Genomic DNA, 71,065 nt, shown 5'->3' with positions numbered 1-71,065 from the left:
CTAGGTAGATAAGTTGATTTTATGGTTGATCAAAGGATATGAGCATCGGGATTATGGATCTTTTAGTTCTAAATATCAAAAGAAGATGAAGAACACTTAAAATAATATATATCTTTTTTCTTAGTCTTTTGGTCGTACTATAAAGAAAGAGTAAGAGTAGTAGTTTGAGCTAGTTGAGTTTAGACTTAGTTAGATATATATTTCTGAACTTCTAGCAATAGATAGCTCAGATAAGCATATGGTTGAGATGTCGAGAAGTAAGAGCTTAAGAAAGTTTGAATTGAACGAGCTCAGAAAAAATTTGTTCTCACCGGATGGTTCAACGTTCAACGAGTTAAACTCATCGAAGCATTCTTAGCTCAGGTCAAAGAGATTACAAGTACAACAAATGGTCCGACGATCAACCAGTTACTCTCTCCGAAGCATTTTTTGGTTGGAAAAATCGCATGTCAACACCGGATGGCCCAGTGTTAGTGTGAAGAGAACAACAGAGTTTTTTTTACAGGATTTGTGAAAATTCTCAGAATATGGAGTTGAATACACTAGATGTACCGTTGTTCAATGGGATGCAACACCGAAGCATTTTCCAGGAGAATTGCGTTTGGTACAGTAGAGATGCTACTCATCGGATGGTCCTGTGTGTGGATAGCAGGAGCACCGAAGCATTTCTCAGCAATAACGGCTAATGACAGCTGACACAATGTGAGCTTTAAAAATTATACAACACCGGGTGGTTCGGTGTGTGCGAGATGGTGTAGACCGGATCATCTGATGTTCATAAAGAATATGGGAGATTGGGCAACAACTAGATTTGAACCTCCAGCACATAAATGCCCCCTCATTTCATCCCACTAAGCACTCTTGCGAACCCATACGAGCCTATGAATTATGTGTGTCATCAAAAAGCAAAATTGTGCACTAGAGTGATTTGCAAAGTTTTTAACTGAAGATTAAGGACATCATTAGTACATAGAGAGTAGCAAAAATGTATCTGGCTGTAGTTTAGGCTTGATCTTGGTCGAACGAAGCTATTAGCTTGTTACACTTAGTAGTTGGAAATACCTAGTTGGTCTTTGGTGATTTGGAGGTATCTTGGTGAGCTCTTGGAGTTCTTGTGTGAGCCCTGAGAAGAGCGATGCACTTGGTTTAATGCTCGTCAATTTAGAGATGGAGAAGTGGCAATCATAAGAAAGCACTTAAGTCTTGGTGGCTTAAGAAAAGCGATATCTTTAGTGGATACTCCAACGAGGACTAGAGAGGAGTGCCAACTCCTCGATACTTCGAGAAAAAATTGGTGTCTTCTTATCCATCTCTTTATTTTCTCGCATTTACTTTGAGCATTTTTACATTCTTGCAAGTTTTAATTTCGCATTTACATTGTGTTCTATCTTGCTTGATTATTTGCTTGTTTGTGTAGTTACATTTCTTTCCATCTAAGCTAAGATTGCTACTTATTTTAGATTTTGGTAGAATTAGTTTTTAATTAGAGTCCAATTCACCCCCTCTTAGGCCATTTGATCCTTTCAACGGTGATGGGGTACAAATGGTGTCTAACGTCGAGCTGAGGGTCAAGCAGCTCCAACTGCGTCATACTTCATGCTCACAAGTTATTTACAGTTTTATAAGTAAAACAAATTCAGAGTAAGAAGTAAGTGTCCAACATATAACAAAATATAATATATTGTTCAAAGCATACACAAATATGTTAACGAATCACAACTTAACACGTTACAACCTCAAACATGGTGACAGTCTCACTGCTACAACACTAAATTACAATGTTGTGCACATAAATAACCATCACACTATGAATTACAACATTAATCAGACTCAATGAGTCGACGAAGCCAATGATTGATGACCGAGGACGTCTCTCATATGCAGCAGAGCCGGAAGGACATGCTTCTGCGAGATTCACACTTGAGACACCAACGTTGCATTTTTTGTAAGTGTACCCTTTTCTGTTACACTTGCTGCACCATTTCACGTGACGCCCGGCTTCTGCTTCGTCCATGTCGTTACGCAACCTCATAGTCCTACGTCGTCCCTTCTTCTGTTTAATCTTGTAAGAATCAGGGATGAAAACATAATCAGACCTAAATTCCTTCTTGAAAGAACCACAAATCCCAAAACCATATAACTCATGGTTCCAGGTGTTGAACACAACTTCCTTCTTGAAGTAGTCGAAGATACCCTAGTTCATTGCCTGAAATACGGATAGTACTACCCTTATGGACCATATAATATTTCATCGTCCCCACAAAAAATCCTAAACTATCATTGATCTGACATACCTGGCAACCATCGATATAAAGTCTAACATTATTGCGATAGAACATAAATAATTACGTAAAACTGCATCTACATTAATGCAAAATTCATTACAAATATGGACCAACATGTAGTCTATACTGCAACAAAAAATACCTAGGTCGCTACATCAAACATCTCTAAATCTTACAGCTACTACCTCAGGTATGCCTACACTATGTCTAAATACTACATCTAATTCCTAACATATGTCTAAATCGAGGAGTACTCACCGCACTGCATGATGTGAAAGTTCATGAAGTTTCGGTGTTCCTGCTACAAGTGACTAGAACGATGCCTATCAACATACACAGGTGTGCAATGTTGCAATTACATTTGCATACGAGATGTTGTTGTACCTTTTTTTCATGTCCATATATTTTTGTAGGTTGATGCGCAAGGGGGCTCATTCCATGAGCGTATTTGCGTCTCGTGTCCTACCGTGGGTTGCCGGATGGGACCAAGCTATTGAGCACATCGTGGACAAGGACCGGCCACACTCCAAGGAGGCATATACGGACTACCTCTACTAGTTCGTGCCTCGGACGTGGATCCGGGTCATGTACACACCGGCTGAGCTTCCACGGCATGTGACAGATGTGCGCGACACATACCTGATGCAAATGGACCAGGCGTGTTCGCTTGAGGTTCGAATAACACTACGCGACTCCTCAATTACTACAATTGTTGGTGCAAAAAATGTGTAATCAAATTAAACTTTTCTTTGTAGAGGGACATATTGTACCAAGTTAAGGTCGATGCACGGGTGACCAAGGTACGGATTGGCAGTGGCCTCGAGATCCCCAGGAGAGAGTGAGCGTAGCGTTATGCTGGATTATCCGATAGGTGAACAAGGTCTTCTAGGCACTCAGTTGCAATTCATCCTCGGACATTGCGATGGGACCACGAGCATCGGCTCCTCTCCCGGCATGCGCGTCCACCGTGTTCACAAAGCCACCACACCCACCGATTCGTCTGACCTTTGCCATTGAGCCATCGAGGGCGTCTTCGACCCCGACTTCCTCTTCCACCCCTACTATGGCAAGACAGTCTTTCATAGAAGCTAGTGACCCCAACTACAGTGGCATGTGGCCTCAGCTTTCATTCTCTGACACCGGTGACCCCCACTACGATGTCACAGCATCTAGGCCAGCCTTCACTAGTGCTGGCGACCACTTCTACGCTAGCACCGAGGCCACGCACCCAGGTCCTTCGAGTTTTCGCGTCCCCGGCTCAAGGACGACACTCTCTTCATACATAACGAATTGTTACGTATGTCAAGCTTTATCGGTGCTAACATGTTTTCTTCGTTGTTCCATGTACAGAGATCAACAATCTCCGGGACATAGAGGCATAGGGTAGCTACATGGAGTTACTCACCAGAGATGGTAGTCAAATCCCTAGGTACTCCTACATCTTCGGACATAGCGGTGAGCTTAGTGCGTTGCAGCTATCTGGCGCGCCACTTACGAAGATACAACCCTCCCAGGATGAGTATGCCACTACACCGGCCATTGGACGGCCTGAGCGGCCGATCGTTCCACCAAACCACCTGATGTACTCAACTAACCAGGTGAGAACTAGGAGGCACAAGGTCCTAAGGCCGGATGCAACCAGGGGGTTGTCCCTAAGAGGGGACATAACTTATAGGCTACTAGGTTATTATTAATTTCATGGTCTTATGTTATTGTTGGTGTTATTGTACTATGTTACTGGCAGTGTAATGGTATTTTCTTCATGCTACTATGTTATTATTACAGTCATAATATCTTTCATATATCATGTTTTTGTTTTGTGATTCTATTCGGACTATAGACTCATACCAAAACTATTCCATAACAATCATAATAAACATATCGACCGAACGTAAAAATGACATATACAATACCCCTATTGGTGTACCAGAGTTTTGCCTAGCATGTCTTAGGGAATGTAAAAAGGGCGAAGATCGATGGGACAACGATACACAAATTACAATGTCGTCCTGATAGTGGTTCTAATCATATTGACTTAGAGTGATCTGCGATGAAGCTCCTGAATCCCAATAATCTACAACAATGCATTGCGCTGATGGAGGAGGAGGAGCACGGGGTGGAGGAGGAGGAGCACGGGGTGGAGGAGGAGGAGCACGAGGTGGAGGAGGAGCATCCCTATTATGGAACGGGCAGGTGCACCATGGATCGATACATATAGAAGTGTCTTCCAAGTGTATTACAAGAGGACTTGGTATGTTCTCAACCTCCCTCTGCAAGTCGAAGATTTGATCTTGCAGGTGGTGGACGTAATTTTGGATATACTGCAGAACAGCAGGATCGACCCATCTCATGTATAGACAGTTGTCGGGGTCGTCATCGGAGGCCTACAGAAATATGAAGGTCACAATGTATAATTTTTTAGAAAATGAATACGATCGGTCATAATGATATAGTTCTCACCTTACCAAGAGGACACCGGAAGAATTGACGCCACCATGGATGATCCCATCCTACATCTGAATGATACAGTTGTATCCACAGGAACACTTGAGACATGGCTCATTTGGGTGCTTGTAAATCCTTTGGTGACTTGGAGGACGAAAATCACTCATATCTCACAAAGGGAAGTTGTACAAAGGCTCATCATACTTAGTTGGACCAAACAAACCCTCCCATCCCACCATCGGGTCTCCCCGCCCTCCCTTCTTCTTCGTCTCCTCCCACCCTACCCTCCATTGATTGATGTGCTTCAGTTTCTAGATAGATGAGCCTTTTATAGATGTCTTGTACCAGCATATGTACTTTTACCGTGGCTTAATATTGCCATCAAATTTGTGTTACCCGCACTAATGCAACCATGATAATAAAACATATACTCCATTTGCAGACCTAGCCTTTTTAGAATGTGATAACAATTGCCTTTTTTTCTGCCTCGAAATAGGTCATCATGGATTACTAAAGGAACCACCCTACGGGAGTGCCATAATTGCATGAGCGTCCATTGTGCAGGTGTGGCGATCAAGTGTGAATGTTGACGTCCTTTGAGGTCTAGACTTTTGGTAGGATGCTCTGTATGAGTCCGGGGCTTGACGACGATTTCATGGTGTGTCTCTCTCTTTGCCTTCGTCCGCATCTTATGATTATACCTTGACTATATTACTTCTAACTCTAGGTTTACAGTGCTAAGCCTTGTCATTTGAAGGAATGAATCGACCATGTCAGACCACCATACTCTGGGGGATACATCAGAGATGTTGAAACAAAATGTGAGTACGAGATTAGGATGGAGGAAGTACGGCTGCGACTTGAGGCAAGACACGAGCGCCAATAGGAACGTCAACGTCGAGAACAAGAACACAAGCAATAGGCCGAGGAACTTCAGAGGCATGAGGAGGAATATTGTTTCCTACATGATATTCTAAGAAGGCAGAAGGCCGACTTTCAAATGCGTGATGAACACCTTCAAAGGCGTGAAGCACTCCTGTGCCAGCAAGAAGACGGTGAGCGCGAAGTGGCACATCAACGAAAGGGGAGACATTCCCAATCCACCCAGTAGAAGCTTTTTCCTGTCCGCATCAATGTAATATTACCGTTAACTTTATGTTACCCGCACACATCCAACCGTGGAAACAAAATTGATGGCTTCTACTACAACTTTTCACATTAGTAAACATGTATTCCATTTTCAGACCTAGCTTTTCAGAATTAGCCCTCTCATCGGTAGTCTTTTTAGAGCAACCTTTTTCAAACATATGCTTTTCAGAAGTAGCCTTTCCAAACCTAGTTTTTTTCAACCGTAGTCTTTTCAGAAGTAGCCTTTTTATAAGTAACCTTTTCAGTTGATATGATCACACCTTACTGCAGGATCAACTGCTTTCCATGATCCATTTCCGTGGACTTAGTCCATGCACCAGCACCATTTCCGGGGACCCCACCGAGATGACCCGCAACGGCCGGTTTTGGCAGTATCAGCTTTCTCTCTCTAGCCCAGGCTCACCGTGCGACTAGTTGGTGCCAGCCCGATCACGACCCTGACCTTTGGGAATTTCCCGTGACCAGCCCTGGCTGGTCGTGGGGCAGGTACTCGTCTAACCCGTCAAACCTCATGTAATGCCGCTACTCATGCCTTTTTTCCTTCCCCAGGCATTTCACTCCAGCAGAGGTGGCATGGCCGGCGCAGGGTCACTGTGTCCCGTCCCGCAACATTAATTATTACGGTACGGGGTCGCAGACACGACAAAGGGCATGGCAGGCGTGCGTGGAAAACCATCGACAGGACAGGGTAGACCGGACGACCCAGTGTGGGGCTGCGGCAAGCAGATGGGACACGCATCTCAGTGCTACAGGGTAGGCATAACGCAAGCGTATCTTGTAATGATTACCTTTGCAGATCGTCTAGGTAGGCATGGGTATATTTGATGGGCCCACGTGTAAGACTCCTTTCCTCCTAGGCTATAAGGGGAAGGGAGTCCGCCTAGGCAAAGCCCCCAGAAAAAAAAGACGCAAAGGAGAAACCATACTCAATGAGAAGAATACATATGATGTAAGGCTATTACCCCAAGGAGGGTTTAAATCTGGATAAACTATGGTGTTCTTAGATTAGTACAGGCACATCCCCCAAAACACAGATCACACACCCGTCGTTCGATACACCCCGAAATCACTGTCAGGGATTAACCCTCGATAGCTGTATAAATACATGATCTTCTGTCCACATCTATAACCAAACTACTAGCTTCAACCTCCACAACTCCGACGAAAATGACGTCCGATCCTTTTCCTAAGAAATATATGCCGAATACTTCGCCTGATGGGGTCGAAGTGTCCATGTGCTGGTGTGGAGATATTTGTAGGGTGATGAAGTCCTCCGAGTTCTCCTACACATACGGAAGGAGGTTCTTCATGTGCCACAACTATGAGTACAAATCCACCCTAGAGAAACACCAATATTGGCTCGTGCCTCCCGTTAATAACTTATTGCCAAACTACTAAAAACAACAACTAAGATTTACCATTTAATATTTTGGTCTTCATTGTAGTCGCCGCCACCACTATGTGACTTCTTACAGTGACTGGATATTGAACAGTCCATAGTTATCAAGTCGTAAAGTTGAGTCGATTCGCCATAGTGTCGACTTTGTCGACTAGTCGTGACTAGTCCACGACTAGTCTAGAGGTGGACAAACTAGTCTGGACTCTGGACCGTGTATTTGCAGGCCTCACAGGTCATAATATAACAACAATTGCAAGACTTTTAGACATCAGATAAAGATAAACATTAGGAGAATAGGAGTTTAGGACAGCATCACAACACACACCAGAATGCAGAATTACAGATTAACGTCGCCGCCCAGTCGACCGGCCGCTCGACTAGCCCTCCAAGTCGAGTTGAGGCCCTCTAGTCGAGCACGGGTACCGACTTGTCGATTAATCGACGATTAGTCGCGAATAATCGTTCGACTTAATAACAATAGAACGGTCGGAAGCAGATGTGTTCCTCCTTCACATTGAGCACCGTGTCACTTAGAGACGCTTACATGAGATAGAAGCTAATGAGAGTAGGGAGGCTACACAAAAGTGTATTCAGGAGGAGTAACAAAAGATGGGGGAGGAACAAAACCGCATGATGGCGGAGAGGGAAAGGAAGTGCGAGAGGGTACGTCAAGCGCATGCTGTAAGACCTGATATGACGAGGAAGGGAAAGTACCCACGTTGCACTCAATAAACCATATGTTTTAATCATGTTGTTTACATTCCATAAAGACACATTAGGTTTAGACGCGATACTTATTTACGTCATAATGATTATGCACCGTACATGCTAACACTTGTGTATAATATCGTTGTTCCCATTAAAATCATCGTGTTAAAATTTTCGCTTCCGTCAAATCCGAATATACAAAATATCACACAAACATCTAATTGCACGTGCCAGTTCAACAACACAAATATCGCACAGACAAAGGTGTCGCCCGTTCACCGGGACCTTGCTCTTGCCCGATAAACGAACGACGATAGTCTATTTTTACAAATTTTCGAAATGACCATATAATTTTGCATAATAATAATAATAATAATAATAATATTCTAGGTTTGATGGGATGAGCGTGGGGGAAAACCAAACAGGCCCAGAATCTTTTAGTGAGCATGTTCTGCATTAGGCTTGTATGTAGACCTGAGCATATCAGGCTCGACAAGGTTCAACGGTCGGCTTGGGCAGCAGTCAATACGCACGAAGTAACCCGAGCTTGCCCGAGCCCAGCCAGAATATTATTTTCGCATATCTTCCAACGAAAAAATGATCGGACGGCCCAGCCCGATTTTGGCCCAAAAATTGAGGCCCGAAACACTATTTTGGGCTGGCATACCGCATACGCAACAGTTTTGGAACTAAAAATTCGGCCTTTTTCTCAGCCTAACCTGGCCCATGTTTAGGTCTACTTGTACGCAAAACAGAGACGCTACAAGTAGATCTAGGATTTCGTAATAGAGCATCTCCGATGCAAGTTCTTGCAGTAGTGCTTAGCAAAAGAAAAGAGTCTTTTTTCTTAGCAAAAGTTCTTGCAGTTTGATCCTATGTGTGTACGAGGAGAGGCGCGGTGCGCGGTGGAGGTTTATGTAGAAGACAAACACGAAAATTCTACTAGAGAATGCAGACATATGGCTTATCAAAGCTGTCTATTTACGTTGAGATTCATGCTAGAAAAATATGTGAAAAAATCATGGAATATGTGAGAGAATTAATAGATGGATAAAAATCAGATGTGAGAGATGAACGACCGAAATAGATCTTGCGTGCATAAAAGCATATAAAGTTGTATTTCTAGACCCACGATTATTATTTTTGGTTGGGGGGGGGGGGGTGTTTGACGTCGTGCTGCGCCGTGCGTGTGATGCGCGCACCAGTTCCTCTTGCGGTCGTCATGCACGGCGGTTGCCGTGTGGCGGGAGCTCATGCTCGCTGCCCCATTCGCTTGTCGTGGGCGCGTAGTTGGCCAACCGGGTGACCACGACACTCAACGGCAACCAAATCTAGAGTGCGAAAAGCTCGAGGCTGCTAAAGTGCTGATGAAGATGGCAGCCAGGAGGGCCGCCACGATGAGCTCGGCCTACAATGCATGGGCCGAGGGTACCGGCTACAGCCTTAAGCACTAGCAGATCCATGCCTTGAGTCTGCTCGACATTATGCCTAAGGTGCGTTGGGTGTGTCATTGCCATCAGTTTCTATCTCCCCATGCAATACGACCTCACCGGCTTCCCGCTCGGTTCACACACTGACATCCTCAACCATTATGATGCGGTCCTTGCGCTCCTCATCGGCACCACCCTGCGGATGGTACGCGTGCGCGTGACTCCCTCCGCATGCTTGTTGACCTTCATTCATTTTGCGGCATATGCGTGAATGCCGAGCGGTAAGAAAATTGTGAGCTCTGGCTGTCACAACTGCCTCTGACCTAGCCAGCCGGGCACATGTTCCGTGAGCTCGCCCATGCTGCACCGGGTGCAGGCGGGTGAGCGGCCACCGCCGACCCAGCCCATCGGACATGTTATGTGCTCGTCGGTTTTCCGAGACAGGCTTGATACTTCCACTAGATTTGGTTTGGATTCCATCACCACATGGATTGGGCTGTGGAGGATTCATCCAATCCACGTGTGTATGGATTTTCATCATTTTCCATTGGTACCAAACGAGCCCTTAAGCTAGCCGGCTAGTAAATATTTTATTCGATCATAAATACATGTTGTTTTAGATAAGACATAGTTTCTAATACATAGCTTATACTATTATTTTCTTTTAGAATATATTTATAAAATCAATTAAATTTGTGATATTATGAAATAATTTTTAAGATAAATCTACACGATTTTAAGGTTTCTAAACTAAATATTATGAAAGATATTATTAACTAAATTTTTAATACTTTGATTGAATTTTTTTTAAGTAACATATACTTATGATCAGAGAGAGTATATCATCTGAGTCCTGGGAGTACAGGGCAGTGATACCTACAAGAAGGGGCCTGTCGGGGCCATTACTCACGTTTGTCTCCATGGTGGTCTAGCCACACTGTCTTGCACTACCACTAGCTTGTCTGCCCACTGTTTTGCACTACCACTAGCTTGTGTTGTCGATTTTCTTGCACACTGGACGGCGGTGAACTAGTGATTCCTCCCAAACCCTGCCAAGAATGATGATTGATTTTTTTTAGAAATACTTCGTTATAGTATGACTCACTACTACTTTCCACGATGATTGATTTTTTTTAGAAATACTTCGTTATAGTATGACTCACTACTACTTTCCATGGACCTTTTACAGCATGGAGCAATGCATGAATGTTTTGTTTATAGAACCACGAGCGTTCATTGAGCGCCACATCATACACGACAACTACATGCACATCTAGGATCTATGATGCCGCCTTCAACAAACAAAAACCCCAACGCTTTTCTTCAAGCTGGACATTTCAAAGGCATTTGACTCTGTCCACTAAAACTACCTTCTCGATCTCATGCAGAAAAAAGGATTCCCTCTCAGGTGGCGTGACTGGATTACTCTGCTACTCTCACATCGCGCGTCCTTACGAATGGCATCCCCTCCCCACCCATACAGCATGGTCGGGACCTTAGACAAGGCGACCCGCTATCGCCCCTTCTTTTCATACTGGCAATCGACCTGCTAAATAATATCTTGGACAAAGCAATTGATGTTGACCTCTTGATTCCACTTCGAGGGAGATCTGCTAGGCTAAGAACTTTGCTATATGTTGACAATGCGGCGATCTTCATTTCGCCGAATCAGGAGGATGTTGACTCCCTCTCGCGAATCCTGCATTGCTTCGGCGATGCCACTGGACTACGGACAAATCTTCAAAAAACAATTATTGCACCAATAAGATGCGAGGGCATCAACATCGATCATGTCCTTAGAAGTTTCCCTGTCATGCGATCACGCTTCCCCATCAAATACATTGGCCTGCAACTCTCAGTTCGGAGCCTGCGCAGGATTCACATTCAGCCGCTAGTCGACAAAGCTGCTGAAAAAAATGTCAATGTTGAGAGGCAAGAACCTGACATCAGTAGGACGCCTGACATTAGTCAAGTCGGTCCTATCCTCCTAGCCGATCTACTTCCTCATCGCGCTATAGGTGCCAAAAGGAACAAGTGATCTAATTGATAAAAAAGGATTCAATTATTGTGGGCTGACAATGAGGCTATCACGGGGGGTAAGTGCAAGGTCAATTAGAAGCGATGCACATGACCTACAAGCTCAGGAGGCTTATGCATTCAAGACCTGCAAAGGGGTCGCGAGAGCTCTACGACTTAGATGGTTGTGGCAGGAATGGAAAGCCGACCACAAACCATGGGTGGGCATGGACATCCCGTGTGACCAAACCAATAGACACCTTTTTGCTGTGGCAACCACCATCACCCTTGGGCACAGGACCAAGACCAACTTTTAGCACGCAGCTTGGCTTCGCGGCCGCATTCCAAAGGATATTGCACCCGACGTCTACAACATCACAAAGAATAGGAACAAATATGTAAAGGATGCCCTGGATCAGGAATCCTAACTACGTAACATTCCGACACATCGTCTTAGCCTTCAGGCCCTCCAGCAGCTGGTGCAACTATGGTTGCAGGTGAACACCGTCCAACTGCAACTGGACTGTCAAGATACCATTGTTTGGAAGCTATCTGATAAAGGGAGTATATAGTAAGCTCTGCCTATAATGTGCGGTTCATCAGATCGATAGAAACCAACTTCCACGCGTTGGTCTGGTCAGCTTGCCGCCCCCCCCCCCCACACACAAATGCAAGTTCTTCGCATGGCTCGCCCTTCAGAATCGCCTATGGACTTCCGATAGGCTAGCCAGATAACAATGGACCAATAATGCCTACTGCCCCTTATGCTGGCACACTCGTGAGACAACACTTCATATCTTCGCTGAATGCAGATTCAGCATACATGTATGGGACTCCATCGCGCAGTGGCTTTCAATGCTGCGGATCGCCCCGGCCTCTTGGATGCCCGTGGAGTGTTCACGCTTGGTGGTTCGCCATCGTGGAGTCCATTGGTACCTAAAAAAAAAGCTATGAAATCCATCTTGATGCTTGTGATCTGGATCCTATGGAATGAGCGAAACGCGTGAATTTTCAACCACAGAGCTTCCACTGTGCCCGCGACGATTGCCATGATCAAAAAGGAGTTTAGAATCTAGGCAAGTGGGGGAGCAAAACATCTCGCTCATATTATGTAGCTACCCTGGTGTTTTTTTTAATCACTCTATTTGTTTTTTGGTTTGTACCTTGGTCGATCTCGACCTTTCCTTCTTATTTAATATAATAGGCAGATCTCCTGTCTGTCTGTTTTAAAAAAAAACCATGAGCATTCAAATATTTTTTCTCGTAAATTTGTGCTACTAGGTATGTAAGTTTTGAATTTTGGGTTATTAGTTCAGTCTAAAACTCAAAAATAAACTAAAAGATTCACTTTAATCTAGCTAAGTTAATAAAAAATAAATAAATTAAGTAGTGATTCAGAATTGATTATTGGATACTCACTTGTATCTCTACCTACTTCAACGCCATTGATGTTAAGGTACTCCACCGATAACTCAAGCAAGGGCAATATAAGACTATACCCAAGGGAATCCCTTCACGGTCTAGATTCCTATCGTGAAGGGATTTTCGTTCCATTCAATGTTTCAATGGTTTTCTTTCATGGTTCCCGTCACGAAAGGATTCTCAAGGTCATTCCCTCCAGTACGAGATTCTTTCTCTTTTTCCTTGTCGATTCCCCTCGAAGGGAAGCTGTTGGAGATGAGAGAAAATAAAAGAAATGGTAACGGGAAAGGGAATCGAGAAAGGAGCGAAATAAAGGAAATATAGTTGAAGATGGTCTAAGTAGGTTTGGTTTTTTTACACACTCTTGCCCACTAGTCTTGCTTGGTAAGATTAGGCCAGACAAATCTAGTTAGAAGAGGAGACAATTTGACAAAGAAATTCTTGCTCACCTTATCTAAATTTAAACTAAAAAAAACAAAACATATGTGCTAGGCGAGGCTAGACAAAGGAACAAACATACCCGTATATACGTCCGTAGAGCCGCACGACTCATTTACCATTGGTCGTTATTGTTTTCTTACGAACATCATTTACGTTTTTCTTTTACGGCATGCAAGTCTCATTTACTTATTCATGCGGTCCCATGCGACACTCCTTTGACGCCGTGTTTCATGGGCGCTGCTTGCTGCTGTAACACTGCAGCTGCCAGCTGCAGCTCCAGTGAAGCTGCCGGCATGAAGCTCGGCTCAGCAAGCCCATTAAATCGTGTTCAAGTTTTGGTGGCATCAATATAACCAAATTTGCTCATAGAAATTTCAGGTTATGTGAGCCAGTAACTGCAAAATGTACATCGGATTTTGAATTTCAGCTTCCTGATTTCAGTCCAACATATTCGACGAACAGCACGTCAAACCTTCCATACTAAACAACAGCAATGGAGTAAGAAAGAACATGAACAAATTTTTTTGCCATTTCCATCCAACGAAGCACCAAATCTCACGGCACATGCTCAAGCATGGACGTACGGCACCCACCGACACACCACTGCAGATCCACCTCGAAAATGAATTCCCATGGGCGGCTAAGCCAAGACGACGGCTATGGCCACGGCGGCGAGCCACCGTAGGCACGGGGCACCGGGCGCCGCGTTCTTCTTGGAGTTCTTCCTCTGGTCGGCGGGTCTCGCGTCGTCGCCGGCTGGCCCGGGAGCGTCCGCCACGTGCCGCTGGCGGCGTTCCCTCTTGGACGCCTTGGGCGCGTCGGCCACCGGGGCGGGCGCGGGCGCCTCCACGGGGTCGAACAGCTCCACCGGCTCAAGCACTGTGTCCAACGCGTAGATGGCGACGGGGTCCTTGTCGTACACCGTGGACTTGACCCGCGCGGCGCCGTCGGAGACCTCCGTCTTGATGGTCACCTGGTCGCCCTCGTTCTGCACCGTGAGGTTGTAGTTGTTGGCCGCGCCGTCGGTGGCGAGGGTGTTCATGACGCCGTTGTTGGACTTGAGGCTCCGCAACGAGTAGTACACGGGCACGGCGTGGAACAACAGCAGCGACGCCTTGCCGTCGGCGGTGAGGTTCTTGTAGCTGGGCATGAACGACTTCACGGCGAAGTCGGTGGGGCAGAACGCCGTCACGCCGCCGTCCACGGCCGACTGGAAGGTGGAGAGTGCGTCCGGCGACGCCGCGACCAGGGCCGCGAACGCCTTGCAGCTGCCCTTCGCCATCGCCGCTGTGATGTTCAGCGGGGCGGGCGGGGCCGCGGGCGCCTTCGCCTTTGCCGCAGCCGGCGACGCCTTGCCTCCGGCGGCGGCGGCGAGGGGGAGGAAGAAGAGGAGCGCGGCGGCGAGTGGGAAGCGGTGCATTGTGGCGAGTGGGGAGTGTGCGCGTGGGAGTGAGCGAGGCGAGTGGCAGCAGTGTAGTGATGAGTGCGAGTGTGAGGCGAGCTGCCCTGGTGATGGAGGTGCCCTTGGGTTCAGTGGTAATATCAAGGACTGCCATTTCAATTTTGTTTGATTTTGTGAGGTTAATATGAGATTTGGTGGTTGCACTGTCTTTGTTTATTAATCATGGATTTGTTCTCTCTTTTCTCAATAATAATTTAAGGACAATTTGTTGTCCTCTTGTTTTGTCCTTACTTTTATTTTTGGCATTTTGGATATTATGGTCTTTGTCCTGGGCGGATCCAGGTCTATGCTAAGGAGGGTGCCTGGGCTTTTGCTATTAGACCAAGTTCACATTTTAAGAGCTAAAATAATGTTTTTTTTCTAGATTTCTCCTCCTAGGCTTCCTAGGCTAGTCCTGTGCTAAAGCACTTAACATGGGTACTGATCTGGACGAGATCCTCTGACTCAAGATAATTTCATTCTGCCATGAGCCGTTAGATTACGAACCAATAAGATCTAGTGCTGCATATCCAATAAATAGTAAAATTGACATAGTATTTTCATAAACAGTGCCATGATACATTTTTGACGGCGTACTGTAGTCCCCTGATTTTACTGTACACATGAAGTCAGGGATCCACTCAGTGGGATTCGCATCCAAAGTCAGAGGAGCGGACAGACGGAAAAATACAAACTGCAATATACTGTAGCTCCTCCGGTGTTTGGGGTGGCACCACGGCGAGCAGTGTGTTTTGATGTGTTTTCAACCGTGGCGGGTAGTTGGCACATGAATGCTATTTTTATTGACTTTGTCCTAGAACATGTGTTCCTATTTTATATACTATATATTTTTTCATGGAAATTCTAAAATAAATGTAAGATGACCACTATTGAAAAATGTGCACTGCTAAACAGGGCACAAAATCTAATGTTAGTCTACCGAGACTCTAAACTGAATTCTGCTTAATGCACCGCAACGGAGCTGATGAAAAATGTGAACCTACCATGCAAAGAATATGGTGTATGGTGTAGAATATGGTGTGAAAAATCAAAGCCGACACAGACGTGGAATGCGGACAAGGAACTAGGAGGACCTGGGTGAGTCCCTGCACAGCTGCAATTTGTCAGGGCTCTATCGCTCAGTTCCACATCTGTCGGGATGATCTCTAATAATGATTTAGTATATCGGACAACGTGCATGTTGATATGTGTTTTTATATGTATATCAATGTAAGATTTAAGAATACTGAGATTTATTTAAATTTAGATTTCTCGTAGGATAATAATCTTATATCATGTGTATTATCTTATAAAATAGATACTCGTTACAGAATGTCTTTCTCTACTAATAAAATTTTAACCACTTTATATATCAGTGACAAAGATGCATAGACAAACAAAACATGTTAAACCCTATAGCAAACATATTTCTAATAAAGTCAACTACTTTTAGTTTATCATAACATCAAATAGATGTGTCTGCTCTCCTATACTATCATTGAACGTCGGTACGTTTATCGTCAGACTATCCCGCAACATTAAATGATGCATGATGATTCACTCTAACTTCTCGTCGCCTCACAACCATACCTCGCCAAAAGCAAGTGCTTGAGGAAGGAAAAAACACTCGAGTAGACATCATTAAATGAAACTTGACTGGTTAGATGAGTTTCTGCTTCTGCGACCAGCAAGGATTGACGGTAGGATCTTGCCGTGCGATAAAAGGGCTGATCGCGCGAGTTTCACCCTGGTCACGCGTTGTGACTATGATCTTGATAATACCTGCACTATGTGGGGCCTATCACGTGAAGCACATCTTACCTATTACATCGACAACGTTAAATCTTAAGTGTGTAAGTTAAAATAAAATAGTTTAAATCTATATATTTAAACTAAAATAGAAATAAAATAGTTCACCTAAATATTCTCGATGTATTACAATTCTAACTTCATAAATCCGTGTCGTTAAAAATTCCTTAAACAAAATGTAAGAGCTAAAACTCTGCCTAATATGTCCTAATTATATAATAGATCACTAATGCTTGTACCAGTTCGCCTCTGTTAATTGCCGTGGGGACGACGATCAGCTGCCACAATCTTCGTGCATGCAGCGTGCAGATCGATCCAAACCCAGGAGCGCGACACCAGACGACACAGGTGGCAATGCAAAGCAGCACCTCCGTTTGGGTCGCTCGCGGGCGATGCTCATCCTCATCGGCGTCGGCCGGCTAAGCGTCGACCAGCAGGCAGGCATCGAGGTTAACACTCCAGTATGGCCTGACCTCGCCGCGGTCATTCGACAGAAAAGCTCGGTCACCAATATAGGCTGCAGGCACGTGGCGCTGCTCTTGTTCAGTTAGCTCATTGTTCTTTTCTCTGTGAATTTTTCACTCCTTTTGAAAAAAAAATTCTATAAGACCTATAAACCTCCGCCAGACGTCGACATGTGTTCTTCACTATGGAAAAACACACACATAGAAATCGCTAGATACAGGATGAACGGTGTGAATGCAGGTCTCGCATGGATCTTTTCCACCCGGATCTTATAGAGTTTTCTTTCCTCTTTGAAGGACAAACGAGTTCTGTTACCCTGAAATAGTTAACCGGGTTTTAGAAAAAAGTTTGATACATTGTGCCAAAGTTTTTCAAGGAAAAGAAAGCTTGGTTTTCTTGGTATACTTCTCAATTTATTAGACCTATGTATAAAAAAATAGGGGACATATCGAGTGAAAATTACTTCTTGTTTTTCCAACTGGAAACTCGTACTGTAAGCAATGGGTGTTTTTTTTTTTTTTGCTGCAAACGATGTGGGCAAATGTTTCACATCGTGCAACAAAAATGTTGTTGTTACGAAAGTCGTCAAGTTGGCACTTTTTTTTTTCAAAACACTGGTTTGTATCCCTTTTTCCTTTGTACATGTGTTAACTCTTCTACCCTTTAATGGATAGGCAGTGCTCCTAAGTCCTACCTCTTTTTTTTTTTAGAACAAGAAGAAGAAGTAGTGATAACTCGTTAGGTTGGTTTTCAGTTCTGCTTCTCCCCTGCATTTACTTGCAAACAACAGTATAATATTGTATTTTTGCGCTGCCATGCATGTGTCAAGTCGTTCATCTCTCCTCTTGATTTTTTTTTTTCTGGTATGCTCATGTATATGATGTAGTTGGGTATCTAATGGTTAGTTTTAGACTACTAATTAGTTTATTTTTTCTTAACTTAATTAGGTTAGAGTGAATTTTTAGTTTATTTTTTAAAGTTTTGAATTTATCAGGGACAAAAAAAAATTACAAAACTTGCATCTTACTCATGCACATGTTTAGAATAGATAGCAAGGGAAATTGGTCATTTTTTTAAAACTGAAACCGATCTGTTTTGACATTACGTAAGAGGAAAAAGAGAAAAAGAAAGTTACAAGCACAGACCAACATTGGATTTCCGGTACAAATTGAGTGGCAGGATCAACCGTAACGTCGGACAAGCCATCTCTAGTGAATAATAGCTTATTCTTCCTTTTTTTAATAACCCTTTTTCTTATTTGGGGTTTCCATTTAAGCATAATTGTCTTTCTTCTTCTTCTCTAGTTTGTACATCCTACATGGACTTTATAATTGAAATTTAGGTCACCACAAATTGATTTGTATCAGTGTTATAAATTTTTCTTCGATTTTTTCATAATTCTTTACCATTTTTCAGTAAGGGGTAGTATGGTAGCACGAGAATAGGTGGTATCACTGCATCACTGTTGCATTATTAATGTTGTCTTTTAGCTGTAAATGACATTACTATAGAAAACATGATCACTGTCGGTTCCAAACCGAGTGATCACTCAACGGTGACAATTCTATATTATCACTGTTGAAAGCGTGATAACTGTCAGTTCCAAACCGAGTGATCACTCGATGATGATAATTCTATATTATCACTATTAGTTTTTTAATTGTCAGTGATTATCAGTTTTGTAGTGTTAATCTATAATATTTCTTTAACAGCATTTTGCTTTTCCTTGCCCTTTATCCCTAGGATAGATAGCATGTCTTGTTCATTTCACACTTTATTTTTTTGACTGAGGGAAGTACACAGCTTTTTGTATACTCCATGCCAAATCCTTCACTCAGTCCCGGATGTTGGACCTCCTTCGCATGCCGCCATCTGGGAACCATACAACACATACCTCCGAGTTTTGCAAATTCATGATATGTTCATTAGTTTGCCTCAGCTTGATTTCTCTACTTTATCATTGATCATTTGATCCGTCGATTATCTTCACCACGGGAAAGATTAAGGAAGGCGTCATTTGCACATGTGAGGCAGACACTCATAAGCACAGTATATCTCTTATACTTTCATTCCCACTTCATATAAAAAAGTTAAATTGAAGGTGGTATATTTGGAACATAAATATTTATAAACTGGCTTGAACATATTTAAACTATGATACTAGACTTACCACACGGCAGAAATACTGATGGGCCGGATATTACAGAGCGCTTATGTTTCTTTCCGTTGTCCTATTAACCATTGAGGTGCTAGTATTTGGCTGGTGGAGGTGCAGCCGCTGTAGCGCATTCATCAAGCACCTCTCTCTGGCTCGCCTACACGGTTACACCTGCAAACCCCACATAGCGACTTACACTCTTGGTCTCGTGCATTCTTTTTATTGGAAACAAGGTCTCATGACTTCCTCAGCAGATGGCATCCTCATGTTTTTCGTATGGTCTCTCTCATTGGTCCTTGCAATGAGAGGCACACATTACATGCATCCCGTTCGACATGCTTTTGCATGCGCTGAGCATCATTGCCGATGTCATGTTGAGTTTGGATTTTTGGGACGTCACGAGCACCCTGCCATTTCTCATTATGTCCATACTCTTGTTGTATTGGCAGATGGATGTTGCAAGGGTTCATGGAAGCATGATGGCGAGCAGTTTCTCGGACAAGGAAGGTTTGTATCTTGAAGAGTATATGAAGGTTGAGCACAAACAATCGATCATCACGCTACGAGGCTATAATTACATTGTCGCTCGTAAATTTGGGAAGGGCCATGTAATACCGAATTTTTGAAGGAAAGAAATGAAAGGAATTTGATCGAATTTTGACTTTTTGATCCGTTGCTCGTATGGCCGATCGGAGACCGCGGTTGCGTTCATCTCGTCGAGACGAACCCATTTTGCTATTCATATGTCCGTTCCGAGCACTCTGGGGCCCGTAGCGAGCCCAATAAATCTAGACCGTTTGTTGTTTTGAAGAAAAAAAAATAATAAAAAAGAGGGGATAAGTGCTGGATGGATCGGTCCTCAACCCGATCCATCCAGACTCTTCACGTCGTGTGCCGTCTCGCTCTCTCGCGAACACTCTCTCTCTCTCGTTTCTCTCTCTCCCGCCGCCGAATACTGCTGCCGCGCCGGCCGCCTGCTCCGGCCGCCGCAGCCCGCCGCCGTGACCCTGCCGCCGCCGCCGCACCACCGGTCGCCGCCGTAGCTCAGCCGCCGGCCGACCGCCTGCTCCGGCCGCCGTGCGCCGTGCCAGCTGCGCCGCCGCGCCCCTGCTGCGTCGCCGTGCGCGCGCGCCGCTGCGCCGCGCCCGCCGCCGCCGCCACAGCCGGCCACCGCCGGCTGCCTCCCCCTCTCTCCCTCTGTGTTGCCGTGATAGCCCAGCCGGCCGAAGCAAGCGACACAGAGGAAGAAGCCAGGAAGAAGAAGAAGGAAGAAAAGAAAAGAAAGAGAGAAAAGAAAAGAAAAAAGAAAGAAAAGGAAAAAAAGAGAGAGGAAAAAGTTGGAAATTTCGGAATTTCATTGGATTCATCGTCAAACTTTCGAAGGTGAATTCTCGGTAATTTCTGAATATTTGTAGTTGGATTAAATCAAATCAAACAATTCCTGTCGTATCATTTCATGTGATCAATAGTCTGATTCGTTTTGATAATCGTTGTTGATTCGAAGATACGACATCTGAGTCGAAGTATTCAATTAATCGAAGCCAAGTATAATTAGTAAGAATTTTGGTTCGACTCTGAATTGGAAATAGAGTATCATTTCTTGTGATACAGTTCTCTATTCAGTTGTCCGGAATATAGGCGAAGACGCGACGTTTTCAAGCGTAGAGTTGACACTTCATATTTTATGTGTTTTAAATGTGCTTTAGTTCTAATAGTATGCCTGTACAGGTGGTACTATTTCCGGACGTTCTTGATCGAATTTTCTTCATCGTCGGTAAAGGCAAGTGAATGTATTGTATGACTATGCTTTAACCTAATATTGGGTTACCTACATTCTTTAATTACAGTGCATTCATCTAATCTGAATGACTGATTCTGGGCTGAGTACTATGTTGTTTACGTTTTCAGAGGTTTACTCGATGATTGATTTATGAAGTGCAGTAGGCACGATATGCCATTCTGCAGTTGTTCATTAATGTTGTATGCAATATTTTTTTTGAAGTCTCAAGCATATTCCGGAAGTTATGTTGGTTATGCTTGAAGCACGTCATACATATACATCTCATGCATTGAAAGTTTGTCGTCGTCTTCTGGCCGCGACCGTACCGGTACAGTACCGTATGTCACCCGAGAAGGGGTACGGTGCACACCCTTACGTTACCCGAGGAGGGGTAAGGGTGAGAAGAGCATGTCATGTGCATGGTTATGTCTTCTTGTGAAATTCAATGAATTATTCATATCAAATCTCATTTCCTTTAATTAGCATGTATATAGATATATATGCGGCTCTGAAGGCTTATACCAACCGAATGTTAAAATGTTTAATGTTATCGTTGGATTTGCTTAGTCATAACTGTTTCTCCTGGTGTTGGCGGTCTGTTTCATTACTAGTTTCTATTTAGAATTGTTAGCATATTCAACTGTGGCTAAATAGCTTTTTGTTAAAGTACCTTTCACTTGCTGAGATTTTCGAATCTCACCCGTGTTTTCTTTACAGGTATGTTTAGATGTTGACGTACATTTTGGGGATGGATCTCGGTAGCTGCACACACTAACTTATCACGATGTCGATAGCTCAACCGGTGTATACAAGTGGTGTGTCTGATGGTCCGTCGTTTGTTTTTGTTTATGTTGTGGTTCGACGCTGGTAGCGTCATGGCGGACTCTATATATATGCTGGTTATATCTGTTTCTGCCTGCCTGTGATATTTCTTTTGGTCAGTTATACCTCTCTATAGAGGAAATACTGCCAAAATTTCCTTTTTTTATATAAATAGGCTTGGTTGTAAAGTAGGGTGTTACAGCTTGGTATCAGAGCCTAGGCTTTAGATCCTAGGTAATGGAATGACGAACCTGACACACTTGCACAAATAGGATGGGTATGGGATGCATTTCATTGCATACGTCTTGTTTATCTTTGTTCGCTTATGTTCGCTATCTCAGATAAGTACTATTGAAGTTACTTGTTTGATTATCCACATATTCTTTAGTGTTTTATCATTGATATATATTGTTAAGTTGTTGGAGTCAGTTCCGTTGGAATGGTGTTTTTGTCAGGGCGTTAAAATAGTTACCCTGGTCATTAGAACCTGAGAAGCTTCAGAGGATCAATAGCATAACTGGTGTATGGCACTGCAGATGGGTTAAGTGGAGGGCCCCCATGATGCCTTTTCTGCATTGCCAGGTGAGGTTGACCAAGAGTTAGGTTTGCGATCCAACTATCCACATACAGACCGAATGTTTTGGGTACGAGATGGACTGGCCCCCATATCGTTGACCCTAACTATTCGTTCTCGGAATGTCGGAGAAATGGATCGATGTGTGCCTTACCATAGAAGATAAGGTGATAATGTTTTCAACCTAAACATTAGAATGGTGTAGGATTTTTTTCCCCCATGGAGTCGGGGCGATCTTTTGCCGATTGAGTGAAGATGTGTTGATAGTGAGATCCTAATAGGGTTCTGGGAGTTTTTCTAATCTTTTGCTAGACTTGTACCCTAGTTGTTGATGTTTGAGGGTTAGTTAACACCTCGTGTTTAAGTTGAAATGTTTACATATCTTATGTGTCAGTTTCTTTAATATCTGAGAATAATCTTTTGTGGTTGGAATATCTATGCATGTTTTGAAATGATTATTTGAGGTAGTTATTTTGGTTAAGTTAGCCTTTGTGGAATAGTCCACTGGCTATGGGAGTTGGAGATATCGATTGCGTTGAAACAACTGATTTGTATCGAAGTGATGCTAATGGAGCGACACCTTCCTTAAGGATGCATCAGTTGTTTCAAACCTGTTTTATGAGGTTTCACGATTGGAATACCTAAGGTTGGCTCTTGCGGGGCTGAGGTAGAGATTTTGGTTGAAACGTGTTATGTTTCTGATATCGCTTAGCTAAACCTGTCGTTTGCTTTGAAGCTTGAAGCCAAGAATATACTTGGATTGTAGGAGCATTGTCGTTGTCAGGGGTTTGTTGAATAGTCTGTGACCTATAACGTTATGATAGGATGCTAAGTTGGCTTGTCACCATGGGAGCATTATCAATTGAACTAGTGAATTTTGCTCGTTGAAGTGAATGTTGAAATTTAAGGTCGCCTGAACTTTTCCTGACCTAATTACCGAAGGTGTTGTTAGGGCTTGTCGTGGTGTTTTTTTTTGACAGATTTTTAACATGATCCGTTCTAGAACTTTGTTTCTTGTTGGCTCTTGTGGAGTGAATGAAGTTAAAGAAGTAATTGACTAGTTTCTGACTTGAAAGTTTTGGATTTCTGTTGGTGACCCAGTTTTCTCTAAGGACGGAGATTTGATTGAGAGATGTCTGAGTAGGTTTACATGCTAGAAGTTTGTCTCTATTGGGAGTAAGTCTATCCAAACCCTGGTTCAAGGGAAGAGTGGGGTTCATTCCGAAATTTAAGTGCTGAGATTAGAGTTATGTTTAGGAGCTAAGGGTTGCTCCTTTGTTTAAAGGAGTGTTGTGAAAGAGGATGAACTATTGGGGTGTATCTCCGTAGTTTTGTTGCTGTTAAGGAGAGGGTATGCCTTCTAAGGACCTGGAGAGAAGCATTGTATGCTAACGCTCAACCCGTTGACAGTAAACTGGTGTTGCGAATGGTGCTTGCTAAACTAAATTTGTAAAATAATTAAATTGGAGTTGGATTAACAGGGTTGAGTTTGCAGAAGTCATATTTTCAACCCTCTCCATGAGCATTCTGCAAGTGATCATCTTGTCGGTTAGATTAACCGATGTCTTTTCAACTTTTGAGGAGGATATGTTTTTGCATGCAATTTTACTTTGAAGAAGTTGTGGCGTGGTTACCGATAATATGACTGGCCTGGGAATGTGAGCAAGATGTGAAGTTCTTTAGTATGCCAGTTTGGCATGTTTCTGAATGTACCGATCAACACAGCTTATCTATTGGTGCAATTGCCTTTGGATGGAAGTGTTTTGGTATTCAAGATGGAAAGTGCAAGTCTAAACTTGTACCATGAAGGACAAGTTGTTAGATGTTTAGAAGGGTTGAATTAGGCAAGTGGTTGTAATCTCCTGATCACCCCTTCTAGACTTGATGATACATCGAGATGAGAATGACCAACTGGAGGTTTATATCTTAACGTTGTGACTGTCTCTTGTGTAGATCTACCTACACGTATTTTTTTGGAGTTAGTGATGTTGGTAGAAGAGGTGAAGTGTTGATGTTTCTTTAATCTTGAACCATAAAGGTTTTAAATTGATCCTCCCTGTGAAGGAGTTGAAGTTGAAGCGAAGAAGGTTTATATTCTTATTGGGGGTTTCGACCCGAGTTTGTGGAGTTAGCCAATAATATTTTTGGTGTGATTGCATCCACCAAAAAGGATATTTCTGGCAACTAATGCCTTGGTTTTAGAACTAGTCGAAGAGATTGTCTCATAAATGGCTGGTATAGTATTAGCAGAAATATTGTATGTTCTTGGATTCGTTTTCCCTTCTAAGAGTGAGAAGGCAACAAAATGTTAAAGACCGTCCAATGTAACCGAGATTCGGAGTTTACTTGGATTCGTTGGCCATTACCGACATTTTATACAAGGTTTTTCTTTTATTGCAAAGTCTATGATTAGACTTACTGAAAAGTGTGTTCCATCTGTATGGACTGATGAATGTGAGAACAATTTCCAAACATTAAAGAATAAGTTGGTGAACGCTCCTATTTTAGCTTTGCCCGAGTGTGGTAAGCGTTTCACAGTTTACACTGATGCTTCTCGGATTGGACTTGGCTGGGTGCTTATACAAGAAGGTCGGGTAATTGCATATGCTTCCAGACAATTGAAAACTCATGAACAGAATTATCCCACTTATGACTTAGAATTGGCTGCAGTGGTTTTTGCCTTGAAGAGTTGGAGGCATTACCTGTATGGTGGGTCATGTGATATTTTCACTGATCATAAAGAGTCTCGAGTATATTTTCACTCAAAGAGATCTGAATTTGAGACAACGAAGATGGTTAGAATTAATCAAAAACTATGATCTGACAATTCAGTATCATCCCGGAAAGGCAAATATGGTAGCTGACGCCTTAGCAGAACAGGTGTACCTAAAGCAATAATGTCTTTACATTCGGATTTGGATCGGAAGGGGATATCTTTTTGCTTTGCTGGCACTGTGCAGATAGAAACTCAAATGATCATCCAATCTGCTATACCTGAGTGTGTACGTGAAGCTCAACAATATAATTGTCTTCTTTTAGAAGTTCGAAAGAGGACTTCGATGAAAAAAATTCAAAGGAATTTACCATTGATGAGAATGGTGCAATACGCTCTAGAGGACGTCTCTGTGTACCACAGAAGGCAGATGTGAAAATAGATATATTGAGAGAAGCTCACCGGACTCCTTATACAATTCATCCGGGTGGAACCAAAATGTATCGAGACCTAAAACAAAATTTTTGGTGGAAAAGGATGAAAGTGAATATTGCTAAGTATGTTGCAGCTTGTGGTGTCTGCCAACAAGTAAAGGCTGAGCATAAGAGACCCGCAAGATTAATGCAATCCTTATAAATTCCAGAATGGAAATGGGAACATATCACTATGGACTTTGTTGTTGGGCTGTCTCATTCACCTTGAGGCAGAGATGCTATTTGGGTTGTCGTGGATAGGCTTACAAAAATCTGCACATTTCATTCCAATGAAGACAACTAGTTCGGCACATGATTTGGTTCCCTTGTATATCAGGGAAATAGTGAGGTTGCATGATGTGCCAAAACCGATCATTTCAGATCGGGATTCTAAATTTGTATCCCAGTTTTAGCAGAGTTTGCTTATAATAATAGCTATCAAGCTAGTATTCGGATGGTTCCCTTTGATGCCTTGTATGGTCGAAGGTGTGTTTCCCCTTTGTGTTGGGATTCCGTTGGAAAGAGATCACTACTTGGTCCAAATTTGGTCCAGCAAACCTTAGAGAAGGTGTACCAAATACATCAGAACTTGTTGACTGCTCAGAGTCGATAGAAGAGCTATGCAGATATTCAGAGACGAGACTTAGAATTTTCAGTTGGTAACTATGTTCTTCTCAGAGTGTCGTTAACTAAAGGTGTTGTACGTTTTAGTATCTCTGGGAAGCTTAATCCGAGGTACATTGGTCCATTTCTAATCACAGACCGAGTAGGCAGTTTGGCATACCGTCTTGATTTACCAGACTCAATGAGTGGAGTACATAATGTCTTCCATGTTCTATGTTAAGAAAATATCTGAGAGACCCTGAGCATAAAATTGATGTTGAATCAATTACGATAGAGAAAGATCTGACCGTAAAGTGCCACCCAGTACGTATTCTGGATTCCTCAGAGCGAGTTATGAGGAGGAGGACTATCAAGTTTGTGAGAGTCCTTTGGACAAATCAAACAGAACGAAAAGTTACTTGGGAACTTGAAGAACGAATGCGCAAGGAGTATCCTGAGCTCCTTGAGACTGGTGAGTCATAAGTTTTGAAATATTTTACCTCTATTTCATAGTTGCTATGAAAGCGGCAGAATTCGAGGACGAATTCCTTTAAGGGGGGGAGAATGTAATACCGAATTTTTGAAGGAAAGAAATGAAAGGAATTTGACCGAATTTTGACTTTTTGATCCGTTGCTCGTATGGCCGATCGGAGACCGCGGTTGCATTCATCTCGTCGAGACGAACCCATTTTGCTATTCATATGTCCGTTCCGAGCACTCTGGGGCCCGTAGCGAGCCCAATAAATCTAGACCGTTTGTTGTTTTGAAGAAAAAAAAATAATAAAAAAGAGGGGATAAGTGCTGGATGGATCGGTCCTCAACCCGATCCATCCAGACTCTTCACGTCGTGTGCCGTCTCGCTCTCTCGCGAACACTCTCTCTCTCTCGTTTCTCTCTCTCCCGCCGCCGAATACTGCTGCCGCGCCGGCCGCCTGCTCCGGCCGCCGCAGCCCGCCGCCGTGACCCTGCCGCCGCCGCCGCACCACCGGTCGCCGCCGTAGCTCAGCCGCCGGCCGACCGCCTGCTCCGGCCGCCGTGCGCCGTGCCAGCTGCGCCGCCGCGCCCCTGCTGCGTCGCCGTGCGCGCGCGCCGCTGCGCCGCGCCCGCCGCCGCCGCCACAGCCGGCCACCGCCGGCTGCCTCCCCCTCTCTCCCTCTGTGTTGCCGTGATAGCCCAGCCGGCCGAAGCAAGCGACACAGAGGAAGAAGCCAGGAAGAAGAAGAAGGAAGAAAAGAAAAGAAAGAGAGAAAAGAAAAGAAAAAAGAAAGAAAAGGAAAAAAAAAGAGAGGAAAAAGTTGGAAATTTCGGAATTTCATTGGATTCATCGTCAAACTTTCGAAGGTGAATTCTCGGTAATTTCTGAATATTTGTAGTTGGATTAAATCAAATCAAACAATTCCTGTCGTATCATTTCATGTGATCAATAGTCTGATTCGTTTTGATAATCGTTGTTGATTCGAAGATACGACATCTGAGTCGAAGTATTCAATTAATCGAAGCCAAGTATAATTAGTAAGAATTTTGGTTCGACTCTGAATTGGAAATAGAGTATCATTTCTTGTGATACAGTTCTCTATTCAGTTGTCCGGAATATAGGCGAAGACGCGACGTTTTCAAGCGTAGAGTTGACACTTCATATTTTATGTGTTTTAAATGTGCTTTAGTTCTAATAGTATGCCTGTACAGGTGGTACTATTTCCGGACGTTCTTGATCGAATTTTCTTCATCGTCGGTAAAGGCAAGTGAATGTATTGTATGACTATGCTTTAACCTAATATTGGGTTACCTACATTCTTTAATTACAGTGCATTCATCTAATCTGAATGACTGATTCTGGGCTGAGTACTATGTTGTTTACGTTTTCAGAGGTTTACTCGATGATTGATTTATGAAGTGCAGTAGGCACGATATGCCATTCTGCAGTTGTTCATTAATGTTGTATGCAATATTTTTTTTGAAGTCTCAAGCATATTCCGGAAGTTATGTTGGTTATGCTTGAAGCACGTCATACATATACATCTCATGCATTGAAAGTTTGTCGTCGTCTTCTGGCCGCGACCGTACCGGTACAGTACCGTATGTCACCCGAGAAGGGGTACGGTGCACACCCTTACGTTACCCGAGGAGGGGTAAGGGTGAGAAGAGCATGTCATGTGCATGGTTATGTCTTCTTGTGAAATTCAATGAATTATTCATATCAAATCTCATTTCCTTTAATTAGCATGTATATAGATATATATGCGGCTCTGAAGGCTTATACCAACCGAATGTTAAAATGTTTAATGTTATCGTTGGATTTGCTTAGTCATAACTGTTTCTCCTGGTGTTGGCGGTCTGTTTCATTACTAGTTTCTATTTAGAATTGTTAGCATATTCAACTGTGGCTAAATAGCTTTTTGTTAAAGTACCTTTCACTTGCTGAGATTTTCGAATCTCACCCGTGTTTTCTTTACAGGTATGTTTAGATGTTGACGTACATTTTGGGGATGGATCTCGGTAGCTGCACACACTAACTTATCACGATGTCGATAGCTCAACCGGTGTATACAAGTGGTGTGTCTGATGGTCCGTCGTTTGTTTTTGTTTATGTTGTGGTTCGACGCTGGTAGCGTCATGGCGGACTCTATATATATGCTGGTTATATCTGTTTCTGCCTGCCTGTGATATTTCTTTTGGTCAGTTATACCTCTCTATAGAGGAAATACTGCCAAAATTTCCTTTTTTTATATAAATAGGCTTGGTTGTAAAGTAGGGTGTTACAGGCCATTAGGTGGCAGCGACGGTATCGAGCTACTGCGCATATTTGATGGCATTTGTTCCAGAACTGCTCCCAGATCACCATTTAGAGACCACAGCAATGCTTCATAAAACCACGAAGCAAGCCCTCTAGATTTTCTGCACGAAGAGAGGTCACTTCAGAGCAGATATACAAAGATGAGAAATTATAATCAGCAACATTCAAATGGTGAGACACTGACAATTTTAATGGCTGGGATCTTGCTAGGAAAGAAGCCTGAAGAAATAACAGATGGGCACACGCTGGAAGATATTGGCAGATCTCTGGACGGAGATGATACTATACATAGCTCCATCAGACAATGTGAAGGATCGCATACAGCATCTGGCAAATGGGGGAGAGTTTTTGATGCACTTGTGGGTGTTGCTTTCCCACGCTGGCATTATAGAGAGGAATCAGCATGATCATAGCCAGGCTGATGTAGAAAACCCGCAGAATTCCGTCGAGGGTCCAGAACTGGAAGAAAACTCAACAATACATGAAGGCACTGCTTCCGCTGATCATCTCCAGCAATCCAACAACCAGCAACTGGTTTCACTGCTGGACTCTGGTTCCATCATTCTTCCTTTAAGACGTATACTTGTCATGGATTTTCTTCCGCATCGTTCGATATTTAGTTCAGCTGAAATGCTTTTCCTTACTAGTTCTTGGAGTGTTTTCATCGTTGTGCTATGCATGTTCCGGAGTTGCTGATGGGAGGCTTTGCCTTGCAAGCTCCTTCTCCACCAGAAGGTGCAAGCGGGACTGCAAATGCTACCTGCGCCGCAAATAAATTCAGCAGATGAACAACACATTGACATTCCTGAACCTCCAACCTTCACACAGCAAGGACATCATGAAGAAGTGTGAGCTCTTCAGTAGTGGGAGCTCGAGATCAGTCACATGTGTCATGTAAGCATGCAGAGAACTCCAGCATAATAATGCAAGATCTGGTGTGTGTCTGATTGGTCGGTTCATAGGTGCCTTCAGATGTAAACAGTTGCTTTCGTTTTTTCGGTTTGTGTTGCTTTTCAGTAATCTGGTGTGTGTTTCACTCTGTAATAAATTTGCAACTGCTGCATGTATGTTGTACTATTGTTAGGGGATGACCTCTACACAGAAACTTTGAACTTGCATGTTCTGGGAAAGCAGTTCTACAAAAAATATTCTTGGAAAACTCTGGTATGTATATGCATGAAAATGTGCATCCATCCTTGGTGCTCTTACTGACCCTGCAGAGTTTTTGGATTGCAAATTGTTCTTAACTCTTATGTATCTCCATTGTGTGCTCTAGTTATTTGCTGTTACTGCAAGTTTATTATCAGATTCAGGGAAACTGTATCTGCCGCATCAGCACATGCTCGCAGTGTCTGTTTATGTGCCATGAAATTTGCTGCAAAGAGTGATCAAATGCTGTCCACTGATGTTTACCTTTACAACAACTAGCAGAATTATCCGCACAGTTGTGTGGCTAGATTTGAATGTGCAATTCTATTTGGTATGGAACTTTAATCTGTATGATTTGGAGAACAATGCTACAATTATAACCATTACAATATCTATATCTGTAAATTTCATACTAGTGATTTAGGAGTAAGAATTGAGATATGTAAAGTTATGCATATGCAAAATCTTCACCAGGGATTTCTGAACTTTTATTTCAGTTTAGTATGAGAGGTGCTATCTTAATGTTCACTCAATACAGTAAACTGGCAAAAAAACTAAAAACGTAGAAAAACAACTATGTATAATTTATCGATGTTCAAATTACAAACGAACAAACCAACATAAATTGGAACAAATCAGCCAAACTCCAATAAAAGGCCTAAATATTTTGAGGAGAGATTCAGAAACGCCTAATTAATTCCCCCCAAATATTCCATTTCTGTAATATAAGAAGTACATATGCCATCAAAGCCACCGCGGCCGTCTAGAAAGAAAGCACAGAGGAGGCGACGGCGGCCACCACGGCTGCCGCGACGCCGGCGCCCATGCTCGCGCTGCCGCTCTGGTCAGCTGCTGGGCCCGGAGACGCCGCTGGCGAGTCCGAGGTGGTGGTTGGCTCGGGCGGGCTGTCGGCGGATGGGCCGGCGGCCTCGGCCGTCGACGGTTCCTCGGTGGACTCTCCGCCGGCGGTAGGCTCTTCCGCGACGTCGCCGCTTTCAGGCGAGGCGGCTTCTTCCGACGGGGACGCGGAAGGGCTGGACGACGAGCCCTTGGTGGCGCCGGTCGGGGCCGTCCCCGACGCGGCGCCGGACCCCGAGGCGGGCGCCTGGGAAGGCGTTGTCTCTGACTTGGAGGCCGGGGCCTTGGCGGGGGAAGCCTTGGGCGTCGCCGCGCCCTTCTCGGGCGCCGCCGTGGGGGCCTTCTCGGACTTCTCGGGGGCCGTGGTGGGTGCCTTCGACGGCGCGGCCGGTGAACCGGAGGCCGCCGCCGGCTTCGGAGAGGCAGCCGGGGCCTGCGTCTCAGCGGCGAAGGCAACTGTGGCGGAGGCGATGAGGAGGACGACGGCGAGGGCGAGAGCGCGGGCCATGGTGCTCGCTGCTTCGATGCTGATTGGTTCCCGTGCGGTGACACCGCGTGAGGCGTCGTCGCGGAGCTATATAGGCGGCGAGGAAGCTGACGGTGCCGGCGAGACAAACACGGTTGAGACGGTGGCTATTTCAGGGGGATCGATGCGCTGCTGTCCACGCTGCATGTCCTCTGCCTGCGATGGTGGCGCGCGCCAAGCGGCGGCTTGCTGGCAAAAGGGCGGGTATTTTTGGTCTGTTTGTTTGTCGCCGTTGGATCTGGCCCCATTCCGGATCCCGCGGCTAGATGTGACCATGTAGGCGGGCTTGCACAGTTAGACCATGTTTGACTCCTAGTTTAGGAACAGGTAACCATAAGGTGCGGATCCACCTAGGGCTACCCCTGGCGTACTGGGAGTCTTTCAAGCACCCTTCAATTTTTGGCATGAAAATAGAAAAAGAGGAAAAAATAGTATGAAAAAAAGAGAGCGAGAGCTCCTATTTGGTGGTACTGGATCCGTCACTTGAGCTAGCTATTATATATTTGTATAGAATCGTAAAAAAAAAATATGTGTACTCTGAGTTGCTTATATTTTGCTTGGTTTTGTGATCCTACAATTTCTGTAATGCAACAACCGCTTCATGTTAAGTGTTTACACGACAAGCTCAATATGTTTACGTCCCTGTTCGTGAAGTGAAGTGTGGATATAAGTATAATCTAGTTAAGGGCTGTTTCAATTTCAAAATTTTGTTACGAGACAAGTTAATTCTGTTCAGGGCCGGCCCTGGGGGCGAGCGGGGCGGCCGCCTCGGGGCCCTAAAATCCAGAGACCTCATATGTATATGTATACTGTGTATATCGGTCCAAAAGCAAGCTGAAAAAATTAGGCCTGAACAATTTATATTTAATAATAGAGTCCTATTTTTAATCTCGTCCCGAGCCACTGAAATATCAGAACCGGCCTTGACTCTGTTGCAATATGAGGAAAATTCCATGCAGGTCTCCTCTAGGTTATCAAGAAGACAAGAAACAAAGTTTCAGTGGTTTTCCATTTCACATGAACATCTTGTTGAAATGCTCTGTAGGTCAAATGAGCTTGTAGGCTCTGTACAAATGTCAATTATTCATGAGCTAATATACTCGAACAATCTTCAATACATATTTTTGGCCGTTACTTTTTTTAACAATCAATTGTGGAAATTTATCAAAAATACTACTAATATCATTCATACGTGACAAACATTAATACTTTTATGTATATTAGGTCAAAACATGTATTTTTTTTGGGAGTTCCACATACTTTTGTGACAACAAAATGAGGCTGATGTCCTAAAGTCATTCCCAAGAGGATTCAAAAATTGCAAATATATATATTTATTTTAAAATTTTGACATTTGTACGGGCTAAATCGCTGAGCTACACCTGAGCCTACATCCAATCTAGGTACCAAATTCCCGTCCTTTTTATTTTTATATTTTTAAATCCAAAAATTACAAATATAGATATTCATTTTAAAATTTTGTAACTAATGAGCGACGGATCCCCGTTGCCCTTACAACATTACATGTTAATAAATAAATAAAAATATAGCATTCTAATGCTTTTAAAATCCGAAACACTATCAAAATATTTATGAAAAAATCCTGAAAAACTTTTATAGGGAAAGGATGCTATCATCTAGCTTAATTTTTTTTCAGACAGACAACAGTAATATAGAATTGCAAAATTTCAAAACGAATTTATATATTCGTAATTTTTGGATTAAAAAATATTCCCGAATTGCCGGATCAATCCACGTGCTACTCCCATCACTGTTGCATATCCTCACCACCCTCACCGACACTGGGGACCCACGGCGCCCTGTCTTGCCGAGCGTGGCGGGCGAGCCCTCCCGATCCCCATTTCGGGCTGGAAGTCGCAGTCTCCAGTTCGTTCCGCTCCAGGCTCCACCCCCAATCAGCTCCCTTCCCCGCCTCCACGGCTCCACCCGAACCCGGAAAACCCTAACCCTAGAGCTCACCTGCCGGCCAGCCCGCCGCCATGGACCTCGACGGCGACCCAGCGTTCCACCGCAGCGAGGCCATCTCCGCCGTGCAGGACGTCGATCAGTACTACGGTGACGACGACGATTTCGACGACCTCTACAACGACGTCAACGTCGGCGACGGTTTCCTCCACACCTCCCACCCGCCGCCGCCGACCCAGAAAACCCCGCCGCCGCAACAGCACCAGCAGCAGCTCCCTCCCCCGGCCCAGCAGCAGCCGCAGCAGCATCCGCCGGCCCACACCCTCCCGCCACCTCCTCCGCCGCAGGTCCCGCTGCAGCAGCAGAAGGTACACATCCCTGGCGTGGCCGTCCCGTCTCCTAGTCTCCCTCCCGCCCAGCCCAACGTGCCGCCGCCACCTCAGCCTCCGGCCGCGCCCGCGCCGCCGCCGCCTCAGCACCACCGGATTCAGCAGGGCGACGGGTTCCACCGCCCTGGAGGGAACTTCGGCGGCGGCCCCATCGTGCTCGGGAACGGCGCCGCCGCTGGCGGGGGCGACGGTCCCGGTGGCACGACGCTCTTCGTGGGGGAACTCCACTGGTGGACGACAGACGCGGATCTCGAGGCCGAGCTCAGCAAGTATGGGCCGGTGAAGGAGGTGAGGTTCTTCGACGAGAAGGCCAGCGGCAAGTCCAAAGGGTACTGCCAGGTCGACTTTTATGACCCTGGTGCCGCCGCAGCCTGCAAGGAGGGCATGAACGGACACCTGTTTAATGGCCGTCCATGTGTTGTGGCATTCGCCACACCGAACACCGTTCGTCGCATGGGTGAGGCGCAGGTGAAGAACCAGCAGGCCATGGCTGCACAGACATCATCTATGCAGTCGAAGGGTGGTAGAGGGGGCGGTGGTGCCACAGGGCCACAAGTGGGTGGTAATTATGGTGGTGGCCGTGGAGGACCCGGTGTCGGTGGTGGAGCAGGTGGAGGTGGTGGAAATTGGGGAAGAGGTGGTGGAGGGATTGGTAATAGAGGCCCTGCTGGCAATATGAGGAATAGGATGGGCCTGGCAGGTGGCCGCGGGATAATGGGGAATGGAGGGATGGTTGCACCACCGCCACCAATGATGCCACCGGGTGGAATGCTGGGGCAGGGTTTTGATCCTACTGGTTATGGTGCAGTGGGAAGGATGGGTGGTGGATTTGGCGGTTTCCCTGGTGGGCCAGGGGCTATGCCATTCCCCGGACTGATGCAGCCATTCCCGCCGGTTGTTGCGCCACATGTAAACCCTGCTTTCTTTGGACGGGGCGGGATGGGGGCTGGTGGGATGGGGATGTGGCCTGATCCCAACATGGGGAGTTGGGGTGGGGAGGAGCAATCAAGTTATGGGGATGATGCAGCGTCTGATCAGCAGTATGGGGAAGGGGGAAGCCATGGGAAAGAAAGGCAACCGGAGAGGGAGTGGTCTGGTGCACCAGAGAGGAGGCGTGAGAGGGAGAAGGATTTGCCCCCAGTACAGGAGTGGCCAGAGAAGAGGCATCGAGATGAACGGGACATGGACCGAGAGAGGAATCGTGACTATGAAAGAGAGAGGGAAAGAGATCGTGACAGGGAGAGAGACAGAGAGAGGGACAGGGATAGAGAGAAGGAGAGGCACAGGGATGACAGAGATCGCTATGCTGATTATCACAGGCAAAGGGATCGTGATTCAGAGCGCAATGAAGACTGGGACAGGGGGAGGTCATCTGGGATACGCAGCAGGTCGAGGGAGGCCGACCATTCGAAGCGTAGGCGGATGACGACTCAGTAGTGTAGCTGGATGAGCTATATCTAGTGCAGAGGCAAAAACAATCCAGGGCAGCGTCTTTTTTTTCTTCAGTCATGGTTCAGTAACAACTAGCAACTCCTTACTGCTTATAGCCGTGGTTGTTCTAACATCTTGTGTCTTCGACGATGTGTTGTAGCAATAATTCGAGATGTAAGTTAAGCTTAATTTGATCCCTTGTTTGTTTTTCATCTGTAACTCTTATTTAACTGTACTGTTTGGTAGTGACATGCTGGTATCATCATGTAACTCATCTTTTTGTACCAATATTCTTCTTGTAACTTGTCATGTACACAAAAAATCTTTTTTTCCTGGTTGCGATTGATTCTATTATAGCTACATGGCAGTGTCTAAGCCAAGAACTGTAACATGGTGTCCTTGTCTAGTTCAATGAAATGTAAATTTTTGTGCTATAGCAATCAGGTCTCCTGCTTGTAATTGCCTTGACTGCCAAAATGTATAAATGAAAAAGGAATTTGTACAGGCTTTTTTTTTTGTTGTACATTGCAATCCCTTGTAAGGAGTACTGACTCAACATTTTTTTAGGGTGCATAATACTTTACTTATTGGAATTGGGTAAATTCCATTTTATATTTACTCGTGGAGAGGATGATATGACAAATTAACTATTTGGTTCAAATCCCTGCTGGGTAAAGCAATATAAGCTTGCTCCCACATCGAGATTCTGAGCATGTTCTTGTTGGAACATGCAACTTTAACTCTAGATAGAATAGCATATGTACGAGTTGTTAATGCAGTTTTTAGATGAGAAAAATGAATCATTTGAGCACCTGTTAGACTAGGCATTGTAGTATGTACCCAAAGAATGATTCTTGAATCTATGGCCACAACGATATGATTAATTTTTTAGTTGAAACATTTGCTATGGTATTAGAGAGCTAGTCATAAGAACACAGAGTTGGTGAACATTCACTGACAGCTTAATCTTATTTCTGCCAACTACTCTGTTTGCTGAACAAGGGCGCCCGTAACTGCTCTAGAATGTTTGCTTTTTTCTCTCTCCAAAAATCATGATTAATTGGTTTATATTTTCACATAAGTATACACAACATTGAGAAAAAAAATGCTATGTTTACTTCAGTAAGCTACTTGGAAAAAAATTCAAATAAGCTAGAGAGACTGGATAAGCATAAGTATGTTATTGCTCCAGAATTTGTTGTCAATCGATCTAGGGTGATAGCTTTTATTTGTTGCAGTTTGGAGTTCAAACTGGCCCATTTATGACTACTGTGGTGTCCTGTTTGTAGCCCAGTAAGACTGTTAGGGCATATCCATGTTCCCATTTTGGTTGTATACTTGGTCAGTTTGCATTCTACTTGCATTCAGGTTGAGCGGTGTTCTCATGGCTTAGTTGTTGATGTGTATTAGCATTAATGGCTTTTTCTTGCATTCAGTCTTACTAATTTTTTCTCATGGGCCTTTTGAGAGTACTGGCAGGGCATGCTATGTTTGTTCTCGGTATGCACTAGTAATGGCTAAATTCAATATGCTTGAGTGGTATTTTGTAAAAAAAAAAATCCTTACCATCTAGTTCAAGGCTTATGTTCCGTGGTCATTCTCAGTGGCAAACCTGTAGTTTGCTACAGCACTATACATGACTCCAAATTTTCTGCGAAATATGTGCTCATGGACTACTTTATTCATTTGATTCTGATACATGTAGTTATGTCCAATATTCATAGTTCCTATGTGCAAACCAGATGGTGGAACAGATGTAGTCCCTTATTTCTTGTAGCTGCTGACCTTTTGAGCTTCTACAATGTAAAATAAATATTCCATTAGGATATATATATATGCTTTAGGTCATGGTTTATGTTCCTTTAAACTTTTGAAGGTCACTCATGGCTTTCTTCTCATTTGCAGGAATTGTGTGGTTGCAACCTGCTCGGCTGTGCGAAGACCGTCTTCCCTGGATTAATAGTTGCTTTCTTCCCTGGATTAATAGTTGCTGTCTCTTGTGTATGCAATGTTAAATGTCTGAATTTCCCAAAGACGTAATCACGGAAGAATCTATTAATGTGTAATTCCGGGAACGATGCTTTGCATCATTGTTGCAGAAAATCTTAGACTACTATTTCTGTTGTAACCATATAGAATGATCAACTGGTTTGTGTTATGACGCCCTTTGTTCATCTTCCTCTGCTGGTAGTGGACAATCGATTTTGATATTCCCTTTGTTCATCCGTCCTGAGATAACTGATTGTTGCTTCCTAGTTAATTTCATTTCACTTTTGTGGTTGGGAAGGTAAGAATCCATCATGTTTTTTTTGGGTATCATGGTAGCAGGTTGGTTGGTGTAAGCTTGCAAGTATTTCTTGTTCGCTTCTGTTATATCGTGTGTATTTCCGCAACTGTGGTGGTTTGGTTAAGAATTTTTTGCTTCTCTTTTAATGTTGGAGTGTTGAATAGTTCTTGAACAATGGAGTATAAAGTCTTTGGTGGGTGCAGATGCAAATCATTGGCATATATGCCATTCTACTGTGATATATACCGTGTATTTATTCCATGTTAACTGGGAGTTGCTCAACACCGTGAGTTCTTGAGAGGAGCTTCTGGCCTTCTGTGCTGAAACTGCATAGTACTTGGTTCCAGAGAGAGGGGTGCGTCAGCCAACTGGGCGCTAAAAGCCTAAAACCCATCGTGGCCTCGTGGGCAAAGGAAATCCAACATCACTCAAAAAGGAATGAAAGAAAGAGTAGTTGGGGTACACAAACACAAAAGAAGTTTGAGAAATCTAAATTTAACTCTGAAAACTAATAAAACCCTCGCTCATTGTATGCCAGTAAAGTAATTAAGGGTATGTTTGTTTTAGCTTTGAATTTTGAAATCTTTTTTTAAAATCTAAAGCTAAAACAAATAAATAGATTATACAATTTGCTTTTCAAAATCTAACCTCATTTTCTACCACAAACTGCAAACTGTCTCCCATTAGTTTTTTTTTTACAGATTGTGATTATAGAAAAAAAATAGAAATGCACATACCCATTAATGCCATTACTATTCCCAAACCGTTATTATTTTTTCCTCCCCGTAATTCTATTCATTTCCTCCTAGTTGCCGCCCTCTCCCTGGCGTCTATGCGCTCCCGACACCGCCCCTCCCTGTCGTTGCGCCCTCCTTTTCTTAGCGGTGGCCGCATTCTGCGCGGTGGTGGCAGCACAGGAGCCCAACATCGACACCTACTTCATCTGTAGGTTCTTCTCAAAGATTGGCCGCGGGGTGCCATCCTCGAGTGGTGGCGGTGGCGGGCATAGTGTGTTCTTGGCCAGTTGTGTCCTGCAACGACGAGGGGTTGGCGGTGACGTTCACAGCCGCCGGGATGAGCCTATCGGGTGCCATCCTAGAGGACATCGTCAGCAAGCTCACGCGGCTACAACTCCTCGACCTCAGTGGCAACCGCCTCACCACGCTGCCCAATGACATGCGAGAGTTTGGCGCGTCACTGCGTGCGCTCAACCTCTCCAACAACGTCATCTGCGAAGCGTTCCCTAACAACATCGTCAACTTTGCGCGCCTGCACGCGCTCGACATCCCCCACAATGAATGCCTTCACATGTGTGCTACCGCTTGCGCTCAGCCACAACCAGTTCTAGGAGCAGGTCCTCAGCTCCGTCGTCCTCGGATGCGGGAGCCTTGTGGCCATGGATCTCTTGGGCAATGCACCGAATAGGGACTTACCGGACTTGTCGCTAAAACATTAAGGATTCAACACACTTTGTATATTAGATGTTCATGTCAATTTATACATGTACAAGTCAGTGGGTTGATCCACAAAAGACGCACAAGAGACCATGTCTCACAGTCTAACTAAGTGCCTAACTAAATGCTTATACACACGCGAGGGAGAGCTGACCGAACGCTAGAGCAACTAATAGAACGAATATCTCAATGCAGGATAAGTAGCGATGACTTCACTAACACCCCCCCTGAAGCTATAGCATAGTCGATGTAGAGATTGGAACGTAGCTCGCAAAACGTCGATGAAGAGAATCCCTTGGTCATTATGTTCGCCAGTTGCTGACTTGTAGGAACATGTATCACACGAACGTGCCCCAAAGTCACCTTTTCCCGAACAAAATGAATGTCGAGCTCTATGTGTTTCGTGCGACATGATGTATAGGATTTGCAGCCATATATACAAAGGACGCAAGTATACCATTGTTGCCTTGTCGATTGTAATGCGAAGTTCACCAAGAAGTTGGCGCAACCAGTGCACTTGGCGATGACATTAGCAATTGCGCGATATTCAGCTTCAAGGCTTGAATGTGACACCGCGGCTTGCCACTTCGAAGACCAAGAAACCAAGGATCCACTGAGAAATATGCAGTAGCCCGAAGTTGAGCGTCTTGTATCTAGACAACCATGCTAATCCACATCTGTGTAAGCAGTAATGTCGAGACTAGATGAATCGGTTAAGTGAAGACCAATATGAGCTGAGCCATGGAGATAGTGAAGAATGCGTTTGATCAGAGCCATGTGAGAGTCTAGTGGATCATGCATATGCAAGCAAGCTTCTTGAATAACATATGCAATATCAGGGCGTGTCATCGTTAGATACTGCAAAGCACCAGCTAAACTCCGATAATGGGAGGGATTAGAGAGTGGTTGACCTTTAGTAGATGATAGTTTTGGTTTTGTATAATCAGGAGTGGAAATGGGTTGGCAATTAGACATGCCAAAGTGCTCAAGAATTTCAGCAGTGGGTATTTGGATTGGGAGAGGAAGAATCCACTAGAAGTACGGGTTACATGAATCCCAAGGAAGAAATGCAATGGATCCAAATCTTTTATGGCAAATTCAGATCCAAGGCGATTGGTGTTACTGGTGAGCACTGAAGTGGAAGATGCAGTGAGAATGATATCATCCACATAGAGGAGAAGGAATGCCATTCTAGTGCCTTACCGGAGGACGAATAGAGAAGAATCCAAGCGAGTTGGAGAGAAACTAATAGAGGTGATGAATGTGGCAAACCTTGTGAACCAAGCACGGGGTGCCTGCTTGAGTCCATAAAGCGATTTGGATAGCAAGCAAATGTCATATGGTCGATTAGGATCAACAAAACATACCGGTTGTTGACAGTACACACGTTCTTGTAGATGTACATGAAAGAAAGCTTTAGAGACATCCAATTGGTGGGCATGCCAATTACGCGTTGCGATGATGGAGAGAACGCCCTGACAATGGCAGGTTCCACGACGGGACTGAAAGTCTCGGTGAAGTCGATCCCGAGCCACTGAGAGAACCCATAAACCACCCAACAAGACTTGTACCGATCGAGTGCACTGTCGGGCTTGAACTTATGGTAGAAGACCCATTTGCCACTAACCACATTGGCGATGGGTGGCTTAGAGACAAGAGACCAAGTGCCATTTGCTAGTAAAGCATCGTACTCGAGCTGCATAGCCGCACACCAATTCGGGTCACGCAATGCGAAGCGCACCGAGGCTGGAATTAGGGAAGGATCAGAAGGAGACGCTGTGGTAAAGGCAAAGCATGGATTAGGCTTGATAATCCCGGCACGTCCTCGAGTAATCATCGGATGCCCAGCTGGTGATTTGTTCAAAGAATACTGTAGGTTGTCAGATGGTTCAGGCAATACTGAAGAACAGTCAGATACACCAGCTGCTAGTTGTGTGCTATTTTCAGATGAAGAGGAGAGCTTGACGTCAGATGTAGCAGGGGATCGCGATGCAGGTATGAACTGGTAGCTGGAGGAAGGCTGGGAATCTGGATGTAGTGCGGGCACAACAGAAGCGGTTGGTGGAGTGTTGTTGTCAGACAAGGTTGGAGCCTGGGAATAGTAGTCCGGTGTTCGAGCTGTCATGGGGATGAATCGAACAGAGGGGCAGGACTGATGGACAGTGGGAATTAGGGAGTCATTGAGACCCGAAGGCGCAAATGAAGTGGATTTGGGTGAGATGTTTTGTCGGAAAAGGGATTGACTAGACACGATAGAAGTGGAGGTTGGCCAGCTAAAGACCGACTAAAGAGGAAGACGCGTTCGAAGAAACGAACATGTCTGGAAGTAACAATGTGTCAAGTGGATGGATCATAGCAGCGATATTCACTGTGATCAGATGGATAGCCCAAGAAGACGCATACCATAGAACATGATGCTAACTTGTGGCAAGCTTGGGATGAAACATTGATGTAGCATAGACAACCAAAGACACGAAGATGCTGATAAGAGGGAGGGTGACCAAGAATAAATTCATGTGGCATGGAACGAGGGGTGGATTTGCATGGCTGTCTATTGAGTAGGTATGTTGCAGTGGTGAGTGCTTCAGCCCAAAATCGCAAGGGCATGGATGAGTGGAAAAATAAAGTGCACAGACAATCGTTCATAGTATGAATGATACGCTTGACCTTCCCATTTGTTGCGATGTGTAGGGACATGAAAGATGGAATTGAACGCTGTGTTGGGACATAAATTGGCGAAAGACATGATTGTCGAATTCATGTCATTATCAGCTTGAATGGCAGTGATAGATCTCTGGAATTGCTTCTAAACATAAGAGTGGAAGGCAGTGAGAAAAGATAGGACTTCAGATTTGGAGCGTAAGGGAAAGGTCAAAATGTAATGTGTGTAATCATCAAGCAGAACAAGATAGTATTGCATGCCAGAAATACTTAAAATGGTAGAAGTCCATACATGAACATGAATGAGTTGAAAAGGATAACAACTATAAGTCAAGGAAGGGTAAAAGGGGATCCTCGTGTCTTTGCCTAGTTGAGAAGCATTGCAAACACCGTTAAAGGACTTATTACAACTGAATTGAAATTGATAATATGAAGCTGGAAACGAAATGTTCCATGGGTGGCCCAGTCATTGATGCCACAGATCGGAGGAGTCTTTAGCGGCACGAAGGCAGAATGGAGGCGATGACCACAGAGGATAAAGTTCATCGTTGCTTTCACATCAGAGAATCACCGCCTTGGTGTGGATGTCCTTGATAGAGAAACCAGATTTGTCAAATTCGACACTGACTGGGTTGTCACGGGTAAGTGCTCGAACACAAATTAGAATCTTAATTAATTGGGGGGGGGGGGATTAGAACATCATGAAGAAGAAGTGAATTATATGAAGTGGGAATTGTGGATGAACCAGAGTGGGTGACTGGAATGTGCTGGCCATTGCCCATGACAATAGGAGATGCAGAGCAGGAACGAAGAGAGGCAACCATACCAGGATTGGATGCTGAATGTTCTAGATGTTGCCCAGGGGGAGGGGGGGGGTGAATAGGCATTCCTAAAAAAATAAAACTTTGTAGAGGATTAACAAAATCCGGAACTTCCGGGTTCAATTCAGAAGTTCTAAGTTCAACCTGGACTTTCAAGATGTAGAGAACGAAATTGAAATATAAGTACACCTAAGTAAATCTAGTTTATTCTAAGTGTTACCAGAGGTTACTAGAGCAATAGTAGGACCTTTTTGCAAGTCACTTGCAGTCACAATCACACAAACACATAGATCGAGATAAATCACCCAAGAATCAAGTACAACAAGAATGAACACAAGTAAGCAAGGAGACAAGAATTATTTCTCGAAGTTCGGACCCCTCCAAAGAGGTTCCTATGTCTTTGTTGAAGAGTTCTAAAGAGCCGAGTCTCTCTTAATCCTTTTCCTCACCAAGCGATCACTTAGATCGTGCTTAGGCTTACTCAAGTATCATATTCCCTTATGGAGGTGAGGATGAACCTTCACAAACGTTCTTGTCGCACACCACACACTTGGGTGCTCACAAGTGACATCTAGCCATCTAGAAGCTCGAAGCTCCAATAGTAACAAATACGAAATGATCGGCTTAACGATGAACTCAAGTGCTCAAAGAATAGAAATGTAGCTCACTAGCACTTATTCTCAATCTCTTAACCCAACTCTCAATCTTTTGCAAGAATTAATGCCAAAGGGAGTGGGGAGGGCTATTGAATGGCTTTGAAAGCTTTTGTCTCGTGGTAGGTCAGCAGCCAGTGAAGAGAGGGGGTATTTATACCCAACCTCCCAAAACTAGCCGTTATGCACCTTTCTGACTTAACTCGAAACTTCCAGGTTGGTACGAGATTTACCAACTGAGAACTCAGGTCAAAAAATATCCAGAGGGTCAACCCAGAACTTCCGGGTTGGTTTGAAAGACCAAACTGAGCACCCTGCTCGGAACCCTACCTAGAGGTTCTAGCTACGTGGAACTTATGTGTTGGTTTGAAAAAACAAACTGAGCACCCTACTCGGAGTCCTACCTAGAGGTTCCAGCTACCCGAAACTTCTAGGTGGCACCCGAAACTTCCAGGCTGGTTTGAAAAACCAAACCGAGCACCTTGCTCGGAGCCGTACCTAGAGGTTCCGGCTACCTAAAACTTCCAGGTTGGTTTGAAGAGCAACTTAGGAAACCCGGTGTTCGTGGGGTGTTATGTCTCTCTGTTAGGAATAGCGATGCCCTAAGAGAGGGATGGTGAATTAGGATACTTAGAAACTAATGGCACCAAAAACTTCATAAGACAAACCTATCTCAATTTCTATCTAAATATACTCTAGATTTATCTAGCATGTCTACTCTACCGCTCAAGAAGATTGCAACCTACTCTAGCAACGTAAATTTTAAGTATGTAAATGTGGAAACGTAAATAAAGTAGAGAGATAAACTTAACACAGGGGATTTTTATCCCGTGGTATCGGTGACACACAAGTTATCCCTAGTCCACGTTAGAGCTCTATAAAGGATATGCTTTCGGTCACCAAGTCCCTTTAGGTCACGACTCTTGAGATACCAAGTCAACAAGATAGGGCCTCAAGCACGATGAGCCACCAAGGCGAGGTCTCACCACTTTAGAGCTTTAGTCACAAAGACAATGGTCTCCACGTCTCTGCACAATCTTCTTGCTACCGTTCCACACCAAGTCGGAGGGCCAACAAGTTATTGACGAGTCACCAAGACTGCAAGGCGTCGGTGTACCTCTCAGTATACGGTTGGATAACTCTTTAATCCACTCTCTAGGTTGTAGCACCTAACAACCAATCACTCTCTAATGGTGTGCTTAATTACCTTGGATGAACACTTTGAGCACTTGGATGGCTTGGGTGTCTTATTAGGTGTGTACGAGATTCTCTAGACTCCAACACCTTCAAATGACTGAGTGGATGGGTATTATAGCCTCAACCCCATGAACTAGTCGTTGCTCCAACGGCTCAAATTCTCTGTATACGTTGGATATTCTGGTGTAGATAGATTGTACTCACTGGAATATTCAGCGTGTACACCATCCAAAAACTAGCTATTGGAACTTCACTCAAAACCAATGTGAGCACCAGATGATCCGGCGTTTTCACCAGCTCCATCGCCGGACCTTCCGGCGTGTTCAACTGAGCCATCCCACGTATTTCTCAGTGCAAAATACTCCGGCGCTGCTTTGCTTCATTGCTGGACCATCTGGCATGTTAAACTATACCAAACCGGCTTTAGACATCTTCTCAGCAACAAAAACTTTGGCCTATACTCTAGTGTACATACTAATGATCGCTGGACCTTCCGACGTGCACCATTCTTGAGCCTCAACTCAGAAATGCTCCAGCGTTCTTATCTCCACATCACTAGATCATCTGGTGTGTAAAAACACATGGCAAGCAAACACTCCCATGTTCACAACTTCTCTGTGTCGGACCTTCTGGTGTAGTCATTTTTTCTGAAACTTTTCCAATTCAATCAAACTTTATCCCGGCTGTAGTGGCTTCTTCATGTATTGCATCCATGAGACCTACTAACATATATTCGTGACAAACATGTTAGTCCTAATGACTATATTGTCATTAATCACCAAAATCATAATTATGGCCTAATATGATCATTTTCGCTATAGCCTCTCATCTTTAAGCTAAATATGTACTTTGAGCACTGAGACATTCTCAAGACTATCTATATGCATCCCTCTTGATAGTATGACATACCTATATTCAATTTCAAAATAAAATAAATTTAAATATATTTAGTATCCACGTGCCGCTTTTCATTTCATTTTTGAGGGTCGTAGCATTTTCTAAGTTTACATTTGGACTAACACATGTTGCATAAACTCATTAAACTTTATTAGTCCATTAGTCATTTGTCATCAATTATCTAAAACTCATATAGGGGGCCTAGATGCACTTTCAATCTTCCATTTTTGGTGTAATGACAACACGATTAAAGCTTACAAAAGATAATTGAATTAAGGGTTTTAAATCCTAAGATATATGGTGAGCTCCCCCTAAATGTGTGCATTGATTAAAACTTGATTTTGATATCAAATACACATATTTTAAAAAGATTTTGTGAGAACTCATATATCTTAGCATCCATAGGGTGCAAGAGTGTGAGTGAACATAATAAGCTCGTGATGCATATGACAAGATACATCACACACAAAAAAGAGATAAAACCAACATTATACCAATACATCATAAAAATCTCACACTAGCATAGATAAGTCTTACAATGCATAGTTCAACATCTAGCACACCACATAGTTCATCACACCATTACAATATGTTCTTACATGTTCAACATAAAAAAAGTAAAGATTGGAACTGAGAAAAGACTGAAACTTTCACAAAATTGTCTCCCCCTTTGGCATCAAGACGCCAAAAAGGAAAAAGAAACTGAAAAAGAGAGCTCAGTCGTTGTCCTCCTTGTAGTCATCATCTCCATCTCCATCTCCATTATCATCGTCGTTGTCGCCGTTGGAGCTTTGCTTAGCACTTCCCATATGAGCAGTGGAAGATGGTCTGGCACTGACAGCAGTTTGGGCAACATCATACCAAGCCCATGGGTCCTCAAATACCTCGGGCTCGCTAACTTCTTCCTCGGAAGCTACCGGAGCAAGGAGGCTCAATCCTCAAATGTGCATGAATTTCCTTTTGTCTCGCTTTAAGCTTTCTCAACCTCATGTTGGTGCGATCCTTATGCTCTTTGATCTTCACGGCATTGTGAGTGCACACATTAAAGATAGCTTTGAGAATAGCACAGATAGGCGATAAATAGGATGAAGACCGATGAGTAGGAGGAGAAGGACCCCTCATAGAAGCTTCTTGAGTAGATGCCATGGGGGTTGATTTGCAGCTCGCCAACCTAATCCTCTGACTTCCTTGAATAATTCCTTGTTTGTCACTTTTTTTAATCATGAACATGATATAAGGAGCATAAGCACAACTTTTGTTCGGGGTGTGAGATGTGGTGTGAATTTCTTCCCAAATAAAATTAACCACACTAAAGGGATCACCTTCATTGAACATCCTAGCAAGCAAGTTCCTTGTGATTGATTTCACAATAGTGGCATCACCACTTTTTGGAGTAAGAGTGGTATGAAACAAAAGATTTGAGATACTTGTAGAATGGCCTCATGCCCTTGGTTGTTCCAAATGTCACTTCACCAAGATTATCATCATACATAAAATCCATTTCATTGGTGGAAAGTTGTTGCTCAAAGTGAATCTTGGACTTGCTAGTGTCACGCATGTCAAATCCAAACAAGCGACCAAAAGTATTGTGCTTGATTTTGTACTTTTCACCCTCAATCATCCAATGCATAGTTTAGTTCTCTTCATGATCATAATAAAGAGTAGCATACAACTATGCAATTACCTTAACACTCCAATTATACTTGAAGCCCATGATTTGCTTGACTCTCTTATGCTCAAAAGTGGCTATGACTTCATTGAAAGACGGATCATTCTTCTTGGTCATATACTCCTAATATATCTATTGCATGGGAGTGATGGAATTATTCTTTGGAAGGATCACGGTTTCATAGAAGTCGGATTGAAAGTCATTCCAAAACCGAGGATCCGATGCATTCTTATCATAAATGATATGCATATATTTCTTTTTTGCATTTGCCGGACTTGTTCATGTTATTTACCACATTTTTGGGCGTCTGACTAAGATTCACACATGCATGGTAAGGTTTGTGAAGCTTCAAAGGTGGCAATACAATTCTTTCTTCTTGTTCCTCCACATCCTCTTTCATTTCTTCAACTTGTGCTTGAGAGCCATAGGCCACTGACTTTTCTTTCCCTCTGCCTGCACATGTTCCTCTTTTAGGCGGCAAAGTACAACCATGACCTACATTGACGGTTTGAGCCATCTCGTCAATGTGAATGCCGCTCGATCGAGATAATGGAACTTTTTGAATGGCCTTGCGGGCTCCATGTTGCACTTGTTCATTGCTACCATCACTGCCACTGTCATTTCCCTCTGAATCGCTTGGTACTTCAACTACGAGATCATGTCGAGTCTTTGTTCTCCTTTGGTAAGATTGATCATCAATCCTCTCACGCTCTATCTCACATTGTCCTGATAAACATATGGATGATATGTTTGAGATAGGGAAAAGATTGAACAGGAAAAGGAATTGAAAAACCTGAGTTAGATGACAGTTACTGGACAACCCGGAACTTTCGGGTTGCGCGAGCAAGGGCAGGAATTAGGGTTTCAAAAGATTCATCCAAAGAAATTTTCAAACTCTTAAAGATCATGGTTCTAGGATAAATATGGAACCACATTACCAAAGGAAATCGACTCTAAAGCTTGACATTGAGAGATCAAGGGGAAAACGGTTTGAGGTATACCTTGAGTTCAACCGAAGATCCGAGAGTTGATTCGGAGGAAGGCCGGAAATTTTGACTACGGGAGGAGTTGACTTGGAGAAGAACTCGAGATTTTGATGGAGAAATCTTGAAAACACTGGAGATGTGATGCTGGGTTGAGAGGGTGTGAGAGAGGATGAAAGGTTAGAATGAAAGAGTAGAGTGAAATGGTATCTCGGGTAAGGGAGAAAGGCTCTAGAACTCGGAACTTCTGGGTGAAACCTAGAACTTCTGAGCTGAGGTAGAAATTGAAACCGAGAGGGTCATTCGGATGAAGCTCGGAACTTCCGGATAGATTGACATAATCCAAAACTTCCGGGTGGACTCAGAACTTCCAGATGTTGTCACCTTGACAGAGTTGGAAAGAATCGAGGAACTTTTAGAATCTGGAACTTCCAGGTTGAGGCTGGAACTTTCGGGTTTTGGAGGATGACATAACTGATTTTGAATGAGATTCAGATCTTGAGAGATTGGATAGTTTTACATATAAGAAGTTTTACCACTTCTAGCAAAATATGATCACAACACAAAAGAATCAAATCTTTTGGAAAATACCACTTAAAAGGAATTTTTTGCAAACTTCTAGCTATCAAGGCTACTAAACTAAATCAACCAATTGTATGTAACATATCAAGTCACGTTGCGAGAATCTAGGATATTTAGCTCATTTCTCAACTCGTAAAACCTTTGCTTGTCTAGTGGCTTGGTGAGGATATCGGCTGGTTATTTTTTGGTTTTAACATGACGAATACCGATATCCCCTTCGGTTGAGTGGTCTCTTAAGAAATAGTGTCGAATATCAATTTATTTGGTTATTGAGTGTTTCACAAGATTTTTGGCTATATTTATGGCACTCTCATTGTCACACAAAAGTGGAACTTTGATCATATTATAGCCACAGTCTCTCAAGGTTTGCCTCATCCAAAGTAGTTGAGCATAACAAGAACCTACAGCAACATACTCAACCTCAGCGGTGGATACGGCTACAGAGTTTTGTTTCTTTAAGGATTAAGAGACTAATGACCTACCTAAAAATTGGTAAGTCCCTGAAGTACTCTTTCTATCCACTTTACAACCGGCATAATCGGAATCTGAATATCTGATTAGGCAGAACGTTGAACCTTTAGAATACCATAAGCCAAAGTAAGGGGTATGAATGAAATATCTAAGAGCGGCATTGAGGAGCTCCAAAGAATCGTGTCTCTCTTAACCCTTCTCCTCACCAAGCGACCACTTAGATCGAGCTTGGGCTTAGTCAAGTATCCTCTTCCCTTGTGATGGCGAGGATGAACCTTCATAAACCTAGCCTTCTAGGAGCCCCAAACCCCAATAGTAACAAATGCGGAACAATCAGCTTGACGACAAACTCAAGTGCTTAAAGAATGAAAATATAGCTCACTAGAACACAATCTCAATCTTTCAACCCAACTCTCAAATTCTTGCAAGAATTAATGCCAAAGGGAGTAGGGAAAGCTATTGAATGGCTTTGAAAGCTTTTGTCTTGTGGTAGGTTAGTAGCCAGTGAAGAGAGAGGGTGAGGGGGTATTTATACCTAACCCCACAAAAAATAGCCATTATGCACCTTTCTGGCTTAACCCGGAACTTTCGAGTTGGTACGAGATTTAGCAACTGAGAACTTAGGTCATAAAAGTTTTGGAGGTTCTAGCTACCCAGAACTTTTTGTTTGGTTTGAAAGACCAAACCAAACACCATGCTCCGAGCCCTACCCAGAGGTTCCAGCTACCCGGAACTTCCGGGTTGGTTTGAAAAACCAATCCGAGCATCCTGTTCGGAGCCCTACCTAGAGGTTCCGGCTACCCGAAACTTCTGGGTTGTACCCGAAACTTTCGAGTTGGTTGAAAAACCAAACCGAGTACCCTGCTCTGAGCCCTACCCGAGGTTCCAGCTACCCAGAACTTTCGGGTTGGTTTGAAGAGCAACTTAGGAGACCCGGGTTCGTGGGTGTTATGTGTCTCTCATTTTTAAGCTAAATATGTACTTTGAGCTCCAAGACATCCTCAAGACTATCTATACACATCCCTCTTGATAGTACGATATACCTATACTTAATTTCAAAAATAAAATGAATTTAAATCTAACGAGTAGCCAGATGCCACTTCTCTTTTCCTTTTTGAGGGTCGCTAGCATCTTTTAACTTTACATTTGGACTAACACTTGTTGCATAAACTCATTAAACTCTATTAGTTCCTTAATCGCTTATCATCAATTATCCAAAACCCACATAGGGGCCTAGATGCATTTTTAGATGAGAAACGGGAGGAGGCGCCAGTGTCGAGGCACCAGTCAAACATGCTACCGGCAGGAGCCTAGGCATGGCCAGCGCTCTGCAAGGCGTGGAGTAGGCTGAATTGATCCCATGCAGTAGAGGAAGTCGGTGGCACCGGTGTGACAGCCCAAAGTCCTTAAACATGTCATTAAGCATTCATGAGTATCATAATTAAAGTTTTAAGCAAGTAATTAATGCAATTAAAGATTTAAAAAAATAGTTAGGTTTAATAATAATTGATGCCTTGTGAAGCATCTCACAAAATTGATATACAACATAAGGTTGGAAATAATTTTAGAAATTAGTCCATAAATATGAAGAATATTAGTGATTTTTTTTCAAATATTTGGGATTTAAATCGAGGCCTTAAAAATTGAAGCAAGTTTGAAAAGGTTGCAACTTTGGTGAATTTCATTTAAGTTTGGCTCAAACCAATTAAAATGTGTTGCACCTGAATTGTAGTTTCAAATAAAATTTGTCGCACAAATTTTGGAGCCTTAGAAGATCTCCAAATGGATCAGAACAGAGGAGGGAAGATCTTTCTTCTGTCGGTTATTGTTCACCATGGCCCACTCATCATCCCCTTGAACTCTCTCGACCTCTCTGCTCTGGACAGCAGAGCCGAGCTTGATGTCGGCCGATGGCTTTGTTGACAATTGAGGTCAGCCACATCGCTGGCCACCGAGCCCCTCCTAGAGATAATGGCCGCCGCCCTTATCTCTCCCTCTCTCGGTCTCTATCTCTCTCTGCTTCACTTGCTCTCTCGACCGACACAGAGCAAAGCTGCTCCATTGCACAGCACCACCCAAGCTTTAATATGGGTAGCCGAGCTCGATTCCATCCTCGCTGAGCCACGAGGAGCTAAGGAGGAGGTCGTGAGACACTCCACCGATTGAATCCTGTTAAGACCCCATTGGACCGAGCCGGATTTCTCTATCTTCTTCAACTCCAACGGCTTCCTTCGCCACCCCACCATTGACCCACCACCACTCTGCCTTTCCGGCCCAACTGAAAACACGGTGAGCTTCGCGGGGTCACCCTCTTCCTTTCATGCACGTATGTTTCCTTTTGGCCTAACGATGGTGTGGGTTTCCACGGAAGTCGAGGGTCACCGCCGGCCCTACTCCGGCTGAGGTCATCGGTCGGTAACTACCCATGGAGCTTCCCTGTAGTGCGCCGCCACTCCCCATGCCTTGGGCCGGCCTTTAGCCTTCCTCCTCCACCCTATCTCCGTGTAAGTCGGCCGTCGCCGTTGTGCGCCGCCGCTAACCGCTTTTCGGTCATCACCGTCATTTTCCATCTGTGCCTTAGATGGGACTGTGTGCTTGCGTTGACACTGTTGGTACCCTTCGCTGGTCGTGGTTCACCGCTAGCGAGCTCAGATAGTGCTGCCGCTGTGTGCTTGGCACTGTGCGAGCCAACCATGGGTCATTTTTGACCGAAGTCAAGTGCCCGGGCCCCACTTCCATGTTGGAGGCTAACTCCAGCATGGGTGCAAAAAGTACTTAGGCCCTTTTTAATTCGGTTAATCCAGAAAGTATGAAATTGATTTATTGTTCAACTATTAAATCAGCTAAAACTTGTAAAATACATAAAAAATGAATATAGTTACAAAAATAGTGAAACCAATTTTTTTAGCTTCATATGACAATTCTCTACATGTTAAAAATACTAGGATCCATGAAATGTGTACTGAGTTTTCTTTAATTAATGAAATTGGTTTACAATTAAATAATTCATAGTTAATTATTGGTAAGTCCAAAATTGGTGAGACCAATTTTGTTAATCTTAATTAGTTCCCTATTCATTAAAAATAATCACCCTCATGTTAAGTATAAATAATTTTCTAATTAGGTTTAAGCTTTAAGCTGAGCTTATTCAATTCTGGAAAAATGTTAAATGTTTAACAATAATCAAAATTAAGAAAATCATAGATGCTTTAAAATTCATGGCACAATGCATCGTATCTCCACTATTGTTATGCATTGTGGAGCATCTTTCATTGCATGTCATCATACTCATTACGATACACTGTTCTTTATTTAGCAACCTATGTTCCGGAGAGTCGTGAGTTTGAACATGAAGGCGAACCAGTGGAGTTTGTGAGTGAACAACAAACAGCACCAGGCAAGCATCTATCATATCTCTTCCATATTTTGTGAATTGTTGTTCAATTTACTAGGTCTTGCTATATCTCATATATGCATGTCTTAGCGAGTCGATGTTGGGAATCAGGTAGATCCTATTTGTTGTATAGTACCTACCTTGATCAAGTTGTTAATTCTTTAATGCTGCAACTTGTATGGTAGTGTGTTGTGTTCACTTTGATTCAAAATCTTCTACGACAACATCATGCAATAAATTTATGCTTCTTGTGCACCATTTTCTGTCACATCACAGAAGGCACATTGTCACCGAAAATACGAACATCAGTGATGAGAGCTTCTCTCATAAAACACACTATCCATGCTTACCAAGATATGATTCAGTGACGAAATAGAGCTACTATCTGTGACGGGAACAACCATCTTAAAATGTTAACACTTCTTACAACAACACAAGTATCATCATATATATACCTTAACCATAGTTATTGGTGCCCTTTTGTGACGCAATAGGATATTTTATGTGACATATGGATGCGTCATAAAATGTACACATGTATTATGACATATATTGTTTCGTCACAAAAACCACTGTAACCATGGTCCGAACCCACTTTTTTATGATGACTATAGGTATTTGTGACAAGTTGGCTTACCATTTTATGACACATATTAGATATCATAAAATGTCAGTGTGTTATGACATCCTACTTATCGTCATAAAAAGTTTGGACAATTTGTGGTGAAAGTGCGAGAAAATGTCACAAGGTATATTTAGCGACGCTCGATATATGATGACTCGCATGACGTTTTGGCTTTGTCATAGAAGGCCATTTTTTTAGTGAACTTACAAATGATACAAGAATTCCTTAGCCTTTGCATAGGTCATTGGTAGATGTAGAGCAATGAATGTCACCGTCGTTCACGAGCTACTGAAATTTCAACTATAGTTACAAAGAAATGATAAGCTGGGATGATGAGTTGGAAAAATTGAGACAGGATGTGAGCGGGTGCTAGGGGTAGTTTGAGAGAGGAGACTCGGGTGTCATAGACCGCTTGTATCATTTAAGCACCGTCCACTGTGTCATTTGGCTTAAGCACTTTTAGTACTTCCACATGCCGATCTAATGGTAAGATAAGTCAATTATTGTATGCCGTGCTAACACTTGCCTTGCGTCCCTATGACGTGTAGAATAAGTACGAGGAGATGCAAGGTGGCGGGGAGCCGGAGGTATCTGAGACACGCTCGCGGTAACTCCAGTGCCATAGGGGCAAGTGCAAGTGGATAGTTTCGAGTATGAGAAATATTGTCTCAAGGCTAAGAGAATGAACTCGAGTCATGTGGATAAAGATGTACCCCCTGCCGGTGTACGCACAATTCGAATTACCACGCTCTCGATTATGAGCATGCTTATGTCCATTGGGCAATATCATAGAGTTTTTGTTTAGTTTGGGAAAAATGAATGGGAAAGTATGTGGGCTTTTGAGAGAAGTGTGTGCTGGTACTAAATTGAGTTAGGCAAGTTTACTTTATTGATGATTATGTTTATTGTTAGTTTATGTTAGCAGTTCATGTCGTTATATTGGTTAACGTGTCTTTCTGCTAAGTCAATTTAACTTTGTGGCTATTCCTTACTATTCACTCATGGTATTATCCTTAGAGTCAGGATAGTATATACCCATATTGTATAAGTCTTGCGAGTACCTTCGTACTCAGGGTGTTGCCCTTAAGTTGATGAAGGTAACGACGAACTGGTTTACGAGTACTTTTATCCTACCGATGCTGGATATAGCTAGGAGTAGAGATCAAATGTCTGAGCTAGTCCCGCTGGTGTCTTATGGGCAATGGTGCCACTGGTCTTTTGTTTTATTAATACGCTTCCGTTGCGTTTGAAAACTCTGATCTAAGTAGAAACTAGAACTTGGAATAAGATCTTTAATAAAAGTTAAAACTTTTGTACTCTGTTCATATCTTGTGATGAAACTATATTGTAAACGGTATATGCTGTGATCTTGGACTTTGTTGAGTATATATCGGGACTATTGGAATTACTTTCATTTTAATCGACTTAATTATCAATTAAGCCAGGTGTAATGTGGTCAGATCTGATAGTCGGGGAAGACGAGTTGTCCATCAGTGTCTGATTGTTGGCGGGTGTGCCTAGACGTGGTCCAATGACTCCAGCGCTCGGGGAACAACATTTCAGAGGCCACGCTTGAACCATCCCAGTCCAAGGATTGATCCCGGGACTCCAAGATGGAGTTTTGGTGAAAGGAGGGCGCGGTGAATCGCCAGCAGAAGGAGAGTTAAAGTTGTTGGAGGTAGAAGACCTAGGTGGCTTCTTCTTTTGCTGCTGACAGGTGCTGTTACTGGATGCAACAGTGGAATCAGACTGACCGTGTTGGGTAAACAATGCTTGAGTGGTGACATTCTTCTCGGACTGAGAAAGTTGGAGCTCTTCAAGAAGCAGTGATGATCGAACAAAGAGCAAGGATGGCAAGGGGTCCTTGGAGGTGATGATAGGGATGGCATGCCTGAATTTGGTGTTCATACCCCACAATAGGTTGAGTACTTGGTTCTCCTCGTGCACCGGCTGGCCGACGTCACGGAGGGTGTCAACAAGAGTCTTAAAATTAGAGCAGTATTGAAGAGTGGACATGTCACCTTGAAAGACACTGCAGAATTTGGCTTCAAGGTAGACAACACAAGTGAGACGAATGTCATGGAAGAGATCCTTGATGGCGACCCAAACATCATAGGCAGTGTTGTAAGGGCACATCACAAGATCCAACACCTCATTAGAGATAGTGGTGTACATCCAATTTACGATGGCAGAGTCGATCATCAGCCAATCAGGATCAACATGTGTTTGCGTCGGCGGGGTGTTGACGTGGGCACCGATGGAAAACTTGTCAAAGACATAGTCAAAGAACATACACCATTGCATGTAATTTGACTTGGTGAGATCAAGAGTGGCAGGAACATGGGACTTAATGTTCATCATCTGAATAGTGTAGGGTTGGGTGGGAGCTGATGGCAAGGTGACACCGGAGCTAGCCAGAATAGCTGGCGGCACAGTGACACCGGAGTTGGCTGGAATGGGTGGGGAGGTGGGAGAAGAGGATCCAGGAGAAGCCATGGTAGTGGAAGATTGAAGGTGGGGTGCGAGAAGGCTATCAATGGTGGATTGTATCTACTCTTACACCATGAAAGATCAAGGATTCAACACACTTCATATATTAGATGTTCATGTCAATTTATACATGTACAAGCCAGTGGGCTGATCCACAAAAGACGCAAATGAGACCATCTCTCAAAGACTAACTGAGTGCCTAACTAAATTCCTATACGCACGTGAGCAACTGGGCGCTAGAGCAACTGACGGAATGAATACTCAGTGTAGGATAAGTAGAGATGATTTCGCTAATAGTCGTCGCTCTAGTCATTGGCCTTTCTCAACCTGTCGAATAATGAGCTTGTTGGAGAATCATTGCTGGCCGGTTCTGGAACCCAAGGCATGTGAATCTTGCACACAACCAGTTGTCCAATGGCAATTTGCTCGTGTCCATGGGTGAGATATATGGATTGGAGTATGCTAATTTGTCAAGCACTGGATTTCACAGGCAAATCCTGTGGAATTTTTGTCCCGATTGGTTGGATTGAAGGTGCTCGATTTGTCACGAAACAATATCAGTGGGGTAGTCCCCGACTTCGCCTATGCGTGCTGGACTTGTCGGTGAACAATCTCACTGGTGAGATACCTATGACATTAGTGAATAAGTTGGCATCGATGGAGCGGTTCAACTTCTCATACAACAACCTCACAGTTTGCGCCTCTGAGCTCTCTCCTGAGGCATTTGCAGTTGCATTTGCTAGGTCTAGGAATGTCTACCTAATTGCTGTGAACCTGGACAATATCAAGAAAAGTAGGGGAAAATGCAAGGGGATGAAGTTGGTGTTGGCCATTGTGCTCTTACTGTTCTTCTCTGTTCTTAGGTTGCTTTGCATGGCATTTGCTTGTCGAAAGCGGAGGAAGAGGTTTGATGGATTACTCGTGGTTAAGTAGGTGTTGTTCAAGGAGGAACCGGTGTATTAGGGCCATTTGCTTTCCAGACAGATTCAACAGCCTGGGTGCTGATGTGAAGGTTGTTACTTCAATGTCGGTTGCCATATTTGAGAAGCCATTGTTGAGCTTCACATTTGCCGACCTCTTGGCAGCGACATCAAACTTTGAAGGACATTGAGCCTAAAGTAGCAGCAGAGCATGACTGAAGCGATTACCAGTAGTGTTTTGGGTGGTGGTATTGAAGGATGCGTAAGGATCAAATATGAAAAATAATAAAAGAAAAGATTAAATAAATATGCATTCAAACAAAACTAGGGCTATTACGGATATTATGTAGCCAAAGCAAACATCTAACCTACCCTACAATCCACGATACCAAACAACTCTTATTTTTTTATAATCCAGCTTTTTAAAATCTATAATCTAAAAGCAGCTTTTTAGAATTCTAAACTAAAATAAACATGCCCTAAGGGCACTTCTTTGAACTCTTTGCCTTGAAAGACAGGATTCTTTTAGAAATTTAGTTTGAATTTGGAATTTTTTAGAGAGCTTAAATTTGGACTTAATTTAAAGGATTTGAGTCTCAACCCCTCCTTCAAATAGGCCTACTGTTCACGGAGGGCAGACGGCCCAACAACCTTGTCTGGGTGCCGCGGCGAACAATCGCACACCCTCCCCCCCCCCCCCCACACACACACAACGCGCGCTCATGCCTCGCTTGCCGGATGAGCGCAAACCCTCTCGACAGAGGTTGAAACGGGTTGGATATTTTACGACTAACCAATTGGCTGAAGGGATTCAAATAGCATTTCAGAGTGAAAAATCGGATATTGGGAATTTTTCGGATATTAGAGTCGGATACCTGTATTAGATATTGAATTAGGATACACGGAGATAGGTACCCATCGAGTATTCATGAATAAAATTAGATATATCCGAAAACTATCCGGAGTCTGTCTTTCAGAGTTTATTACTTTTTCATAAGAAGTTGGTTAGAGACAATTCTTATATGAAAATCATAGCTCTTAACGAGATTACAACTTTGAAGTTGATACCTTTTTCATTTAAAATGGTTAATATGTCCAAATAATTAAAAAAACTTCAACTAATATATTGGACACTTAGTAACTTCTCCAGCTTCACTCCAACATAACTTTAATATTGTTAATTTACACGTTGAATCGTTAATGTAATTGAATTTTAGAATGACTGATATATATGATTGTTACTTTTACTCGATATCTTAAAAAAATATTTATATCTTATATTATCCTCACATCTAACTCGTCATGTATTCCATTCATATAATTAATATTTATAACCGATATTATCCGTATCTACACCGATTCTATCCCGTGTCCTCCGCGATCCGACTGCACCCGTCCCTCCCGAGACCGAAAGTCTCCGGCTCCAAATTTATTATTGGTTTATTTCCTTCCTCCGCCTCCACCCCGCCCGAGCACCGAAATCCCTAACCCTAGAGCTCGTCCGTCATGGACCCCGACGGCGACCCGGCGTTCCACCGGAGCGAGGCCATCTCCGCCGTCCAGGACGTCGACCAGTACTACGGCGAGGACGACGACTTCGATGAGCTCTACAACGACGTCAACGTCGGCGATGGCTTTCTCCGCTCCTCCCACCCGCCGCCGCCGCTGCCACCCCAGAAGGCCCCGCCTCCGCCGCTGCCGCCCCAGAAGGCCCCGCCTCCGCAGCAACACCACCAGCCGCATCAACAGCTCCCTCCCCCGCCCCAGCTGCAATCGCTGCCGCCCCAGCTGCAATCGCTGCCACCGCAGCAGCAGCCACCGCCCCATTCCCTCCCGCCGCCGCTGCCGCAGGCCCCGCTGCAGCAGAAGGTCCACGTGCCTCCCGTGACCGCGCCGGCTCCGAGTCTCCCTCCCGCCCAACCGAATCTCCCGCCGCCGCCGGCCGCGCCTGCGCTTCCGCCGCCTCAGCACCACCAGATCCAACAGGGCGACGGGTTCCATCGGCCGGGAGGGAACTATGGCGGCGGCCTCGTCGTGGTCGGAAACGGCGGGGGCGACGGCCCTGGCAGCACGACGTTGTTCGTGGGCGAGCTTCACTGGTGGACGACCGATGCGGATCTGGAGGCGGAGCTCAGCAAGTTTGGGCCCGTGAAGGAGGTGAGGTTCTTCGACGAGAAGGCCAGCGGCAAGTCCAAGGGGTACTGCCAGGTCGACTTCTACGACCTTGGCGCTGCCGCTGCCTGCAAGGAGGGCATGAACGGGCACCCGTTCAATGGCCGTCCCTGTGTTGTGGCATTCGCCTCGCCGAACACTGTGCGCCGCATGGGCGAGGCGCAGGTGAAGAACCAGCAGTCCATGGCTGCACAGACATCGTCAATGCAGCCAAAGGGTGGCAGAGGGGGCGGTGGTGCTGGAGCGCCTCAGGTGGGTGGTAATTACGGTGGTGGCCGTGGTGGAGGTGGTGGACACAGTGGTGGTGCGGGTGGAGGTGGTGGAAATTGGGGGAGAGGTGGTGGAGGGATGGGGGGTAGAGGCCCTGTTGGTAATATGAGGAGAATGGGTCCGGGAGGTGGCCGGGGAATAATGGGGAATGGAAACATGATTGCACCACCACCACCAATGCTGCCTCCGGGTGGGATGCTGGGTCAGGGCTTTGATCCCACTGGTTATGGCGCAATGGGAAGGATGGGTGGTGGGTTTGGCGGCTTCCCTGGCGGACCAGGCGCTGGGCCATTCCCTGGGTTGATGCAACCATTCCCGCCGGTTGCGCCACATGTAAACCCTGCTTTCTTCGGACGGGGCGGGATGGGGGCTGGTGGGGTGGGTATGTGGCCTGATCCGAGCATGGGGGGTTGGGGTGGGGAGGAACAATCAAGTTATGGGGATGATGCCGCATCTGATCAGCAATATGGGGAAGGGGGAAGCCATGGGAAGGAGAGGCCACTGGAGAGGGAGTGGTCTGGTGCACCAGAGAGGAGGCGTGAGAGGGAGAAGGATGTGCCCCCAGTACAGGAGTGGCCAGAGAGGAGGCATCGAGATGAACGGGACATGGACCGAGAGAGGAATCGTGACTATGAAAGAGAGAGGGAAAGAGATCGTGACAGGGAGAGAGACAGAGACCGAGACAGAGAGAGGGACAGGGATAGAGAGAAGGAGAGGCACAGGGATGACAGAGATCGCTATGCTGATTATCACAGGCACAGGGATCGCGATTCAGAGCGCAATGAAGACTGGGACAGGAGGAGGTCATCTGGGATACGCAGCAGGTCGAGGGAGGTCGGCCATTCTAAGCGTAGGCGGATGACACCTGAGTAGTGTAGCTTGGCAAGCTGCATCTTGTGTAGAGGCAACAACAATCCAGGGCAGCGTCTTCTTTGCATGCCAGCATGGTTTCAGTAGGAACTAGCAATTCCTTACTGCTTGTAGCTGTGGTGGGTTCTAACTGCATGTCTCCGGTGGTCTATTGTAGCAATAATTTGAGATGTAAGTTAAGCTTTATCTGATCCCTTGTTTGTTTTCAGTTGTAACTCTCTTTTTTATTGTACTGTAAGATAGTGCTGTGGCATATTGATATTGTCACGTAACACTTTTTTTGTACCGACATTCTTCATGTAACATTGTACCTAGACCATTAGGTTCAGTTGATACTTTTTTGTAGCTAGATGGCATTGTTTAAGCCAAGAATTGTACAATAACACCATTGTCTAAAACAAAGGAATGTAATAGTTAGGTAGTATTTTCACAATTTTGGCATATTAGCATTGTCATGTAACACATTTTTTGTAGTAATGTGCTTCATGTAACATTTTATGTACAGGAAATTAGTTCTGTGATCTTTTTGTAGTTACGTGGCGTTGGTTAAGCCAAAAATTGTAACGCAATGTCATTACTCAAGACGAGGAATGTAATTTTTTTGGTTATTTTATCAATTAGCTGCCCTATTTGTAATTAGTTTGGCTGCCAGAATGTAAATATGAAAAGAAAAAATTGTGAAGGCTGTTTTGTTGTACAATGCAATCCCTTGTAAGTAGCACTGGCTGCACTTTTGTAAATATTGCATAAGGTTTCAGTAACTTGGAATATTTCAGTAGCAGTGGATGCTCCGACAAACCAACCATTGGGTTCAAATCCTTGCGGGCAATAGTTGCTTGCTTTTACAATGAGATTCTTAACTTGTTCTTGTTGGGATATTCTCCTTTAACACTAAACACATTAGCTTACCTATTATATTATTCATGCAGCATTAGGAACACACAAAAATGAGCAAGTTAAGCACCTGTTAGACTATGCACATTAACATGCAAATGAATGTTTCAAATAATTATCCATGATGATTGAGTGTAGCAATATATATTGAACGAGTTTGGAGAGCTGATCTGGTTCCATGAAAAGTCATAGTTAGTGGGCCTTCACTCTTGCACATCTTGGAATATCTGATACCTTATGTTGTCTCAGAACAGCTTCCTAATTTTATTTCTGACCTAATAGTTTGCTGAAGCGTTGCTTCTGTAACTACTGTAGAAAGGTGGCTCTGCCCAAAAATCATAATTAATTGGCTTACACTTTTGCATGAGTTAAGTCAGCATTGGGAAAAAAAGTGTTGTGTTAATTTCGTTAGTTCTCTTGGATAGAATTAACTTATGTAGAGACTATTGATATGCATGCAGTGTGGTTTTTTCCTTGCCCCTGGAATTTTTATTAATTTATTTAAGTTAATATATTTATACCTTGCCTTTTTTTCTCTTAACTTATTCCTTTGCCATTTGAAATTTAAAATATTCATGATCTTATTTCTGACATAATCGATGTCTATTTTGTAGCACAGTTTGCATTCCATGAGTACTTTTTTCATGGCTTATTGTTGTTGTGCCAATGCATGCTGATGTTTATGTGTTCCTATTATTTAAGGCTATGTTCAATCTGCTTCAATGGTATTCTGTTGAAAATTTCATTATCATATAGTTTTCTGCCTGTGTTCTGAATTGCTCTTGTTGCGTCAAAGGTTTAGCTGGCTGCACCAGAAACACATTGTCTGCAAAATTTGTGCTTATGGATTACTTTATTTACTTGATTCTGATGCATCTCGCATCATACAATCTTTATAGTACCTGTGTGCAAAAGAGACCGTGGAGCAGTTGTAGTTCCAGATCTCTCGGAGCTGCTAACATTTGAAGTTTTTGCCAGTATAAAATAAATATTCCATTAGGTTATATGCTTTAGGTTGTAGTTTTCAAATTTTGATTTGCTGTAATGCCTCTTCATTTGAGTGTTGTGCTTTAAAGTTCTGGTAAGCATAAAAATGAAGTCTGGTTATGGGAGCAAAACTGTTTTCCTTGTAAGTTTTATTGATGGATTCCGGAGGGCACTTGCTATTACTATGATCGGATCTTGTATTTACCATACTGCTATCTGTCCCTCGTGTGAAGCTGCATTATGTTTTCTGTGTCTTTTATAGTATTTCAAATATTTTCTCCACTATAGAGTTGTACTGCTGCTTATGCATTAAGACTGCTGTTGCCAAACTGCTTACGGCTACGTTGCATCTTCTATTTTTATCCGTGAATTGTTTTGTATTCCTTTGAATATCACTCATGGCTCTTCTCTCATTCGCAGTTATGCGGTTGGAATCTGTTCTGCTGCACAAAGATCGTCTTCCCTGGATGATAGTTGGTCTCTCCTATTTCATATGTTGTTAAATTTCTAAAATGACATAACAATCTATTGATGTGTAATGCGGATGCATGCAGAGATAAGTTGCATCACTAGCTGAAAACGACTGTCAGAAATTGTACTGTTTGTGTAGTAGGATAATACGCTAGTTTGTATTATGACCGTTGCTTTGAATATCTTTCTCTGTTGGTGGTGCTCAAACGATTTCCGCATTCCTGTGGTTCATCGGCGGAGATAGTTTGGTGTGGCTTTCAATTTAATTTCATTTCATCATATGGCTTGTGGGATTGTTCCAAACCTGAATCAATTCTTCATGCTTTTCTTTTGTATCGCGGTAGAAGGTTTGTTAAGTAGGTGGAGCATGTGAATTGTAGGTATCATCTGTGTCTTGTTTGTTTTGTTGTACTCTGTATCTTGATAACTCTGCAGTTCAGGAAAAGGAAATATCTGTTTCTCCCTAAACCCTGGAGAGTGTTGAATAGCTCCTGATCTTAAAGTTAAGCTTGCGAGTTCCTGAGATCTTTTATGGGTGTAGATGGACGTCATTGATTTGTGTGGCCTTTTACCCTGAGGCAATTCTATCGTTTTTAAGTGTGATGCTCAGGTTTGTCGCGGCAAGAATTTGATCAACTCCGAAAGCAATGTGTCCTCTTGAGAGGAGCTTCTATGCTTGTCAGAAATACTGAATTGCACAAAGCACCTTGTGCAAACGCTCCGGAATTGCGCTTCAGGAGCAGTGAGACTGTCCGGCGATTCAGATGTTCTCTGGGCATTTTTAGGCATTTCTTGTGCGCACATCAGGAGGAATGCTTCCAGTTTGTTCGCATGATCGTTCAACGATGCAGGCCTGCAGGGCCGTAACGCCGCGAGGCACAAACGCGTCGACGGGTAGCGCCGTAGCCTCCGCCCGAGAGAGGACACCTTTTCATCGTTGCTCGCTCTGCTGCAGGTCCCGTCCCCTTCACCCTAAGAACCAAAGCACGCTGCACGTGGCTACGTGCACATGGTATTCGTGCCAAACTGCTATCTTGTGGACACACCTTGACAAGGGTTAACCACCGAATTTGTCACGACTCACATAACTAAGCAGGTTTTCCTCCGAAAAAACTAAGCAGTTCTTCTGCAAGGACCCCTCCAGTCATGAATGCATATCGTTTTGGATAAGATAGTCTCCAATGTAGTATATTTTTAACTACTATTTTATATTAAAATATATTTATAAAATCAATTGAATTTGCAATATTTATAAAATCAATGCATATCGGCCGTTTTGGATCAGAGGCCGTGTTCGGTAGACCTAGTTACTATGCCGGTCGCGCCGAGTCCATTTCCGGCAGTGTTCACGCATCACTTCGGTTCTTCGATCGCCACGAATAGAATATAGCCGGCGCGGCCACGCGCTCAACCGATCGGCGACACGGTAAACACTTTTCAGCCAGCGGCCCACGGTCTCTCGCCCCAGTTTTGACCTGTACCAATCCACAACCCCACATCTAGACACATCTCCCCGACCCACGTCGCGATCGTGCCCCGAACCGCCCCGCCGGCCCGAGCTTACAATACTGCCACTCCCCGACGTCACGTTCCTCCGCACCCGCGCAACCCACCAAATCCGCCCGTCAAAACGAAGAGCAGCAGCGCTGTGCTGTGCTGCGCTGCCGACAGCACGCGCGCGCGACACCCGGCACGATTCACGCACCGCCCCCACCCGCGCCCCGGCGCTTTCCGCAAGACGCGGACGCGCCTGCCCCCAGTGCGCCCGCCACACGCCGCGCCGGGTCCGCGCCTCGCTCGGCAGCAGCCACGTCCCCCCGCGCGCACTGCCGGACCGGGGAAGAAAACGGGCGATCCGATCTGGCGCGATCATTCAGATTTGACCCCGACGCGGTCGCGCCCCACCACCCGTCGCGGTCAATGGGGTCACGGGGCGCGCCTCGACTGATCGACCGATCCGCACCCAACATTTAGGGCGTATGCAGTGGCACATATATCTGTAATACGATTATATATATATATATATATAATAAATAAGTTATTATATGAGTTAGTTGTAAGTAATCTAGACGATATATAATTACTAAATGATACATGAAAAAGTTAAGACAATAAATAACAATATCTATATCATAGAGAAAATATTATCTATAAAAATAATTATTTAATATTTTAGACTGTCTGTTAATTAATAAATATATCTTTTTCTTTTTTCCATATAGATAAAATACTAATGCTTTTATCTAGATGACTTCTTTTCTAAACCACTAGCGTCACCTAGTTGCACACGTCCTTATGCCGCCGACCGCGACGTCCAACCGAAACGGACGCACCCAGACCAGCGTGCGCGCACGTTCGCGCGCCGCTGCCTATCCCCCTACCACGCTGCCGGCGCCACTGATTGTACGTCCCCGCGTCGGCGCCAACCAGGCGCTGCTGCTGCTGCTGCGCCTCCTGCTCTACACGCAATTATTCCCGGGACCGCCCGCGCACTGGCGCAGTGGCCGACGCTCGATCACGCGTCCGGCGGTGGCGAATGATGTCGAAAGATGCGCGCGCGTGACAACGATCCGGGTGCCGGGTATCGGATGCCCCGCCGCGGTGCGTCCGTCGGAACGGCTCGCACCGAATCACGACTTGCGCGGCCGAAACCGGCGAATCATCTGCGAGGCTTGCGCGGCTGGAACCGCCGAACCATCAGATGGAGGCAATGAGAATCGATGCCTGGACTGGAGGGCTGAAACCTGAAACGACGATTCATCTGGTCATTGCTTGGACAGCAGCGACCGACACGAATCATCTCATCTCATCACAGGCTGCAGACATGCCATGCCGACTGCCGTCGCGAATCTCTCCCGGCCCTCTCGGCGCTAAACGTTGTTCAACCCCTGACTTGCAGATGAACATCTTGATGTCACCATGAGATGCCGAACAGAGAACAAAAGGCAGGGCATGCAAAGCAAGAACCAACAGGAAGAAAACACCAATACATTCTTCTCCGTGCAGAGGCTTTCGATATATTCCATGAACAACCTACTTTCTCAATGAAAAATGGGCAGACACTGAAGAGAACCATGTAATGTAAGAAACCCAAACTTTAGTTTATAGACAGATGAAACCCCTAAATCCGTTGAGTTAGCCGTCAGAGTAAAACACGGCCACTAGTTGACCTGGAAAGCTTTTTTTTTTTAGAAGGCCGTCGTCGTCGTCACGATCATATACCCCCAAAGCATGTCATCATGTACTAGTGATTAACCGGAGAAGACATTGATCAGGTTGCAAAACCCACACCACACCTGAGCAGCCTGCCCGGTGCAGCCCGGCGGTCGTCTGTCACGGGAGGTTGAGGAACAGGGCGGGGTCCGGGTCGGCGAACCCGGCGCTGCCCCAGCACGCGCCCAGGTCGAACGCCGCCGGCCACTCGAAGGAGTCGGGATCCACCAGCCCCAGCTTCCCGACGGGGAACTCGGACAGCCCGAGCCCGAGCGCCACGGCGGCGGCGTCGTCCGGCTGAAGAAGGTAGGCGAGGGAGTCCTCCTCCGCCGCGGGGACCACGAGCTCGGTTGTAACCTCGCTAGCGGCGTCGGTCGTCGTCGTTGTTTCGGTCGTCGTCTTGGCGGAATCAGCGGCGATGGGGGTGGAGGGCTCGGGGCGCGCAACGCGGCGCTTCTTCTTGTAGGACTTCTTGGGCTTGGCGGCCGGGGATGAAGAGGGGGACGACGACGAAGACGGCTTCTTGCGCTTGCCGCCCCCGACGGGGACGCTGCGGAGTGTGCCGCCCTTGGTCCAGTAGCGGCGGCAGCCCTTGCAGAAGTGGCGCGGCTGGGACGTGTTGTAGTTGTTGTAGTAGCAGAACTTGGTGTCCCGCGACTCGCACCGCGGGCATGGGTATCCCTCCCCCGCCGCTGGCTGGCTCGCCGCAGCGGCGGAAGGTGCGGCGTACCCCTTGGGCCGGCGGAGGTCGACGCCGACGAACTGCTGCGCCGGCCAGCGGCCGGGCTCGGCCGCTTCCTGCATGCGCGGCGGCGCCGTGGTTACGTGCGTGCGTGCTTGTTGGAGAGAGAGAGAGGGAGAGAGAGGGAGGGAGCCGAACAGAAGAAGGCGAGGGCGGTTGGCGCTGGCCGCTGGGGGTCGCTTCTCTTCTCTTATGGCCGCGGTAGCGCCGTAGCGGTTATGGTGATAGTTACGTGCTCACGCCATGCCAGTAGACAACCCGGCACACCATGTGGGGCTCGCATCGGGGCCCACTAGCCAGGGAGGCCATACCGCGTGCCGTGAGGGCGGCGCCGTGGTGATTAATGCTGTTGTAATAGAAAGTGTGGACAGTAGAGAGAACGGGCAGAATCAATAGAAACTGGTTATTCCAATAAATAATTTGCAATAAAAATGATAATAAAGAATAAATAAAAATATATAATAAACTGCAATATATTGAATAATAGATTATTACTGAGATAATACATTTAAAATGCAACAATACATATTGTTTATGAAATTATTAAATACCTAAGGGGCTTAAGTGAAAAATACAATATAACCGGAGTTATATTTAGATAGCGTGTAATTTTTGGAAAATCCGAGGAGCTTTGGGCAAAATAGCAGGGCTGTCAAACGTTATGTTATTTTTGTAAACTCGAGGGGTTTATTTATAAGACAGTTGCGGCTTATATATGTGCTTGTTAGGCTTGAGGCCCAATCGATTAGGGTTGAGGCGTCACTGATCTTTTGCGCCGCCATTTGGAGAACAGTTTGTGGTGGCTTTCGCCTAGTGCCCATGCAGGATTGTGTGTCGTGCGGCTAGCCGATGCCATGGTGGAATGCCATTGCTACCAAGGTGGAATGCCACCGGAAGGGGTGCTGTCAGAGGATTAACTCCAGTCGCAGGGATCCCGAGAGACCCCTTTTTAGAGATTCGGCCGGGGGGATGATCCTGAGTATGTTCATCAGAGAAATAAATAGGAGTGAATGCAACTGCCGGTGGTGGTGGAATGACCTAGTGCGAAAAGAAGTAAATGCACCAAAATTTAGACAGGTTCGAGCCGCACGGGGGCGTAACACCCTAATCATGTATGGATACTATAAATGCCCTGAGGAAGCCCCTCAAGGATGTTGCTGGTTACAAGAATGTTGGTCTATCCTAGAGCCTGGGGATCTTTGTTCTTCGGCCTGTCTCGTGCTGCTCACTTCTCGGCCGTGTTTCTCTTGTGCTGCGTTCTTGTCTATGCTTGTGTGTCCTCTCTTTTTTCCATACCTTTTCAGGATGCATTCTGCTGCTTTCTTCTGTGCCGCCGGCTGCTTTAAATACCCGCCGGTAGCAACGTGCCTCGAACGGGAGGGAGGGGCACGAGTTTTGAGACACCATAAATGGAAAGGGCGTCATCATTTCCTCTGGGTGAAGTGACCGGGGGTGGAAAATACGGTACACGCCCGGTCATCCGTCACCATAAATGGCCTGGCAACGGGTGCCGTGGAGAGGGCCCACCGGGCAGCCGCAGAGCGGCTCGGCGTGCCCGCCCTGTCTTGTTCCCCTGCCACAGCAGCGCGGCAGACGGAACGCCTCGGTTCTTACGACGTTATCCTGAGACGGGCCGGATGGCACGGGACGGGACCCGTGCAATTAATAACCCCACGCCTCTCTGCCAGAACGTGGCAGGAACTGACGTTGAGCGCGGCGGGAGCAGTTGGAGGTGACAGGCCACGCACGCTCTTTAAATACGGCCTCGGGCCTTTAACCAGCTGACACCTCATCGGTAGGCCCCTCGGGGGCCTCCACCAAGGGGCTTTCTGGGTCGTCGGGGTACCGAGTGCTCGGGGGTACTGTTCATCTCCCCGAGCACTCTCTCCCTAGAATGCCCTTTCTTGTCCTCGAGGAACCGAGTGCTCGGGGGTACTGTTCACCTCCCCGAGCACTCTCTCCCGGGCACACTTGTACAGATCCTCGGGGAACCGAGTGCTCGGGGGCTGCTGCACGCAGCCCCAAGCACTCTCTCCCGGAACTTCCTTTGGTGGGTCCTCGGGATACTTGGGTGCCCAGGGGCCACCGCCGGCGGTCCCAGGCATGTTTCTTCCGGTACTTAGCTCTCTTGGTTGTCGGGGGACTAGGGTGCTCAGGGGCCACCGTACACCTTCCTGAGCACTTTCTTCCCGGTACTTAGATTTCGTGGATCATCGGGGAACTGGGGTACTCGGGGGCCACCGACTGCGGCCCCGAGCGCCCTCTCCCGGGACTCGATCTTTCTCACCTTGCGGGAGAGACTCCGCGGGATGGCGCCATGTGGCGGATGGCTGGCCTGGCCTCGGGATTCGGGGACCCCCGGTTCCTGATACACCGACAGGTGCGCCCGGGCGTTATTGGCATAAAGTTGTGCGCCTCGGAGGGGCATCATCAAGAGAGGTGAGGGCGTCGTGCGCATTCATGAGTCATCACCATTGGGCGATGGAGCCATCGCTCAGCTGAAGGCTGTGTGGCTGGCTCGGGGTACAACTGTAGGGGGTCTGCCGCCGACTGAGAGCCACACAGCAACGCCGCTTGGGCTGCCGTACCATGCACTGCCAACGTGCGGCCATCGTCTCCATGAGGACGATGCCTAGATTTGGATCCTACTTGGCAGAGCTCCAGCTCCGAGATACATGCAAGATCTGAAGTTTGTAAGATAAATAAAGTGTTTTAAATGTATGTTTTTAATCCAAAATAAGAGTAAGAAGGCTAAACTAAAGATTTTCAATCTACTCACAGCTCCAACTTTAAGAATTTCTAAGCTAGAGATGACCGACTTCAAAAATTATCAGAGCTGGAGCTCTGCCAAATAGTCCTTTAGTCATCACCTTGTTGCTCCGCTACGATGCATATCGAAGCAGATGATTGGTAGGAGGTTCTCTGATCCGTCCATGCAGAGTGACATGAGGGTATGACCATTCAACGAAGTGCTTTGACTGGGCGACAAGTCGACGATTGTAATGATGGATTCTCGTGATGACGAGCCTCCCTAGGCGTTTCGAGTCTCTGTTGAAGTGGATAATTCCATCATGGTGCTTACCAATGATGCATCGGAGCCTGGAGGCTGGACGAAGTGCTTACTACTATTTGATTATATTGGTGTCGATGTAATTGATAAGGGATGTGCCCCCACACCATCAAATCTCGGTCAACAATAGATATTTTTAAGACCACAAGACTCATCACACGACCAAGGCGAGCCTCGTGCGACCAACCTCCTGGCGGCAGAAGGAAACCCCGCGACTAGCCCTTTTTGATCATTGGGTAGGTATTCACTTAACCTGTCATGACATAGTTAATATCATCTTGTGAGGAACTATTCAAATAGTATTCTAATTAATTATCAGTATAATTATTTGCTTAATTATGACCATGATAATTAACCAAATACCATCCCGGTAGTTCCAGAACTTTTTTTGTGCTCAAGATCGGTATACGTGCCTTTCCAACATATAGCATCACAACAAAGCTTAAGAAAGAGCAAGTAATTAAATTATATTATAAGATTTTAAGCATTCGACCATTTGTAACAATTTACAACAAAAGATTAGAGAAACTATGCAACAAAAAAGTAACACCTATCAACACCAAAAACTAGGTGAAGTCATATGCCCTTAGACTTTACCCAAAAGCATATCACACGAGTAGTTTGCACTACTCATTCATGTCACCTACATCAACGGGCGTGAAGTAGCTAAACACAAGATCCTCTTCACCGGTAAAACCTGAAAGAGCAATGTGAGTACGAAAGTACTCACAAGACTTAATCTATAAAAGTTACATATAATAACCCGACTTTAAGGACAATGCATTGAGGTATTAGTACGGAATTGGCCACGTGTTTAAGTAAATTTCATAAGCGAAATGTAACTTGACACATGTGAGCTTATATATTTTACCACAAGTATCATTCTATCCCATAATTATTACAAGAACATATGTAACTGAAACCATAATAAGCATATATGTAAATAGAACCAGCTCAATTATAACCCAACATGCCATACCACAATATCCCACATTCGCAACTCTACGACCGATACGGTACGACCGATACGGATGGATAGAAGTATGCTCATGACTAAGAGCGCAGCAATTAAAATTATTTTTACACCCTGCATGGGGTACAACTTTACCTACACGACCCAGATCCATCCTCTTACCCCCTGAGACAAGCTTTCTCATACCCAAAATTACCTACTTGCACACGCCCCTATGGCAACGTGGTTATCGCGAACGTGTCTCGGACACCTCCGACTCCCCGCCTTGCTTCTCCTTTATTTTTCTTATGCGTCATAGGACTGTAAGGCAAGCGTCAGCTTGGTGTATAATACTCATCTCATTCATCTAGTATCAGAATATGTGGTTGTACAGAAAGTGTTAAAGCTAATGACACCAATGGACGGTGCTTGAACGAGACTTTTATGCTCCGTATAGATACGCCACAAATTTCCTAATAGATAGTGGTGCCAAATCTTTAAAGCTTGCACAACTATCGCAAGCTCTAAGTCATGAGTAGAGTAGTTCTCTTCATGGTGCTTCAATTGACATGAGGCATAAGCAACAACCCGACCTTCATGCATAAAGACACATCCAAGGCCAATGTGGGAAACATTGCAATAAACTTCAAAGCCCTCGTCCACTTCGAGTTGAGCAAGAACGGGAGCGGTCGTGAGCATTTTCTTCAAAGTTTGGAAGGTTGACTCACACTTACTAGACCACTCGAATACACCTCTTTGCTTCAATAGCTCAATCATTGACTTGGCAATCATGAAGAAGTTCTAGATGAACCGGCGGTAATAACCCACAAATTCGAGAAAACTCTGGATGTCGATAACATTCTTCGGTTGAACCCAATTAAGAACTTCTTGCACCTAGCTCGGGTCAATGGTAAAACCGTTCTTGGATAGAACATGCCCCAGAAATGTGACTTATTTGAGCCAGAACTCACATTTGCTGAACTTGGCATAGAATTGGTGATCTCAAAGTCGGTAAAAAACAACATGAAGATGCTCAGAATGTTCCGCTTCAGTATGGGTGTATATAAGAATGTCGTCGATAAAAACCATGAGAAATTTGTCGAGTTCCACCATA

At 44.7% G+C, this 71,065-nt stretch overlaps 7 protein-coding genes across 7 annotated transcripts; 3 read left to right on the top strand and 4 right to left on the bottom strand.

Moving 5' to 3' along the window:
- Nucleotides 1–13,613: 13,613 nt before the first annotated feature.
- Nucleotides 13,614–14,794, bottom strand: LOC133895944 (fasciclin-like arabinogalactan protein 1). Its single transcript, XM_062336469.1, has one exon. The coding sequence runs from the start codon at nt 14,713–14,715 to the stop codon at nt 13,936–13,938; it is 780 nt and encodes a 259-aa protein (XP_062192453.1). The 5' UTR covers nt 14,716–14,794; the 3' UTR covers nt 13,614–13,935.
- Nucleotides 14,795–26,921: 12,127 nt separating this feature from the next.
- LOC133895853 (oleosin-B6-like) lies at nt 26,922–28,779 on the top strand. The gene is made up of 3 exons (XM_062336373.1): nt 26,922–27,474; nt 27,820–27,871; nt 28,589–28,779. Exons 1-3 carry the CDS (start codon nt 26,939–26,941, stop codon nt 28,631–28,633), a joined length of 633 nt encoding a protein of 210 aa, XP_062192357.1. The 5' UTR covers nt 26,922–26,938; the 3' UTR covers nt 28,634–28,779.
- A 2,060-nt stretch (nt 28,780–30,839) lies between these two features.
- LOC133895170 (uncharacterized) lies at nt 30,840–31,442 on the bottom strand. Its single transcript, XM_062335343.1, has one exon. The coding sequence runs from the start codon at nt 31,440–31,442 to the stop codon at nt 30,840–30,842; it is 603 nt and encodes a 200-aa protein (XP_062191327.1).
- Nucleotides 31,443–33,265: 1,823 nt separating this feature from the next.
- LOC133895735 (uncharacterized) lies at nt 33,266–37,309 on the top strand. The gene is made up of 2 exons (XM_062336234.1): nt 33,266–35,380; nt 37,112–37,309. The coding sequence occupies exon 1, from the start codon at nt 33,461–33,463 to the stop codon at nt 35,210–35,212; it is 1,752 nt and encodes a 583-aa protein (XP_062192218.1). The 5' UTR covers nt 33,266–33,460; the 3' UTR covers nt 35,213–35,380; nt 37,112–37,309.
- Nucleotides 37,310–45,892: 8,583 nt separating this feature from the next.
- On the bottom strand, nt 45,893–55,396 carry LOC133895169 (uncharacterized). The gene is made up of 2 exons (XM_062335342.1): nt 54,655–55,396; nt 45,893–46,089 (listed from the first exon to the last, which is right to left on the bottom strand). Exons 1-2 carry the CDS (start codon nt 55,394–55,396, stop codon nt 45,893–45,895), a joined length of 939 nt encoding a protein of 312 aa, XP_062191326.1.
- Nucleotides 55,397–57,676: 2,280 nt separating this feature from the next.
- LOC133896313 (uncharacterized) lies at nt 57,677–62,253 on the top strand. The gene is made up of 2 exons (XM_062336892.1): nt 57,677–59,793; nt 61,924–62,253. The coding sequence occupies exon 1, from the start codon at nt 57,817–57,819 to the stop codon at nt 59,623–59,625; it is 1,809 nt and encodes a 602-aa protein (XP_062192876.1). The 5' UTR covers nt 57,677–57,816; the 3' UTR covers nt 59,626–59,793; nt 61,924–62,253.
- A 2,693-nt stretch (nt 62,254–64,946) lies between these two features.
- Nucleotides 64,947–66,098, bottom strand: LOC133896314 (dof zinc finger protein MNB1A-like). Its single transcript, XM_062336893.1, has one exon. It carries the CDS (start codon nt 65,989–65,991, stop codon nt 65,308–65,310), a length of 684 nt encoding a protein of 227 aa, XP_062192877.1. The 5' UTR covers nt 65,992–66,098; the 3' UTR covers nt 64,947–65,307.
- Nucleotides 66,099–71,065: the final 4,967 nt, after the last annotated feature.

This window comes from Phragmites australis, chromosome 16, assembly GCF_958298935.1.
Source record: "Phragmites australis chromosome 16, lpPhrAust1.1, whole genome shotgun sequence".
NCBI lineage: Eukaryota > Viridiplantae > Streptophyta > Magnoliopsida > Poales > Poaceae > Phragmites > Phragmites australis.
The sequence above is the reverse complement of the archived record's forward strand: the minus strand, read 5'-3'. Positions and strand labels throughout refer to the sequence as shown.

Bases quoted from the DNA above. Each gene is read 5' to 3' on its own strand.
- LOC133895944 (XM_062336469.1), bottom strand. From the start codon at position 14,715: ATGCACCGCTTCCCACTCGCCGCCGCGCTCCTCTTCTTCCTCCCCCTC.
- LOC133895853 (XM_062336373.1), top strand. From the start codon at position 26,939: ATGGATCGGTCCTCAACCCGATCCATCCAGACTCTTCACGTCGTGTGC. The intron at 27,475-27,819 runs GTGAATTCTCGG...ATGCCTGTACAG, and splicing joins TCATCGTCAAACTTTCGAAG to GTGGTACTATTTCCGGACGT. The intron at 27,872-28,588 runs GCAAGTGAATGT...TTTTCTTTACAG, and splicing joins TTTCTTCATCGTCGGTAAAG to GTATGTTTAGATGTTGACGT.
- LOC133896314 (XM_062336893.1), bottom strand. From the start codon at position 65,991: ATGCAGGAAGCGGCCGAGCCCGGCCGCTGGCCGGCGCAGCAGTTCGTC.
- LOC133895170 (XM_062335343.1), bottom strand. From the start codon at position 31,442: ATGGCCCGCGCTCTCGCCCTCGCCGTCGTCCTCCTCATCGCCTCCGCC.
- LOC133895735 (XM_062336234.1), top strand. From the start codon at position 33,461: ATGGACCTCGACGGCGACCCAGCGTTCCACCGCAGCGAGGCCATCTCC.
- LOC133896313 (XM_062336892.1), top strand. From the start codon at position 57,817: ATGGACCCCGACGGCGACCCGGCGTTCCACCGGAGCGAGGCCATCTCC.
- LOC133895169 (XM_062335342.1), bottom strand. From the start codon at position 55,396: ATGGCTTCTCCTGGATCCTCTTCTCCCACCTCCCCACCCATTCCAGCC. The intron at 46,090-54,654 runs GTCAGTCTGATT...TTGCTCCGGTAG, and splicing joins AGCATTGTTTACCCAACACG to CTTCCGAGGAAGAAGTTAGC.